This window comes from Tauraco erythrolophus, chromosome 25 (assembly GCF_009769465.1).
Source record: "Tauraco erythrolophus isolate bTauEry1 chromosome 25, bTauEry1.pri, whole genome shotgun sequence".
In the NCBI taxonomy this organism is placed as follows: domain Eukaryota; kingdom Metazoa; phylum Chordata; class Aves; order Musophagiformes; family Musophagidae; genus Tauraco; species Tauraco erythrolophus.
This window is the reverse complement of record NC_141489.1, coordinates 6,823,442-6,892,492: the sequence shown is the minus strand read 5'-3', so window position 1 is coordinate 6,892,492 and position 69,051 is coordinate 6,823,442. Positions and strand designations below refer to the sequence as shown.

At 51.7% G+C, this 69,051-nt stretch overlaps 4 protein-coding genes and 3 pseudogenes across 4 annotated transcripts; 5 read left to right on the top strand and 2 right to left on the bottom strand.

Annotated features, from left to right (window-relative positions):
- Positions 1-95, top strand: part of LOC147527022 (feather keratin Cos2-3 pseudogene) — a 305-nt pseudogene extending 210 nt beyond the window's left edge.
- Positions 96-23,129: 23,034 nt separating this feature from the next.
- On the top strand, positions 23,130-23,946 carry LOC147527021 (feather keratin Cos1-1/Cos1-3/Cos2-1-like). Its single transcript, XM_086626623.1, has 2 exons — positions 23,130-23,238; positions 23,620-23,946. Exons 1-2 carry the CDS (start codon positions 23,170-23,172, stop codon positions 23,944-23,946), a joined length of 396 nt encoding a protein of 131 aa, XP_086482749.1. The 5' UTR covers positions 23,130-23,169.
- An 8,460-nt stretch (positions 23,947-32,406) lies between these two features.
- On the top strand, positions 32,407-33,180 carry LOC147527020 (feather keratin Cos2-3-like). The gene is made up of 2 exons (XM_086626587.1): positions 32,407-32,439; positions 32,854-33,180. The coding sequence occupies exons 1-2, from the start codon at positions 32,407-32,409 to the stop codon at positions 33,178-33,180; spliced, it is 360 nt and encodes a 119-aa protein (XP_086482713.1).
- Positions 33,181-39,524: 6,344 nt separating this feature from the next.
- LOC147527019 (uncharacterized) lies at positions 39,525-40,834 on the bottom strand. Its single transcript, XM_086626345.1, has 3 exons — positions 40,783-40,834; positions 39,711-40,267; positions 39,525-39,641 (listed from the first exon to the last, which is right to left on the bottom strand). Exons 1-3 carry the CDS (start codon positions 40,832-40,834, stop codon positions 39,525-39,527), a joined length of 726 nt encoding a protein of 241 aa, XP_086482471.1.
- A 4,892-nt stretch (positions 40,835-45,726) lies between these two features.
- On the top strand, positions 45,727-46,517 carry LOC147527018 (feather keratin Cos2-3 pseudogene; annotated as a pseudogene).
- A 6,902-nt stretch (positions 46,518-53,419) lies between these two features.
- On the bottom strand, positions 53,420-54,729 carry LOC147527017 (uncharacterized). The gene is made up of 3 exons (XM_086626343.1): positions 54,678-54,729; positions 53,606-54,162; positions 53,420-53,536 (listed from the first exon to the last, which is right to left on the bottom strand). The coding sequence occupies exons 1-3, from the start codon at positions 54,727-54,729 to the stop codon at positions 53,420-53,422; spliced, it is 726 nt and encodes a 241-aa protein (XP_086482469.1).
- Positions 54,730-59,620: 4,891 nt separating this feature from the next.
- On the top strand, positions 59,621-60,411 carry LOC147527016 (feather keratin Cos2-3 pseudogene; annotated as a pseudogene).
- The last annotated feature ends 8,640 nt before the right edge of the window (positions 60,412-69,051 follow it).

The window sequence follows — 69,051 nt, the reverse complement described above, 5'->3', positions numbered from 1 at the left end:
TCCTCAGCTGTGATGGAGTGCCCATCACCTCTGGGTCGCTTGACCTCTCCTGCATTGCCAGCCGCTACTGTGGCAGAAGGTGCCCCCCCTGCTAAAGCCACCAGTGACAGCCTGGACAAGGACCCCCAGAAACCTAGAAGCTGATGCTGGACTGAAGTCAGAGCTCCTGGCCATCAGTTTCAGAGAGGCTTAGAATCCTTTGCTGCCCTTCCATAGGAGGGCAGCTGGGGCCCTCTGAAAACATGGCCAAAGTTTAACTCCTCAGCCTTGCACTCTCTCCAATCTCTTTCTTGTCTTCTGTTCTTCTGGGCTCAAGACCCTCAACGCTGACGTGAGGCATCTACTGGCCCCTCTACTTTTGTATGGCAGACCTGAGGGATCTCCAACGTGACCAATGGGAGCAGATTTTGGCAGCTGCTGTTGCTCCCCATGCTCTGGCCTCTTTCTCTACAAGTGAACTTGTTTCCCGCCTCAGAGTCATTAAAGTTTTCTGCATCACAGCCTCTGCCTCCACGGAAACTTTTTCTTGGTGGACATTGTCTCATAGTGCCAAGGAAGAAAGACATTGACTTGGGTGGCTCTGCATAAGGTGGGAGTACGAGCAGAAGAGGAAGGGGAGGGTGAGAGAGTAGAGAAGGGGTCCCTTTCAGTTACTGTCTCATGGAACTGAGGAAGACCTACTCAGCACCTCCCCAGACAGTGAATATCAGGCCCTGTGTTGCAGCATCTCTGCTCAGATACTGTCCCTTGGCTTCAGAGGATGTCCTGCAGATGGAGAGGTCATCCACTGCTTTCCCTTAGAGAGGAGCCCAGTAGTGCTGCAGGTTCTGGGAGGTCAGAATCTCAGAAGCCTCTGAAGAAGAGAATTGGTTCTGCTTTGGAGAGCTCTGTGCTGGGAAAAGAAGTTCATTCAGAACATAGCCCCAAACGATGCAGGAGTGACAATGGTGTGAGAAAAAGCCTTCAAAACAGTCTTCTCCTCATCCTTGCACTTGTCCCCTGAATGAGAGGGCATCATCTGCATCCAAGGGCAAGGATAGCTAGAGCAGGTCATCTATCTATCTACAGCCTGGTCTCAATGCAGAAGAATTGGCGCAGGGCCTGGGAAAGCCCATGAGGTATTACATGAGAAGGGCTTCAAGGATGGGCAGAGGGCATTGTCAAGAGCAGGTCCTCCAGATCTCAGCACACAGTCACAGAGACATTGGAGGGTCTACAAGGTGATTCTGAATATTTTCAAAAAATGTTGTAATCATTTAGTTCTAGGAAGGAACATGTTATTTTTGGTTTCCATCTTACTTTGAACTCTGAGCTCTGAGGGACACATCCCGGAGCAGATACTCTAAGAGACAGGTCTTCAGGAAACCCTGAAGAAGCTTTGTGCAGCAGGGAAATCCAGAAAGCAAAGAGCAGCAGCAAAGAAGCTTTGCCCAAACAGCAACAACCTTCTACATTGCCCACCAGCTCACCAGAGCCACTGGGCACAATATCCACATAACCCACAGTGAAAACAAGGGAACTCAAGACCTCAGCTCAGCATGGATCCCACAGCACAATAATGCCAACTACCTCCCACAGGGATACCCGCAAAGCAGAGCTGTGCTCTCACCCAGGTCTCTGGTCCCCACTCTCCTGCTGCCCAAAGTCTCCAGGGAACAAGCTGCAGTGTCTGGCCCTCCCGTGGTGACTCCAGGTCACCTCCAGCAGGGTGAGGGACAATGGCAAATCCTGTAAGAAGTTTCACCCTTCTTCCCATTCCCTGTCTGTTCAAAATGCTCCAAGGTCAGGGAAGGGAAGGGAAAAGGAAGCCCTGGCATTGCGGACATGCAAGAGGAATGGGTAACCAGTGCACGCTGCATGACATGGGCCAGCCAGGAGAGAGCCTGGGACACACAAAGAGAGGGAGTGGCATGAGACAGCTTTCATGTCCCTGCATCAACTTTGAATACTCCTGTGCCTTTGGGTGGCCAGGTCCCCAAATGTGTGCTGTCGAGATAGAGAAGAACTTCTGCAATGACATATCTGTGAAACACTGGGACCACACAGATCAGCAGAGAGAGACAGAGACAGGTGGACAGCTGGCAAGAGAGAAGGAAGACAAGGGGTCTAAAATGATCAGGAGAGGAGCTGTTCCTTCTTGCTCTCATCTTTTCTTTTCTATCAGTAACAGCATCTAGAGAAAGCAGGTGCAGAACCACCCATGTAGTTTGAGGTTTCCCAACATTTGCCAACAATCATTGAATGATGATTCAGCTTCCTGCAGAGAACTGTTGAGGGTTGAGGGTCTCCTGGGAAGATGAATCCTGTCTCCAGTCAAAGCCAATTCTTACCCAGTGGTTGCCTCAGGAAGGCAGCGAGGATGAGATAGCTAAGGTGCACATTGAGACCCATCCTCCTGCATGTGTGAGAGAGACTCTAAAAACCCACATGTTCCCTCCAAGAGCCTGGAGAGAGCAGAGCTGCCGGAAATGACTCTGCAAGGGGAACAAAGAGTGAAATGGGGAGGAGAAAATGCTTGTTCTTAGCTCATCTGAAACGTCTGTGCTTGGTCTGCCCTCCTCCAGCAGTGACACATTGCTGCTGCAGCCAACACCTTCTGCCTTTCCCAAGTAAGAGGTTAAAGGGTTTAAAGGCCTGCACCTGGTTATCAACCTCTCTGACACATCTTTCTGTGCAACATCTTGCGAGTGTCTCCTTCCATGGTGCCTATGTCTTCTCTCTCTCCATCCTCAAGGCCTTGGCTGGGGTGATCTCTCCTGGTTCCTGCACGGTGTCTAGCCCCAAGCTCCTGTCAGCACACCCCAAGGCTGCAGCTCTCACAAACACAATGGTCAACACCCCCAAACCCTGCACACATCAACCGTCCACTCAAGTACTGGACAGTGCATTCCAGTACTTGAGAATATTCGGGGTCAGAAAATAGTGAAATACAAAAGAATATTTCTAATATCTAAATAGAATTTTCCACATTCCAAATAGTGTCGGTTGCCTTTTGTCCTATCACTGTGCACCTTTGAGAAGAGCCTGCATCCATCTTTTCCACATCCTCAGAGCATGTGATTGTAGACACCCATAATGTCTCCCTTGAGCCTTCTTTTCCTAAGGCCCTGTTCCCTCAGGCCGTCTTCGTGCCTCAGTTCCTCAAGCCCCTTGACTGCCCTGGGGCATTTGCTGTGCTCTCTCCCACCTTTTCTATGTACTAAAGAGCCAGGAAACTTCCTAGCCCGGTACAGCCCATGGACTACTACCCGTTATTGCTCCTCATGTGGGTGGTGATGGAGCTGAAACACTGAGTCCGCAGTTGATCAAGAGAGATTTCAGGACCCTGGGAAAGCTGGTAAGAGGATCTGGGGCACAGGTTATCTTTTCTTCTATCCTTGCAGTTGAAAGCAGTGACACTGGAAGAAGTAAATGAACCCAGTTGATAAATATGTGGCTCCGTGGCTGGTGTCATCACCACAATTTTGTCTTTTTTGACAACGGGATGGGCCACATGGCACTAGACCTGCTGGCACCAAATGGGACTTGCTTTTCTCAGAGAGGAACGAGGGTCTTGGCCCAACAGCTAGCAGGGCTCATTGACAGGGCTTTAAACTAGATTCAAAGGGGGAGGAGGTTAATATCAAGATTGATAAAGATATGCTGGAAGTACCTGAAGAACAGCAGAAAGGAATTCCAGTCACTCCAGCCAGGAAGTCAGGTTCATCTGGGGCCCAACTTAAATGCCTTTATGCCAATGCGCGCAGCATGGGGAATTAGCAAGAGGAGTCAGAAGTGTGTGCACGCCTGTTGGGATATGATCTTATTGGCATCACGGAGACGTGGTGGGATGAATCCTATGACTGGAGTGTCAGAATAGAAGGGTACAGGCTCTTAGGAAGGACAGGCAAGGGAGAAGAGTAGGAGGGGTTGCCCTCTATGTCAAGACCAGCTGGAGTGCATGGAGCTGCACCTGGGGACTGATGAGAAGCCAACTGAGAGCTTATGGGTCAGGATTAAAGGGAGAGCAGGGATGGGGGACATAGTAGTGGGGGTCTGCTACAGGCCACCTGACCAGGAGGACCGAGTGGATGAGGCCTTTAACAGACAGATAGGAGCAGCCTCATGTTTATGCGCCCTAGCCCTCATGAGGGACTTCAACCACCCCAACATCTGTTGGACAGACAACACAGCAAGGCATAGGCAATCCAGGAGGTTCCTGGAATGCACGGATGATAACTTCTTTCTCCAAGGGGTAGAGGAATCAACGAGAAGAGGTGCTTTGCTGGACCTTGTTCTCACCAACAAAGAAGGGCTGGTGGGGAACGTGAAGCTCAAGGATAGCCTTGGCTGTCATGACCATGAAGTGGAGGAATTCAAGATTCTTAGGGAAGCAAGGAGGGTGCATAGCAGGCTCACTACCCTGGATTTCAGGAGAGCAGACTTTGGCCTCTTCAGGGATCTCCTTAGTAGAGTATAGTGGGATGAAGCCCTGGAGGGAAGAGGGGCCCAAGAAAGCTGGTTAATATTCAAGGATCACGTCCTCCAAGCTCAGGAGCGGTGCATCCCAACAAAGAGAAAGTCAGGTAGGAACACCAGGAGGCCTGCATGGATGAACAAGGAGCTCCTGGACCAACTCAGACACAAAAAGAAGGCCTACAGAGGGTGGAAGCAAGGACAGGTAGCCTGGGAAGAATACAGAGCGATTGTCCAAGGAACCAGAGATCAGGTTAGGAAAGCCAAAGCCCTGGTAGAGTTAAATTTGGCCAGAGACATCAAGGGCAACAAGAAAAACTTCTATAGATATGTCAGTGATAAAAAGAGATCTAGGGAAAACATAGCCCCTCTCCAGAAGGAAACGGGGGACCTGCTTACCCACGATATGGAGAAGGCTGAGGTTCTCAATGACTTCTTTGCCTCAGTCTTCACTGGCAAGAGCTCCAGCTGCACAGCCCAAGTCACAGAAGGCAAAGGCAGGAACTGGGAGAATGAAGAACCGCCCACTGTTGGAGAAGATCAGGTTCAAGACCATCTAAAGAACCTGAAGGTGGACAAGTCCATGGGACCTGATGAGGTGCATCCGCGGGTCCTGAGGGAACTCGCGGATGAGATTGCTAAGCCACTATCCATCATATTTCAGAAGTCGTGGCAGTCTGGTGAAGTTCCCACTGACTGGAAAACAGGAAACATAGCCCCCATCTTTAAAAAGGCAAAAAAGAAGACCCAGGGAATTACAGGCCAGTCAGTCTCAGCTTTGCGCCTGGCAAGATCATGGAGCAGATCCTCCTGGCGACTATGCTAAGGCACAAAGAAAACAAGGAGGTGATTGGTGACTGCCAACATGGCTTCACTAAGGGCAAATCCTGCCTGACTAATTTGGTGACCTTCTATGATGAGGTTACAGCATTGATGGATAGGGGAAGAGCAACTGACATCGTCTACCTGGCCCTGTGCAAAGTATTTCGTACTGTCTCACACAACATCCTTGTCTCTGAACTGTAGAGACATGGATTTGACGAATGGACCACTCGGTGGATAGGAAATTGACTGGATGGTCGCACTCAAAGAGTTGTGGTCAATGGTTCAATGTCCAGGTGGATGCTGGTGACGAGTGGCGTTTCTCAGGGGTCAGTACTGGGGCCGGTGTTGTTTACATCTTTGTTGGCAACATGGATAGTGGGATCGAGTGCACCCTCAGCAAGTTTGCAGATGACACCAAGCTGTGTGGTGTTGTGGACACGCTGGAAGGAAGGGATGCCATCCAGAGGGACCTTGACAGGCTGGAGAGGTGGGCCTGTGAGAACCTCATGAAGTTCAACAAGACCAAGTGCAAGGTCCTGCACGTGGGTCGGGGCAATCCCAAGCACAAGTACAGGCTGGGCAGAGAATGGATTGAGAGCAGCCCTGAGGAAAAGGACTTGGGAGTGCTGGTGGATGAGAAGCTCAACAGGAGCTGGCAATGTGCACTGGCAGCTCAGAAAGTCAACCGAATCCTGGGCTGCATCTAAAGAAGTGTGGCCAGCAGGTCGAGGGAGGTGATTCTGCCCCTCTACTCTGGTCTTGTGAGACCCCACCTGGAATACTGCATTCAGCTCTGGAGTCTCCAACACAAAAAGGACATGGAGCTGCTGGAGTGAGTCCAGAGGAGGCCACAAAGATGATCCGAGGGCTGGAGCACCTCTGCTATGAAGACAGGCTGAGAGAGTTGGGGCTGTTCAGCCTGGAGAAGAGAAGGCTCCAGGGTGATCTTATAGCAGCCTTCCAGTACTTAAAGGGGGCCTACAGGAAAGCTGGAGAGGGACTTTTTACAAGGGCGTGGGGTGATAGGAAAAGCGGCAATGGCTTTAAACTGAAAGAGAGGAGATTTAGATTGGATATAATGAAGAAATTCTTCACTGGGAGGGTAGTGAGACACTGCAACAGGTTGCCCAGAGAAGTTGTGAATGCGCCATTCCTGGAAGTGTTCAAGACCAGGTTGGATGAGAGGCTTTGAGCAACCTGGTGCAGTGGAAGGTGTCCCTGCCCATGGCAGGGGGATTGGAACTAGGTGATCTTTGAGGTCCCTTCCAATCCAAACCATTCTATGATTCATTCTATGATTAAGTATCCATCTATCTATCTATCAATCATTTCATCAGCTTTTTCCCTGAGCTCATTCTTCACCTCACTTTCTATAAGCTAACAAAGGCTGATTCATGTATCCGAACAGTCTGATGTTGCAGGCTCAAGCTTCAGCCAATTCCTAGAAGCAAGGCAAGAAAGGGATTTTCCCTCCTTGGGCTAATATGGCCAGGAAATAAATCACAGGAGCAATCATGTCTCTTGCCAAGAGACGATCTCTCCAGCAACGGCCATTAGTGGATGCTGAAAGAAGCATGAGATTAAGACGAGCAGGTAGGATACTTGTTGAGCATCCACTCCTGTGTCACAATCCCCTGGGCCTGAACATGGCTGAAAATTCACACGCATCCATGTCTCAACAGCTTTCCTGCCTGGCACACAGGCTGGAAGGCAGAGACCCAGCCTAACCATAACCCTTAGCATGATGTTGCCTTCTCCTTTACAGACAGGCTTCATCCCTCCCTTCACATGGCCACATGGTGAACTCCTGGCTGCCTGTGTTATCCTGGGCTCCAGAACACCACCACTGAGGCAAGCATGCTGTGTGGCCAGTTTGATCCCCACCCAAAGAATGCCTGGAGGAGAGATCCTTTGCCATTTCAAAGACGGTGGCCTCTGCAACTGTAGAAATCACGTTTCCCTCTCTGCTTCTGCAGCCCAAGAACATGGACTTTGAAGAGATGAGTGAGCTGCTAGAGCCACGCAGGCTTCCCTGGGGACCAGCTGGACAGAGAACTCTCCCATCAATGGGCAGCTTTCAGCTTCAGCAAACCTCAGACCTCTGACCCATTTAGGCAACATGGCAATTCTCTTTCTGACCGCCTCTGAGACATGACTTTGGCAACCCTTGAACCCCAAATGTGTCTGTGCGTGGCATGTCCAAGCTTTCCTCCTATCTCAGGGAATTCACCTGCATATGAAATTGTTCTGCATTTGGTGTGGAGGGAAATCTTCTCCAATAGCCTCATGGTTTGGAACCTCTGGATAAAGTCTGAAGGTTTCCGTTCACCTCTACATCATTGTCTCATGTCTGTGTTGAACTCAACAAATTTGGCGTGTCCAAATTTTTTGTCCTGTCTTGGAGACTTCACCTGCACATGAAAATATTCTGCATTTGGCGTGGAGGGAAATCCTCTGTAACAACCTCTTAGTTTGGAACCTCTGGATAAAGTCTGAAGGGTTCAATGACCTCTACGTTATTGTTTCATGTCTACGGTGAACTCAAACTGCTGACTCTGCGGAATGGCTTCCGAGTACCAGAAGAGATGCCCTGGGAGGAAACTATGGAGAAGCTCAGAAGAAGCCCGATGCCGATATCGGTGCTTGAAGCCAATGCCAGTGTTGATGTTGATGACAATGTCCGGTGGCAGGGGGGCCGGGAAGGGCTCAGTGGGGCAAGGTGGTCCCGGTGAGCAGAGCAGCAGCGCTCCCCGGTGGGCGTGGCTGGGACTGTTATGGAATCATAGAATCAAAGAATCACAGTCAAAAAATCCTAAGAAGGTTTGGATTGGAAGAACTTTGAAAGACCATCTAGTCCAGTCCTCTGTCATGGGAAGGGACATCTCTCACTAGATCAAGTGTCCCAAAGCCCCATCCAGCCTGACCTTGAACACTTCCAATGATGGGGCATCCACAACTTCTCTAGGCAACTTGTTCCAGTGTCTCACCACCCTTACAGAGAATCCTTATATCCAACCTATCTATCCTATATCCAAATCTATCTTCTGTCAGTTTAAAACTGTTACCCTCTGTTCTGTCCGTACTGGGAACAATATTATTTAACATCTTCATTACTGTTGTGGACAATGGGATTGAGTGCACCTTCAGCACATCTGCAGATGGCACCAAGCCATCAAGAGTGCTGCAGCTGGTACTTTTGAGGGAAGAGGCAGCATCCAGAGGGACCTTAAGAGGCTGGAGGAGTGGGCCCCTATGAACCTCATGAAGTTCAATAGGGCCAAGTGCAAGGTCCTGCACCTGGGTTGGGGCAATCCCCAGTATCAACACAAATTGGGGGATGAATTGATTGAGAGCAGCTCTGCAGAGAAGGACTTGGGGATATCGGTGACTGAAAAAGTTCACATGAACAAGAAATGTGTACTTGCAGCCGAGAAAGCCAATTGTGCCCTGGGCTGCATCAAAAGAAGGGTGTCCAGCAAGTCAAGGGAGGTGATTCTCCCCTTCTACTCTGCTCTGGTGAGACCCCACCTGGAGTACTGTGTCCAGTTCTGGGTTCCCCAATAAAGAAAGAGATAGACCTATTAAATGCAGGCCCTCGAGGAGAAGGCCACAGAAATTACTTGAGGACTGGAACACCTCTCCCATGAAGAAAGTCTGAGAGAGCTGGGATTGTTCAGCCAGAGAGGCTAAAGAGAAGGCTCCAGAGAGACCTCATTGTGATCTGTATAGAAAGAGGGCTTACAAGAAAGATGGAGAAAGACTTTTTATCAGGGTCTGTAGTGACAAGACAAGGAATAATGGTCCATCAGAGCAGCACCTGCTTGAGCTCACCAGCCAACGATGGGAAATCCTGACACAAGTGTGCTTTTTACACACCTGGTACACGTCTATTATGGCTGCCCAGTGGCTAACAATGGCAGCAGCTGATTTAGCCGAAGCAATGCTGCAGCTGCTTTCTGAGGAGATTTGTGACAAACCCATCTGGCTGGCACCTTGCTTCCTGATTCTGGACTTGCAGAGCACAGCCAGGAGCTGGACTTCTTCCTAGGGAGGCATGTCACAGTTGGGGGAACATGAGTCACAGCCTTCCAGGTCAGGTGAGGTCCCTTGGAAACTGCCAGCCTTTCTGGGAGGCTCTTAGAGCATAGGATTTGTCCTCCTGGTACCTCTGCAGCACTGCCCGCAGCCTTCTGCCACCACTCCTGTGGCTCTGGAGACTGCTCCAGTGCCAAAAGCAGAGGAGGAGATGGACAGCTCAGCAGTGCAGCTCCATGAGCTCTAATGAGCCAGGTTAACTGACAGATGTCCAGGCTTGGCTTAGGCAGTTTGAAATCTCCTCCTGATGCCACCTGCTAATTAATATTAGTTTGGCTTTTAGAAGAGAGGGCATTTATCTCAAGGCAACATCACCAGACCAGCTTCCTCTCTGGTGTCCCAGCCTCAGCATTCGCAGCTGCAGGGCATCTGGCTCAGCCCAGACACACAACCCTTTGCTGCTGTGTGAGCAGGTCAGGGCGGCACCTCTCCCTGCATTGAAGCTGGAACTGGTCCCAGACCTCCACAACCACCCTAGAGCGATTGCCAGGGATGGGCTGGATCTTGTCAGACTTTGAGCTTTTTTTGACTTGCCAATGGCTCTCCCTCCCCCATCCCTGGAAAATGGGAAAGAGAGTTAAATGGAAATAAGGAAGGAGACTCATGGGTTGAAACAAGAACAATTAATCATTATTATTATTACTACTATTAATAATAATGTATTAAGGATAAAATAAAGTAATATATGATCATGTATCTATAAATGATAATAATACATGAACAAGCGACGCACTGTGTAATTGCTCACCACCCGGTGACCAAAACCTCTCCCATCCTGGCAAACGATCCCAAAACAGATAAGTCCTGACACCACAATCCTGGATGAGTGAGAGGCCTGAAAAGAGAATGAGAGAGAACTGAGAGAGGTTGAGAGTCAGAGAGAGCCCTCAGAAGAGAATATCACCAACTTTCCGACCACCCCTCACCTATCTACCAAGAATGACGTTGCATGATATGGAATACTCCATTGGCCAATTTAGCCCTCAATTCTAAGTCTAAGTTCAAACCATAAGGGGAGTTGTGGGTCCTTTGTCCCAGCCGTGCTCCCCTCAAGCCTGTTGTGCTCCTGCACACCAGAAAAACATGAGGAGCTGAAAGGACCTTGATGTCTCAGCACCAGATATAAACATCAGTGTGTTATCAACATTCTTCTTATTAAACCCCAAACACAGAGCTCTTCTAACTGCTAAAAAGAAAACTAACTCTGTCCCAGTCAAAACCAGAAGTTCAACCCCATTTCTGTGTGCAGACCTCGGCGTTTGCAGCCTGCAGGGAGCTGGGCTGGTAGCAGACTCACAGTCCTCTGCTGAGACATTGCTTCCTGCACAGGAGCTGGGGGGGCTGGTTCCAGGCAAACAGGTCTCCCTCTGGGACATCACAAAGAACACCAGGGAGATTGTCATGCATTCTTTGTTTCTAGCACTGGGGTAGATGTGACACCTGCTGAGAGGAGACTGAGGCTGGGGCTGACTCCCCAAAGAGCACAGGGGAATGAGGGGCCATGGGTGCCCCGTGCTGGGAGCACGCCTGGGTCGAGTTTTCTTTGTGTTTGTTTTGCTTTATCCTTAGTCATGTAGATAGGAGAAGGAGAAGGTGCAGCATCTCTTTACATCAACTGTCATGGCTGAAGTTCAGGAGGGAAAAAACATAATGGAACCAGTTTCAAGGTGTCTCTACCTTAAGACAAGAGAAACCCAGTAGCTGTTGGGAAGGATGGATGTGCCTCCTGTTCTTAATAGTGGTCAAGATGAACAAATAGCTGATAGCTAAATGCAATGGCTCACCTATGTGCAGCTTGTACTTGACCAGACAGCAGATTCCTCCATGCATGTTTACATCACTGACAATAGAGGACCGCACCTTCATGTAGTGTGCCATGGGAACATTTAGGACCCTGTCCGCATAAATTGATGTCTGGAATAAAAAGGAAACATTCCATCAGAGATAGTGGAGTTTCCTCAAGCCTGAGAGTATCAAAACACCACACAGACTCTAGTTTGTGAGAGGGAGGAATCTTCACGAGCGCAGGCTCGTTTCTCATGCCCAGATTCAGCACCTGCAATGAAGGGGAAATTCAAATTGTAACGGTTCATCAGTGGTAATTTGTGACTAAGGAATGATGCGTCACGGAGGGCAAGAAAGTCCAATGTCAGAAGGGGTTAAAGTGGTGGAAAGCAGGAATTCCAGGGACAGAATGACTCCCTGTAAGGGAGTGAAGTTTCTGTTGTTGATGAGATAAGAAACAGTCTCCGTGTTGTCCTGTAGCCATCCTGGAGTGGGAGCACTCAGAGTCCACCTTTGGGCAGGAGAGCTGGATTGAAGGATGGCCCCATGGCTGTGCTAAGGTGCCCCACGCAACCGCTCACAGGATTGGTGCTGATGCAAATGTGTACAAGGAATCTGCTTGTGATGCATCTTTGCAGACCCCTTGTAGAAACACTTATGATGGTGGGACTCTGCACAGTGCAATTGTTCATTACTGTTTTTTAAAATTATTTAAGCACAAATGGGTGTTTATTTTGCCTCAAGAGATAACACAAAAATTCCCCTATAGCAGCCTGATGCAAGTCTGGCTTCTCCCAGACAAACAGTCCCCTACTGCCAGGGGAGCTCATCACTACTACACTGCGCCCTTGTAGGAGCTGCTGATGTTCATAGATCCCTCTAACTCCTCTGAGGAGATTTCAAGGAGCCCAGGGGGTTGCAAGGCTTCATTTGCATGTTGGTCTCTTTGCTTATTGCTTATGAAATTGGAGAGCATCTGGGCTTTTGGCAATTGGGGCTGTTCTGTGTGGCGTGTTCTGCTCCTCATGCACAGACTTTGCACTCGGATGGGCTGAACAGCTGGAGATAACCTGATGGCTTGAAACAAACTCAGCCAAAATCTTTACTGACTGAAGAGAACAAACAGGCCCATGTATGTCTGTCAAAATGCACTACAGGGGCCTCTGAGTGAGAGTGGTCAGTGCTTGACGGACCTATTTAGTCATGGGCTCACAGGAATTTACTGAGTCTGAGTCAGGGGGGCCGAGAGCAAGCCCCTGGCATCCTGGTTCCCAGCAGACTCTGCCCTACAGTCAGGGCCAACCACCTCCAGAGCCAATGACACTCATCCCTTTCAGAAAGAGGATCTTGCCCTGCAGATCCGTGGGTGCACAGGGGCAACAGCAGTGCCAGGGGAGAGCTGAGGGCCCCTTCCCCAAGCTCAGCCTTGCACAGACACGTGCCCTCCCTCCCCTGGCTTGTTGCACAGCCAAGGAAGCTCCCTGCACCAGGGTGTCTTGCACAGCACAGAGGTACGTGGCACTGTCAGAGACCTCGACTTCCTCCAGCTGCAGGAGGCTGTATTTCCCCGTGGTGTTCAGCACCGTGGTGAGACGGTCACTGTGCTTGGAGCCAGCTGATGCCTGATATGAGACCAGCTGGGGAGCTTGTCTTTTCCTCTGCTGGTACCAGAACAAGCCATAAAAGTTGGAGGTCAGGTATGTACAGGTTGTTTGGAAGGTGTCTCTCTGTTTCACTGTGACTTGTCCTTCTTGCTGGGTGATGGTGACCTGTCCCATGATACCTGGAAGAAAGCAACGGTCAGCAGCTGTGGAGGGAAAGGCTCTGGGAAGCAAACCAGGAGTGGATGCAAAACCCTGGTGTAGAAGGCTCCCTGTCCCTAGCCGTGCAGAAAAATCTGAGGCTTGTGGACAGTGAGGTGGAGGATAGTTCTGGGCAGGAGCTCAGAGCTCTCATCCCAGTGGGGATCCTGACAAAAGCGGTGCTGTGTCCCTGTTTCTCCTCCCTGCTCCCTGATTGCTCAGAGAATCAAGGAAACAGCCTGTCATGCCTGACCTTTGTGTGCTGAGATCAGAACCTTCCCACTGGTTGAGAGGGCCAGAGAGCTACAGGAAAACAATTCATCCTCTTTCCACATCCCTGTCATCTCCGAGGACACCCAGGTACCTGAGGCCATGCAGTACTAAGGTTAATGTTGGAAAGAGGGGAGCCCTGGCTGAGCTGACAATCAGGAGGAAAATGGAGACCATGCAGCCAGCAAGGAGGCACAGGCAGGTGGCACATTCAAAGTCCCTTTAGCAATTTAGAAGGGATCTGTTAATTTGTGCTGGAATGGAAGAAATTTCAGGCTCAAAGACAGCTGAGGCATCCTCTGGTGACAGCAGGTGGACCAGAAGAGAGAGGCAGAGTGAGATGGATTGAAGGGGAGAGAAAAGACAGAGAAGGGGTCTGAGGTGTCTCTTCTCTCTCTTCTCCTTTCCAACACTAAGAGAGTCTGGAAAGAAGTGGTGTAAAATCACAAATGTGAGGCAACATTTCCCAATGTTTTCCTGTTATTCAAAAGAATTTCCACACACAGACCTGATAAGGCTGATGAGAATTTCTGAGGAGAAGTACGGATTGAGGAAAAGCCAGGACTTACCCTGCAGTTGCCCCAAGAACACCATGAGGATGAGAGACATGAGGTGCATGATGAGACCAACTGTGCTGTTTGATGAGTGAGAGAGTCAGAAAACCACCTCCAGCCCCGAGATAACAGAGCTGCCGGAAACGACTCTGTTGTGGGAGCAAAGGAAGAAGCGAGGCTGAGAAATGATCTGTCCTTCCTGTGCCTGAAATGCTCCTTCTGGGTTTCTCCCTCCTCCAGCATCAACGCCTGTGGCTCCCTCAGCCAACGGCATTCTGAACATTTCCACAGTGGGGGGCCTTGTGCACTCTGCACACGGGTACAGGAAGATGAGTGTTTCTGCATTTCTACAAAGAGGAGAAACACAGCCTTCGTTCTCAACACGCAACCATCCTTGCTGACCCCACGGCCACGTCCCAGGCAGTCTCTCCTTCCTTGATGCTTCTGTCTCCACTTGCAACATGTCCTGGACAATGTCCAGATGACTTTAGAATGCCTCCAATGACAGAGACTGCACAACCTCTCTGAGCATCTTGTGCCACTGCTTTCCATGCTTACAATGAAAAAGTGTTTCCTGATGTTCAGACAGGATCTTCTGCCCATCAGGTTGTGCCCGTTGCTTCTTGTTCTGCCACTGGACACCATGGAGAAGAGCCTGGCTCATCCTTCATCACACGCTATCTTCAGATATTTGTACTCATTGATGAAATCTCTCTTGAGACTTCTGTTTTCCCAGTTAAACTGTCCCAGTTCTCTCGGCCTTTCTTCACATGAGAGTTGCTCCAGTCTCTTCATCATCCAGAGCGGCCCTTGACCTGACAATCTCCAGGATGTCTATGACATATTTCCCTAGAGAAAAGACACTCCTCCTCACCCTCTGTAGTCACCAGCACACTCATATTTGTGCATCCCTCAAGTATCATCACAGGCCTTCAGTCCATCTGACAGCCCTGCCTGAAGCCTGGGCCTTCTTTCCCAGCACCTGGCTCTCCTCCTTCTCTCTAGCTAGGCCAGTCTGATGGTCACAAGCAAACAGATGCATCCAATCACCCACTCCTCTCACAATCTCTCCACACTCTTGGGTCCCTCCAACATTACCATGGGTTGGTGATATCAGCCTGTGACATGTTTTTCCTTGTTGAGTTGCTGTACCCAGACCTTACCTACACCCCAGGTCCCCCAGCTGCCTGCACAGAGACCAGCAGGCTCTGAGATCGATGACCTGTTCTCTGGTTGCTGGCACTTAAACCTTGCAGCACACCCTCCCCCGCCCATCCAGTTGCTGTCACCCAGGCCTACGATTCCTATGGCCATTGGTTGTTTGCCCAGGTACTGGCACTCAGGTCTCTCTTTCACACCAGTCTCTCCAGTTACTGGCACTCACACATGGGAAGTTACACAGAAGGATGGTTAAGAAAAGCTTTAATAAGAAGTGAGGGAGGAGTGTAGTGATCAGGCACAGGGCTCATCCCAACAAGTGCACTGACTGACCCCTGTCTATGTGTAGGTGGCTCCTTCTTTCCTTCCTTCCTCCCTTCTATTACCCCTCCTTGCTCCTCTCCAGTCCCTGCTTCCCCACCCTCACCCTCTCCCATCTTTGACCCTTCTCTAAAGCATTCCTTAACAAGTGTTGCCTTTTCCCACAGGCCCTCCTCAAACATCCATAATCCTCATGTTCCCATTAGTACTTCTGGTCACCTACTAATCTCAGCCTGTCTCGCATCAAAGCTACACTTCCAGTTCCCTAATGGCCCATCCATTAGAGCCTGAGGAGCTCTGGTCTCCCTCCTTGTCTCCCTCATCACTTACTTGGAGGTTGGTGTCATTGTGTGCTTTGTTTGTCACTTTTACTTGTTTTTCCCTTTGAAAGGAACAGGGACTTGATCTGGCAGTATTAGTGAACCAGCAGCTCTCACCTTCCACATGCCTTTTCAATGACCTCCGGTGAAGTTCCTCTGATTGTCGAGTTCCTCAAGGCACTGAAAGGTTCCTGTTCCAGGAGAAAAACTGATTCTCTTCAGTCAAGGTTCTGGGGAGAAGCTCCATGCTGAGCTCAGTCTTTGAAGTGTCTCCCTGCAGCACCTGCAGCAATGCTGAGCCATGGGATTCACTTTTCAGGACGCCTGAGGTTTTACAAACAAGAAGGAAAAGGGAAAGATCAGCAAAATGAACAATCAGTTTCAGATGTACCGTGAGTGTATAAAAGCACTCCAGTCACTTGAAATGTGTGGAAAGACGTAGCTTGCACCTCCATATCCCAACTTACTTGTTGTCTGTTCTCCTAGATATTCTGCATTTCCTGCAAAATCCTGAATCCTCTCTCTCTTTCTGCAAAGCCCAGCATAAGGACAGACCTGAATTCCAAACCATAGCTTTCTTACCCCAGCCTCGTGGGAATGGGGCTTCTCATCCATCTTTCAGTACCTCATAGAGAAACTTTCCTCTAAGTGTCTCACTCTCTGCCTCCTCTCTGTTCTCTTTGCCCATGTCTCCTTGGAACATATTCCCCACTCACTCTCTTCCACAAAGCCTGAACCTTCTTTGTCACGTCACAAAGCCTCACTACCAACAGCTTCTGTCAAGGCCTACTGAGGTGACACCACTCCATTAATTAGACCATGTTTCCCTGCCACCATGACTGCTTTTTTAACTTCCCCGACAGATGCTCTCCAGGGACAGCTCTTTGCTTTCCAAAACAAACTTAGCGTAACAAGACATGTGTGCAAAGAGGGACAAACTAGATCCCAGAAATGCACATCCCAGAAACGCAGCTGCCAGGAGTTTTGTGCTGGGGAGCGATCCTAGAGAGACTCAGGGACATAGAGACTCCTCCCAGCCAAGCACTGGTGAATCTCCAGAGCTGGAGGAGAGATGTGAAAAGCTCATGGGCCTGAACATTGAATCTTGTCAAGAGTCTGCCTGATGCATATTGCTGACATGTTGAGGCTTTCACCGATCCCCAGGTGCAGGGCTAGGATGATATTTTCCTTCCTTGGCCACCTTTGACAAGGAGGTAAAGCCACAGGAGCAGTCATGTTCTCAGTAGCGTCCAAAGCACTGTGGACACAAACTGAAAAACCCAACGAAACATGATCCTGGACAGCCTGCTCAGGCTGACCTGGCTTGAACAGGGACTGCATGTTCTCAAAAGTGCCTTCCAACATTACCAATTCTGGGATTCGTTGACATATGCTGGAATTTTCTCCCTGCTGCACAGGCTGGGGAGAGACCCCGCCTCACCACAGCAAGCAGTGGTGGGGAGAGAGTCATTTCCCAGGATACACCCTCCCCTTCTTGCACAGTGTTGCACACTGAGGGCACGGATGTTGGCTCAGCACACAGAGAGAGCGAGCGCTGTCCTGGAGCTCAGCATCCCACACATGCAGAAGCACCCGCGTGTCCTCTGCAGACAGCACGGAGGAGAACCTCCCTGAGTCTATGTGAGCTTTGTGCTTGCTCACCTACAGCAGCATCGGAGGGGACTGGTTTGGGAGGTCTACCTGCTATCAGTAGACATAGGAATTGAAATAGCTAGTGGAGAAATTGCAGAGCAGCGTTGTGTTATGTCCCACCTGGATGATCCTTTCTGTAGGGAATTGGAGCACAGAGTCCTTCTGCACATGACCTGTAAATCCAGACAGGAATTTCAACACTCTTTGCATTGAACCAACCTTCCCCTAGTTATTTCATCTATTCCTACGCAGACTGACATAATTTTGTCCAATATGCCTGGGAGAGAACTTTCCATTTCTAGTACTGGACTCTACCCTAGCAACTCTCTTTCTCTAAACACCTATGCAAAAATAACCCCTAGAAAGGTACTGGAGAACTGTGAAAGGGATGTGCAGAGTCTTCTTCCTCCTTCCATCCCCATTACACCTCACATCTCCCTCATGATTTTCCATTCCACCTGCAGTCCCTGCTCTCCCTATGGAATCACTCCCAGCTTCCTGCAGAGTCACAACTCAAGTTTCCCCTCCCATCATTGACAGGACAACCTGTTGCCCCGATCCTCTGCAGCCTGAACCTTGTGTCTCACCAAAATACGCAAGTCCCACCAGGGCTGCCAGGAAAATCAGGATCATGTCACACTCTCCCATGCACAGCATGTCCAGGGTCCTCGCAGCAAGAGGGAGCTGAAGCTTGCAAGTTCACCACGTCTCCTCCCTCTGCCAGCCCAAAGCACCCGCCAAACCTCAGTACAGAGAGTGCAGCAAAACTCTCCCCTTGCTGCTGCAGACAGGTGGGCTTGGGACTCCACACTTCTGCCACGACGTCTCCATAGGGAGACCAAGTAAAGTTGTTAAAGTGCCCAGCCCAAAGAAAGACACCAAACTGTGACCCTTAATGTGTTCTGGGTTTGCAAGGGCTAAAGGGAGGTTCTTCTTTGGGCAATCAGGTCACAGCCAGACTTCTCCCAGCCCTGCCAGTCAGAAGGTGCTTAAGCATCCCCTCAGGCAGACATACCCTGGTGTAGAAGCGCTGCCTCTCAGTTCCAGGTCTCACTGTGAAAGGGGCCTGGGGCACCTGAAAGTTCCTGTAGGAGCCTGAAGGAAGAGACTAAGCAGTCTGCTGTCAGGTAATAGGAGGCTGCAGGCTGTTTTCCTGCTTTTTGTTCCTTCTGGAGATCATGACCAGCCCGACCAACCCTCAGCACGGGAGGAGGGTCCATGGGGAACTTCTGCCAACCAGTGCCCAGCCAGAGACAGGGGCCTGCACCCATCTCTCTCAGAGATGGAGAGAGGCAGCTTTGCAGCCACCCATGTGCTTCTTGGCCCTTATCTGAAAGGGGCAAGTAATGGCCATAAGCACCTAGATCCAGGTGTCTGACTTCCTCTCCCCACAGGGCTTTCTCTCCCTTCTCCCCAGACCACCGACGAGGTGCGTCAAGGGAAATGTCTGTGGGAACAGTACCTGCTGAAAATATCCCACAGAGAGTCAAATACATCGCTTCTCTCAGGCAGGAGGAAATCCAGCGTAACCCTCTTCCTCACAGGCATCTTCTCTCTATGGCTTCAGGTATCATAATCAGCCTCTTTGTCTGGAGATGACACCCTCCAGAAGGGTGAGAAGAGAGGATAATTTTATAAACTCCAGGGTGTTTCTGCATTCAAAGAGATCAGACTCCATACAGGATGCAGTGGAAAAGTATTTAGGGATTGCGCAACACGTAGTATGTATATGGGAAAAAGCAGGGTAGGGGAGAATCAGGGGAGTTTGGCCTGGACCAAGCATTGGATCACAGAAATAGATAGGGACGAGAGGAGTCGATCCCATGTGAACATAGGGCTGATCCATGTGCCCTCCTGGCTATGCTTGGTGCTCTACCTTTTTCATCCATCTGCCAGTCGTTCCCTGGAAATACAGTTATGAAATCCAGCTGGGACAGGGAGCAGAGCTGATCCTTCACTCTATACCTCCAAAGCCTCTGACCGTGGGCTGTGAACAGCTGTATCAGATCCTCGAACCACACAGAGTTCCCCAGGGTCTGGCTGGAGCCCACAGTCTCTTCCCAGATGCCTCCTGCCAGTTCTCACTCACCTCAGACCTAAGTTGCCCCTTCAGGCAACTTAGCAAATCTCTTTCTGACTCACTCTGCAAGCAGGAACCTGGCATCCCTTGAGGCTGTGGTCAGTATGTCCACCCCATGTCCACCCTGTATCCTGGGACTCAGGGCAAAAAGGTTCTGAATCCTGCCCAACAAGCTCATGGTCTCAACACTGAGCCAGTGTGAGCAGCACTTGGAGGTGCCTGTGACCTCGACATGCCCTTCTCTTGTGCGTATGGAGCTTGAACTCCTGACTCCATGGGATGACTTTGTAACACTAGCAGGAACATTCTGAAATATCTCTGAAAGCCTGTGGCTGCAGGATGCAGTTTTAGATTGTATATCTGAGCTCTAACCAAACAACAAAAGATGAACCACCCTCTGGTTGTTCATGTCTAAGTCAAGTTTGGCGTTAGCACCTTCGCACGGCAGTCCCTGTGTTTACGGAGCAGAGGAAAGCACCTGCTCAGGGTTCCCTTGGCCATCCGACGGCCCGTGTGAGCAGTGGCCGGTGGCTGCGGCAGGACCGAGGGCTCCCGGCTGCCCGTGGGCAGGAGGATGTCTGCTGCCCGCCTGCCCGTGCAGAGCAGAAAGGCGCTGCTCGTCGCCGGGAGCCAGCGGGGCCGGCGGCCGCGATCGCTCCTTGCCGGGCAGCGCCGGGCACCGCCACCGCTCCGCTCGCCATTGCTGCCCCGCCGCCGCCGCCGCCACCGTCGCGGGGGATTCCCGTCTGCGTGCCGGTGGGAGTGGGGGGCTGAGCGGCGGTGAGGGGCGGGAGAAGGTTCCTGCCCGGTGAAGGGCTCCGCAGCCGCCGAGGGGGGAACTCCCGGGGCTGCGGGGCCCCGTCGGTGCCGGTGCCGACGGCAGAAGCGGGGCCGGGGCCGGGCGGGGCCGGGCGGGGCGAGGCGGCCCCGGCGGGCGGAGCGGCAGCGCCCCCTGGCGGGCCCGGCCGGGGCTGTCCCCCCGCCCCCGACACAGCCGCCCGGCCCCGCCCGCCGCGGTTCGTGCCCGGCCGCAGCCCCGGCTCCTCTCCCCGTGTCTCCCAGCGCGCAGTAATACACCGCCGCGTCCCCGCGCCGGGGCCGGGCGAGCCACAGGGCGCTGGACCGGCGGTCTGGCAACACCGACAGCCGCCCCGGCGGCTCCGGCACCTCCTTGGACCCTTTGTGACCGAGCGCGAGGAATGCGGGGCCTCGGCCCGGGAGCTGCCGGTATCAGTGGATGACCTCACTGCTCTGTATGTTGGGGTGTGAGCAGTTGATGCTGATGCCGGTGCCCTCGGCGGTCTCTGCCGACGGCTCCTGCTGCACCTGGGCTCTGCCCGCAGCCACTGCCGAGAAAGGAGAAGGAAAGGCCAAAGATCACCAAAGATCACCCAGCTCTGATGGCTCCTTTCCCAGATAAATCGTTAGGAAGAGTGACAGTGAGACAGAGCTGGAATGGAATGAATGGAGACATGGCCATCAACAGGGGTGGAGGGTGATCCCGGTGTGAGTGTGTGGAGCAAGGGGTAAAGGCTGGGAAGGAAACTGAAATTGATTCGTGCAGAGAACGAACGTCAGGTGCATGGATTGATGGAGGGAGGGAGGGAGGGAGGGAGGGAGAGGAGAGAGGATTGTCTGGTGTGTTATAGTGAGGGATGGAAGAAAGGAAAGGCGGACGGGAGAGGGCAGAAAGGAAAACGACAGGGAAGAGTTTGCAGAGGCTCCCCCGGGGAATACCCTGGCACGGCCCCGGCCCCACGCAGCCCCCGCCACCCCCGCCAGCCCCGCGCACCCAGCAGCACCGCGGCCAGCCCCGCCAGCCCCGCGCCCCGGCACCGCCGCATCCCGCCGCTCCGCCGCCCGCGCCTCGCTGCCCCCCGCCAGCCCCGGCTCTCTGCTCCGGCACCGCCGCCTCCTCTCCGCCGCCTCCTCTCCTCTCCGCCGCCGCCAGCTCCGCCCCGGGGCTGAGCCCTGCGCCGGCGCCGCTCGGGGCTCGCCCGGGCTCCCGCTGCTCAGCGGCTCTGCACGGGCACCACTTGCTCGCCCGGCAAATGCCCTCGGCCCGGCCCGCAGCAAGAAGCAGCCTGCACAGCGCCAGCTGCACACGGGACAGCTGCAGGGCCTTGGCCCAGGACATGGAGCCGCTTCCCAGAGCCGGCTCCGAGCTCGGGGGCTGCCAACAGCAGCCGCTCCTTTCCTGCCCACGGGAGGGAGGAGGCTGAGAGCCGCCCTTCAGCTGCCCCTCTGCGCTCCCAGCACCGGGCCGGGAAGTTGGCTTCAGGCCAAGGCAGCGGGAGGACACGTGTCCGTGGGCGAGCAGGGCTCAGGGAGGGCAGGGCAAGGTGGCAGTTACACAGTCAGAATGGAGGTGAGAAGGGACCTCCAGAGGTCATCCTTATCCATCCACCACTCAGAACAGATCCCATTGCACCAGGTTTGTCAAGACCACTTTCAGTCCAGCCTTGAACACAACATCCCTGGGAAACCTGTTCCAGTTCTTATTTCTTTTAGCCTATTGCTTAGTCTGATTTCTCCGTTTCCCAATTGCTTATCCCTTGCCACATCTCCTATTGCTGATCACTTCCAGTGTCTTGCACCATCTTCCCTGCCTCCTCTTATTAAGTAGTTGCAGAAAGCCAGAAGGTCTTCCCTGAGCCATCTCTTCTCCAAGATGGGTACGCCCAGTTCTCTCAGCTTCTTCTTCACATGTCCTGTTTGACAGTGCCCTAACCTCCTTGGTTGTCTTTGCTGGACTCGCTTCAGTGTGTCAAGAGATTTCTTGGACCAGGAAGCCCCAACCTGGATGTGGTCTCAAATAAGACTGAGGCAATGGAACACTATGCAGGCTGAATAACCCCACCTCTCTCAGCTGTTCTTCATGGGACAAGTGGTCCAACCCTCTGAACATTTTCTTGGCCCTCCTCTGGACCTGCTCTCACAGATTCTACAGACTTTTCCCACAGTCAGTGGAGAGGCAGCAGCTCACACGTAGGAATATCCCATCCCAAAGCAGATGTGCATGGGAAATGAGATGAATCATCTTTCTGGAGACACTGATCCTGCAATTGACCAGCCATGGCCTCTCAACTCCCCAGCAAGCACAAGCTCACAGCAGGGCCTGCATACCTGGTCACATGTGCAGGGCTTGCTTCATCATGCCAACAGAAGTGAACCCACAGACTGACCCACCAGAGCCTACAAGCACCTCCACCCCGTGGCTAAACCCCATATCCATGTCCATGGTACTGAGGGACAGACAGAGAGCGTGGGAAGGGCTTTTGTGTGGGTGAATGGGCTCAAGCCGGGCACGTTACAATCATCAGCTGCACTTCCCGCTCGCACTCTGCACAGATTCATCTTCCCTCAGCCATACTTAATCCTTGGACACTCACATGAAGATGATGACTCTGTCAAGTCCAACATCTGTGGAGTGATCCTGGACAAGGTAGTCAGCCTTTGTTTGGCTGTCTTGAGTCTTCTCAATTAATTCTAGGTGATTAGAGGTCTAGATTTTTGTGCGTGTACATGTTTGTGTGTGTGTGTTGTCTAAGCCAGCTCTTTAGTCTGTTTTGAGTGTCCTTTCCTGGACTCTTCCAGCATGTGAGATGAGTCCTCTGCCCATGCTGATGTGTTTTGCACCAGAAATGCTCGGGCCTCTCATCCTGTAACACAAAACATGTCTTCACTGGGGAATGTGCCTGACATAAAGCAGGAAAGGAAAAGGCAGCAATTCAGGAAGCCAAAACACAGCCCATGGTGTTGGCTGGGATGTTTTGCATTCAAGAGGAGCTTGTCAGAAAATCATCACCTCTCCAAGGGATGCCTCTGGCAGCCTGGGGCAGTAGAGGTCCATGATAAAAGCCAGCCCAGGTCCTCACTCTCTCATCCACTTCTCGTGCCTCCTTCTCCTTGGGAGTCAGGTGAGTCTGAAGCCCCTTCTTCTTCTCTGCTTTCTCTAAAAGGAGCTCTCACTTCAATGGACCTCTCAACTGACACTGGCTTTGTGCTGTGGCAGATCTTGGAGCTGCTTGTCACAGCAGAGGGAAATAGGGAGAAGGTTAGGCATGGAGGGAAGCTGGGACTGTATTGAGGTGGCTTCTGGGTTCAGGGGCTCAGCAGAAGCCACATAGGAGCTGGTGAATGTTTTTGGGCCCTGACAGGATGAGGCCAAGAAGCCCTGATTCATCTCTGCACAGCCTTTACCTCCAGGCCCTGCATGTTCTTAGACTCTCTCCCGGTGTGGTGACAGGCTGCTCCTACTGCATCTCCATGTTTTGCTTCCTCCTTGCCCTCTCTCCCAGGTGCACCTCCAGACCCAAGACATGTCCTGCTATGACCAGTGCCGTCCCTGCCAGCCCTGTGGCCCCACCCCCCTGGCCAACAGCTGCAATGAGCCCTGCGTCAGGCAGTGCCAGAACTCCACCGTTGTCATCCAGCCCTCTCCTGTAGTGGTGACCCTGCCTGGCCCCATCCTCAGCTCCTTCCCGCAGAACACCGCTGTGGGTTCCTCCACCTCTGCTGCTGTTGGCAGCATCCTCAGCCGTGATGGAGTGCCCATCAACTCTGGGTCGCTTGATCTCTCCTGCATTGCCAGCTGCTACTGTGGCAGCAGATGCCGACCCTGCTAAAGATGCTGACAACGGCTTTGAACAAGGACCCTCAGGAACTCCGAACATGGTGCTGGATAAAGGATCAAACCTCCTGCCAGTGTTTTAGGAGATGCTGACCATCTCTGGCTTGCCCTGCAAGGGCAGACTGGAAGGGGTCAGCCTGTGCTCTCTGACAACATGGCCAATATCTGCCTTTCTTATATCCCACTCACCCTTTTTCTTGCTTTTCTTTATGGTCTTGTGCTCCCTTCCAAGCGTGCTGTGAGGACCCAGAAATCATCCTGGAGTGACCTGTTAGCGTGTCTGCTTTTGTGGGGCAGCTTGACAGGAAAAGGATAAAGATGCTTGGCTGTTACTGGTCTTCCTCACACTAGGAACCTCCACTTGGAGTGACCTCATTTCCTTCCTTAAACTCTTTAAAAATATGTTGCAACCTGACCTGTGTCCCTTAGATGGTCTTTCCATCTGCATGCTGACTACTGATGAAGAAAGTGATTGCTTTAGAGAGGAAATAGGTGGGGACACAGGGATACACTTCATCACTCCTGGAGGCATTGGACTCACTCACACAGCAATGAGTCCTCTTTCAGGCACTGCCTCTTGAAGCTGAAGAAGACAACCCTAGTTACTCCACAGTCAATGGTTATCAGTCCTTGCCTTGCTGCCTGTCTGCTCAGAAATAGCTCCTTGGCCATGGAGCACATCATGTGAACAGGAATCCTGACAACTGCTGTTCTCCAGAGAGGAACTACAGGCATGTGGGAGGCTGCAAGGTGATTAGTAGTCCCATAAGCTCTTGGGGAAGAGTGGTCCTCTTGCTTTTGGTGGAGTTGTGCTGGGGAAAGAGGACCAGAAGACCATGTTCCCGAAGGATAGCAGGAATTGGGAATGGGTAAATAGCTTTGGGGATGGCTCACAGTCCCTACTCCACCTGCCCCTTCTCTCCATCAGCTGATCTAGAGCTATGGTCAGCACACCTGGGCACGGGCAGCAGGGACAGCTTCCCTGTGCAGCCCTATCACCCCTCAGCACAGCATCTGCAATGCCCACCTGTTTCCAACATGTGTAGGGCTGAGGTGTTTACAAGTTAGCGTTGGTGTCAGCTACAGCAGGCCACACACTGGAGTCCCCTGTCCCTGGGATTCCAACACCCCGTTAGCTGAAGGCAGGCCCAAGACACTGACTGGTGCCCAACCACACATGGATACTCTTTGGTACCTTGTCTTCCTGAGCAAGGAGCAGCTTTCTTCAGGCCCAGCAACTCTAAGCTCCCTCAAGTGCCACAACCCACCTCTGGTCTGGAAAGGTGCTGTGCGAGAGCAGATTCCCCCACAGATGTGGCAGTGAGAGTGGGATTTGATTCTACAAGCAGCAGGATCTGTGAGCTGTCCCTGAATGGCACAGGGCACACACCAACCCACCCATAAGGCACGCTTTGGGGTGCCTTCCCCCAGGCACCAAGCTCCTTCAGCATTCCTTCAGCCCAGCGGCTGAAGTGGCTCTTGTGCCCCGTGCAGAGCTGCTGCTTCCTGCACACAGACCGGGGTCTTCCCACATCTGCAGACTTTGAAACTCTGTGGTGTTGGGTTTTGCCCTCACACAGACCCCACACACTGCCAGCACCACAGGACCAGAGCTGATGACAGAGAGGTCCCTGCACAGGGTGGGGACTGGAGACACCCCTCCCCAGGCTGGTTTCTGTGGGAGGCAGTGCTGGATCAGGTGGTAACACAGGGACAAGGAGCGTCAGGACCAAGCCCACCTTGACCCAATGCAACCATGGGGGCCAGCTCTGGCTTGGCCCCTGGCCCAGGGTGTCGTAGTTTAGGCCGATTCGGCAACTAAACTCCACACAGCCGCTCTCTCACTCCTCCCCTCAATAAAGTGGAGAGGAGAAAAATGTAATAAAAGGACTGAGGGTTGAGACAAGAAGAGAGGGAGCATCCACCGACCATGGTCCCGGGCAAAACAGACTGGGCTTGGGAATAAAGTAATTCAATTTATTAACAGTTACCTGAAAGGATAAAAAGAAACATTAACAGTTACTTGAGAGGATAAAAAGAAACAAGGACAGATCTTAAAAACAACATATCACCCCCTTTCCTTTTCTTCCTGGCTCTACCTCCTCCCCCGGTGGCGCAGGGGGACAGGGAATGGGGGAGTGCAGGTCAGTTCATCCATGTTGTTACTGTTGCTCCTTTTCTTAAAGGAGGAGGAGTCCTTACACCCTTTTCCCTTGCTCCAGTGGATTCCGTACTCATGAGGAAAATCCACAAACTTCTCCAGAGTGAGTCCTACCCGCAGGATGCAATCCTTCCCCATCAGATTGCTCCAGCGTGGGCTTTACCACAGTCTCAGATTCTTAGGGAGTTGTTGCCACTCACTCTGGTGTGCATCGTCACACATACTCTAGGTGCGTCTCTACCTTGTCATGCATCCCATGCTCCATGACCGTCCTCAGGCTCAGGCGTTTCTTCTCCAATATGGGCTTCTCCACGGGCTGTGAGTGGGTCTCTGCTCCACCGAGTCTGTCCTGACTGCAGGGGAGTCGCCTGCCATCTCACCACCAGTTGCAGGGGAAACTCAGCTCTGGCACACCTTGTCCTGTTCCATCTTCACTGACCTGGTGTCTCTGTGGCCGTTTCTCTCAGATCTTAGTCCTCTCTGGGTGAACTCGGCCCAGCGGGCACCCCGGGAGTGGGGCACTCCCCAAGTTCCCCAAGCAGCGCCGCTGCAGCCATCCTCAGCGGGTAGCTCCGGCCTGGCGCGGGCAGTCCCAGGCCGGGAGCCGGGAGCAGGAGCAGCACCCTCCACCCTTCTCTCCTCACTCCCCGGCAAAGCACCTTTTCCTGTTTCTTTGTCCCAACTTAAATAGGACAATTCGCAGAGGCGCTGATTGGCTCAACCCCGAGGGGGATGGAAGTCCGATCTGGTGGCCAGAATCAGCTCTGACCTGGTTCCAAAACCAGGGAAGTCACAGGGAGCAAATTCTCTCTCCTGCCACCAGAACCCCTTTACATCAAACCCATAACACAGGGTCTCCATGAACCCCTTTACATCAAACCCATAACACAGGGTCTCCATGAGAGCTCAGACCTTGCACAAGCTGACTCAGTTCTGCCCGATATATGCCTGTGACGGGCCTTGGCTACTGTTTTCTTCCTGGCCTGGCCAGGTTCCTAGGTAGTCCGTGGCAGTCACTGGAGGAAGCCTTCATGCAGATCTCTCCTGAGTCTGGTCTTGGCCTGGGCCCCAGCCCCGGCCCTGATCCTGGCACTGAGACTTCCTACAGGTCTGTGGCCTAGATTATGGGAACAATCAATAGATGCTTCTGGGGTAGACTTATGGGAGATGGTCTGAGGCTGCCCACCTCTTGTTATTTCTCAGCAGAGCCCTACACCAGGGAAACATTTCTCGTCACTTACCCCAGGAACTGGCTCTCTGGGGCCCATGGTTCCCCAAAACCAATGAGCGTGGTGGTGAATACACAGCCTCATAACCAGCCTGGAGAGCACTGGCTAGTGATTTTCTTATCACATCAGAACTATGCAGAGTGTTTTGGCTCATGTGGTTACCCTCCAAACTGTTCTCTCCTGAAATCATCATGACCTTTTTAAAACACAAGTCTATGGATATTGCTTTCCAGAGGAAGCAACTGCAGCACCCTCCCTCCGTGGCCTGTGGACACCACTGCATCTTTTTCCTACATCACCTTAACGAGGGATTACCTTTTGAACAGATTTTAATAACGCATTTTAACAATCCAGTACAAAATGATCAGCTGCTGATGTGTTTTCTAAAATGACTCCATGACCACAGCTCCTTAAAATGTGTTTCAGAAGACCCAGGCCAGCATCTCTCATAACAATTTTCATAAATTTATTCTGTAAATTAAACTTATAACCCAACTGTAAGGCTAAGTGTATGCTCTTGAAGCTCAGTCCACTCCAATCCAACCCAACAGGATTTTTTATATAGACATTACTGACAGCAACGTTGAAAGTTTGTACCAATATAACTCATTCATGGCAGTGTCGGAGATTGCACTAAATGACCTTTCAAAGGTCCATTCCGACCTAAATCACCCTATGATTCCACGATGCTATGAATACTTTTGTTTCAACAGTAAACTTTACATGGTGTGCCATTAAGTTTTAGGGATCTTCCTCTTCCTAAGTGGTGTGTCTGATGCTTCTTGATCATCCTCAGTCACTTCTTGCTGTTCCCAGAGACCACAGTTGTGGTATGATCCATGACGGAAGACTGAATGTTCATCGCAGTCATGACTTTCATAAAACATTGCAGTTTTTAGATCTTCTCAGATGCGCCACAAGTGTGGAGGACACATAGGACTAAATGAAGGAGGATGGACCCCCTTAGTGCCATCTCCTTTGTATACAAAACTTTGCTGGTTTTTCCAAGAAGAAATATGCTTGTGCTGCCCTAGTTGATCCAGGAGCACTTGCACATTCTTCCAATAATGTAGATGTGCACTTTCAAGCACTTTCTGAACAACAAGGCTGGAGTCTTCAAGAGTCTCCTGGGACTGTTCCACCTCTGTCTTGTTTTCTCCCGGAAAAGTAGAAACTCTTTTCCCCCATTCCTGATGGCTCTACTCCTCGTGTGCCAAGGGCTTTTGAAGAGCGGCAGTACAACCCTTACCTTTCTCATAGGTCTCCAAACGTGTTTTCTGGAGAATGTTCCTCTGAAATGAGAGGATATGAGTCCTCATGTCTTTCCCACGTAATGACAGCACCTGTAGCTGCTCCAGCTAATTTGCAGGTACCAGATACGTTTTTTCCACATAGTCCATCTCTTGCTTTGCCAAAATCCCTGTCAATAAGCTGAAGAGAAAACCTTAATTCCTCCACAAATTTGTTAAAAGGATATTTCCAGAGCACATCCTGATACAGTGGTTGCCAGCAAGTGCCATCCCAGAGAATATTCTCAGGCATAACAGTCAGCAAGCGGTTGGCATTTGCCAGTCGGTGAGCAGTTGCAAGTGAGCTGGCTGTGCTGCATCAGAGCAGGTGAAAGGGAGATAGACAGGATTTCCTCTGGCAGCTTGAAGAGCCCCAGACCCAACTGCAGTGGAGAAGCAGGCAGTGTCTTCCCCTAGTATTAAGGTAAGTGAAACCTCTGGGCCAGGTGAAGGGAAGGGAAGAGTAGAAGGAGAAGAAAGGAAAGACTATTTAAGAATCCAATAAATAGAACAGCACAGAACAGAAAAGAACAGAAGAGAATATTTTCAGTTTGAACCTCCCCTGATGCAGTTTTCCACCATTCCCACGTGGGAAATGGGAAAGTCACTTCCCCGCAAATGGGAAGTCAAAGTTCCTGCATTCGAGGTACTCTGACTCAGAGAACTGAGCCCTGCGTCGGTGCCGCTCGGGGCTTGCCCGGGCTCCCGCTGCTCAGCGGCTCTGCACGGGCACCACTTGCTCGCCCGGCAAATGCCCTCGGCCCGGCCCGCAGCAAGAAGCAGCCTGCACAGCGCCAGCTGCACACGGGACAGCTGCAGGGCCTTGGCCCAGGACATGGAGCCGCTTCCCAGAGCCGGCTCCGAGCTCGGGGGCTGCCAACAGCAGCCGCTCCTTTCCTGCCCACGGGAGGAATTGGCCTAGATTGTGGAAACAATCCATAGATGACTTCCAAATGGGAAGTCACTGTTCCTGCGCTCCTGGTACTCTGACTCAGAGAACTGGGTAGCCAAGGTCTTTCAGCGTTCTTAAAGACTGAAGTAAAAAAAAGCCTTGAATGCCTCTCCTACTTCTTCATCCCTCTTAGCCATGTGATCATCTTCAATAAGTATCCGTCTAAAATTTTCCTTGGATGTCCACGTGCCATTAACATACTTTAAAAAGTCTTTCTTGTTGTCTGACACAACACTGGCCATGTTCAATTCAAACGGAGCTTTGAACTTTTGTGTCTTCTCCCTGCATAGGCGAACTACAGCTCTGTAATCTTCCTGCAAAGCCTGACCTTCATTCTGGAGATGGTACAATTTCTTTTTCCTCTTGAGTTCCATGAGGTCTTCTGCCCCCCATGCTGCCTGCTCCTGTGCTTTTGAAAGGTGGTACTTGAAAACTGACCACCTCTTGTAGACTTCTAAAAACAGAGTCTCAGGGGACAATCTCAGGGTGAAAGCTGGTGAAGTCTAATACGAAGCAGAAGGCTCCTGCACCACGTAAGGGCTTTCAACTACCAAAGAGGTTCACAACCTTCAATGTTAAAGAGGAGCCACATGTGTCTTGAAGCCTTGGTTTTTTGAACAAGATCAAGAAAACAGGGCTTAAGCGGGCTCACCTCTAGCAGTTGCATGTAGGCAAGAAAGTGGCCACAAGGAACCATTGCGGAGAAGTCCTCAAAAGCCTTTCTAGGAAATCACCATGCTGGGCTGCCTCGCTCAAGCACCTGTACACTAATGCACGCAGTATGGAGAATAAACACGATCCCGTTGAGATCACGGAGACAGAGTGGGATGGCTTCTGTGACTGATATGTTGGAAGGGAGGGATAGAGGCTGTTTGAGAAGGACAGACTGCGAAGATGAGTAGGGGGACTTTCCCTTCCTGTGAGAGAGCAGTTGGAGTGCGTGGAGCTCTGCCTAGGGATGGCTGATGTGCCTATTGAGAGCTTGTGGGTAAGCATTAAAGAGATCCCAGGTAAGGGTGACATTGTAGTGAGTGTCTACTATAGGCTGCCTGGCCAGGAAGGACCAGCAGATGAGAATCTCTACAGGCAGATAGGAGCAGCCTCACATTCACAGGTCCCGGTTCTCATGAGGAACTTCAACAATGGTGATATCTGGTAGAGGAACAAGACAGGAGAACATAAGCCAGTCAGGAGTTATTTGGGATGCATGGATGACAACTTCATCACCTAAGTGACAGAGATTAAACTAAGACAGGTTTTCTGCTGGAACTCAAACATACCAAGAAGAATAGTCATCTTGTGGATGGGAGGATTAAAGGCAGCCTGAGCTGCAGTGACCATGAAATGGTGGAGGTGAGGATCCCAAGGGGAGCAAGAAGGATAAATAGCAAGCTCACAACATGGACCTTTAGGTTAGCAGACTTTGGTGTCTCTAAAGATCTGCTCAGAAAGGTTTCTGTGGGATAAAGCACTGGAGGCAACAGGCGCCTTAGAAATCTGGTGAACAGTCAAGGACCACCTCCTCCAAGCTCAAGAGCAGTCCATGCCAATGAGCAGAAAGTCAGGCAAGCATGCCAGGAGGCCTGCAGAGATGAACAAGGAGCTCCTGGCAAAACCAAACCACAAGAAGGAAGCGTACAGAAGGTGGCAGCAAGGACGGGTAACCTGGGAGGAACACACAGGCACTGTCCAAGCATGCAGGGGTGAAGTTCGGAAAGCCAAAGCCCAACTGGAACTGAATCTGGTCAGGCATGTCAAAGGCAAGAAGAAGGGCTTCTGTAAGGACACAGAGGACAAAAGGAAGGCTAGGGGAAATGTGGTGCCACTGCTGAAAGAGTGGGCCTTCTCTGATGCTGCACAGCCTGGTTACACAGGACGTGGAGAGGCTGAGGTGCTGAATGCCTTCTTTACCTCAGCCTTTACAAGCAAGATCAATCTTGAGGAATCCTACGTCCCTGAGAGCAGCAGCAAGGGAGATGTATCCTTGGTGGAAGAGGGAAAGTTCAGGGAATACTTAAGCAAACTGGAGGCTTCCCTTAGTATTGTTACATCTTGTAGGCAATGGTAATTCTGTTTTTTTGGAAGTCAGATATTTTCTTCTGATCAGCTGTGTGCCATGCCAAGAAGTGATTTTTTTCCTTTCACATATTGTGCTGTCCACCCCATAATACCCCAATAGCAGAAGAGGGCCCACATAACTTTGATTTTCAGCAGCAATGCAAAAATGGGGGAAATAACCTTTGCAGCCCTCCATACCCACAGCTTGGGGAAGGCTGCTCAGTTTCACGGGTAAAAGACTTAAAGAGTCAATGAAACCCCACAGTGCAGCCCACCTGCACCCTGCAAGTTGCCACTGGAATGAGGTGGGAGGGATGGAAAGAGAAAGACATGGCAAGTCCTCACGCAAGAAAGCCCTCAGGTGACCAGCCAAGGATTGCAGGGCTGGGAGCAGCTGGGCCCCTTCCTGTCAGTGCAGCCACTGGCAACCCCACCAGTGTGCCCCAGGACAGCATCACTCACCTGCGCTGCAGCCATGCGGCACTTGAGCTGAGTCTCCTGCCAGCACTGTCACATTCTTGCCCCAGAAATCCTGGAGCCTCTCAATCCCAACACTCAGAAGAAGCTTCCATGGGGGAAGGGTATGGCATAAACCAGGAAATGAAAAGGCGGCATTAGGAAAACAAGCACTCAGCCCGTGTCATTAGCTGGGATGTTTTCCGTTCATTATGAGCATCTTAGATAATTGTCCCTTCTGTAGAAGCTACCTCTGGGCCTGGGGCAGGTTGGGGCCACTATAAAAGCCAGCCCAACCCCTCGTTCTCTCATGCACTTCTCTCGCTTCCACCTTGGGAACCAGGTGAGTCTGAAGCCCTTTCCCCATGTGGCTTTCTGCTCATGCAGATGTGCACTCCTCCGTCCTATGATGGGTCATGGTGAAGGTCTTCCTCAGAGAATGTCAGGAAATGGCTGAGGGAGCTTTTCTTCTTAAGAGACAGGCAGCAGTCTCTTTGGGCCTGATGATGCTCTGCATTTCCTTGCAAAGAGTATGTGGAACTTGGCTGAGGTTGTCCTCTGAAAAGTTTGGCAGCAGCCTCTTGGGCCTGGGTGATGCTTGCAGCACTGTGTCTGGTAACCGTTTTGCCTCTCTGCACAGTTTCTAACTCATGGCTCAGCAGGTGCCTTTGACATGTTTGTGGTGGAGTGACAGACTCCTGGTAGACTGCTGCTCACATGTTCCTGTGCTCTGCTTCCTCCCTGTCCTCTTTCCCAGGTGCCTCTGCAGCCCAGGGACATGTCCTGCTACAACCAGTGCCTGCCATGCCAACCCTGCGGCCCAACCCCGCTGGCCAACAGCTGCAACGAGCCCTGTGTCAGGCAGTGCCAGAACTCCACCGTTGTCATTGAGCCTCCTGCTGTAGTGGTGGCCCTGCCCGGCCCCATCCTCAGCTCCTTCCCGCAGAACACTGTTGTGGGCTCCTCCACCTCTGCTGCTGTTGGCAGCATCCTCAGCTGTGATGGAGTGCCCATCACCTCTGGGTCGCTTGACCTCTCCTGCATTGCCAGCCGCTACTGTGGCAGAAGGTGCCCCCCCTGCTAAAGCCACCGATGACAGCCTGGACAAGGACCCTCAGCAACCTAGAAGCTGATGCTGGACTGAAGTCAGAGTTCCTGGCCATCACTTTCAGAGAGGCTTAGAATCCTTTGCTGCCCATCCAAAGGAGGACAGCTGGGGCCCTCTGAAAACATGGCCAAAGTTTAACTCCTCAGCCTTGCACTCTCTCCAATCTCTTTCTTGTCCTCTGTTCTTCTGGGCCAAAAACCCTCAATGCCGACATGGGGCATCTACTGGCCCCTCTACCTCTGTATGGCAGACCTGAGGGATCTCCAGAGTGACCAATGGGAGCAGATTTTTGGCAGCTGCTGTTGCTCCCCCTGCTCTGGCCTCTTTCTCTACAAGTGAACTTGTTTCCCGCCTCAGAGTCATTAAAGTTTTCTGCATCACAGCCTCTGCCTCCACGGAAACTTTTTCTTGGTGGACATTGTCTTATAGTGCCAAGGGAGAAAGATATTGCCTTTGGTGACTTAGTGTAAGGTGGGGGTACAACCAGAAGAGGAAGGGGAGGGTGAGAGAGTAGAGAAGGGGTCCCTTTCAGTTACTGTCTCACAGGGCTGAGGAAGACCTACTCAGCACCTCCCCAGACAGTGAACATCAGGCCATGTATTCCAGCATCTCTGCTCAGATACCGTCCTTTGGCTTCAGAGGATGTCCTGCAAATGGGGAGGTCATCCACTGCTTTCCCTTAGAGAGGAGCCCACTAGTGCTGGAGGTTCTGGGAGGTCAGCATGTCAGAGCTTGTGAAGAAGAGAATTGCTCCTGCTTTGGAGAGCTATGTGCTAGGTAAAGCAACTCATTCAGAAGATGGCCCCAAATGATGCAACAGTGACAATGGAGTGAGAAAAAGCCTTCAAAACTGCCTCAGATCTTCTTCTCCTCATCCTCCCACTTGTCCCCAGAATGAGGGAATGCCAATTACCTCCCACAGGGATACCCGCAAAGGAGAGCTGTGCTCTCACCCAGGTCTCCAGTCCCCACTCTCTTGATGCCCTAAGTCTCCAGGGAACAACCTGGAGTGTCTGGCCCTCCTGTGGCAGCTCTGGGTCACCTCCAGCAGGGTGAGGGACAATGACAAATCCTGTAAGAAGTTTCACCCTTCTTCCCATTCCTGTTCTGTTCAGAATGCTCGAAGGTCCAGGAAGGGAAGGGAAAAGAAAGCCCTGGCATTGCGGACACGCAAGTGGAATGACTGCATGACATGGGCCAGCCAGGAGAGGGACACACAAAGAGAGTGAGTGGCATGAGACAGCTTTCATGTCCCTGCATCAACTTTGAATACTCCTGTGCCTTTGGGTGGCCAGGTCCCCAAATGTGTGCTGTCGAGATAGAGAAGAGTTTCTGCAATGACATATCTGTGAAACACTGGGACCACACAGATCAGCAGAGAGAAGCACAGACACGTGGACAGCTGGCAAGAGAGAAGGAAGACAAGGGGTCTAAAATGATCAGGAGAGGAGCTGTTCCTTCTTGCTCTCATCTTTTCTGGCCAGAGAGCTGGCCAGTGGTGTCCTGGTTCTCAGAGTGTGGGGAGAGGCTGTGCTGCCTCCTGAGCATGTGCATCTGTCTGTGCCGGTGGGCGTGTTTGTGGCGGTGTGTTTGCATTCGTATGTTCATTTTCAAATGCACATGTGAGAGTGAGTGTTTGCCAGTGCGCGTGTGAACATGTGGCTTTTCTTTGTGTGTCCGTGTGTGTCTTTTTGTACGGGAGGACGGAGCTCCTGGCCATTCTCTTTCAGAGAGACTGAACATCTCTGGTTCTTTGCAAAGTAAGGCTGGAAGGGATCAGCCTGAAAGCACGGCCCATGTCTGCCTTTGTGTCCTTCTGCTCTCTCTTTTCCCTCTCCTCTGCTTGTTGGCTTCTGATCCCCTGTGGTCTACCCAGGCCAGCCCAGGGGGAGCACCTGCTGGACCTCTCCCTCCTCAGTGCAAGCCAAGGGATGTCCTGCAGGAACCTTGCTATAGCCAAAGGGCACCAAATCCTGTTTGACCCTGGTGCTCGCTTCACAGTGGCACTGCACTTGGAGTGACTTTGTCTTCGTCCTTTGTGGCCTGAAATTCTGCTGCATCCCAGCCTCTTTCTTGGTGTTGTCCTTCCCTCTGTGAACACAATCCCAAGCACTCAGTGAGCAAGGTGTCAGTGTAGGGTGACCAAAACAGAGGCAAAAGGGGATTCTTCACTGTTCACAGGGTATGGGAAGTGTGGGACACAGTGCTGTGGGCCCTTTTAAGGCACTGTTTCTGGGAAATGAAGAAGACTTCTCCAGAGCCAGTGGCCTGCCTTGCTTTGTGTCTCCCTAGAAGTGCCTTCTTGAGCATGTTTTGTGGTTGAGGAAGCCTGATCAGGGGAAGCCTGATCAGTGGTGTTCTCAAGCGAGCAGCCTAGAGACTGCAGCAGGCCATTGTGGGGCTCTCAGCCTCCTCTCAGTGACGGATCTTCCTCCCAGTCTGCACTGAGCTCTGCTGGGAGGCATCTGAGCAGAAGATGACCTTGAAGGCTAGCACAATTGCTGTGCAGAGGAGAGAGGGAAGCAGGAGAAAGGCCCAGCCAGAAGACAGGCTTGGGCTGCTGCCTGAGTGTCCCAAGGGTGGCCAGAAGCTTTCCAAATTACTGCTTTTATCCACAGAGGGGTTGGAGACATCTTCCTGCTGTGGAAGGGTACCTACTGCAGTGCTGCAGGAAAATGCTGGTCTTGCTGAAGTGCCTCTGTCCAAGGCCTTGCTCAAGGGTTTGTTTAGCAGCAGAGACTTGACCTGTTCTTTGATGCTGCCAGCAACTAAGCACCACGAAGCCATGGGATGAGGAATAGAAAATATAACAAAGGGCTCGGCTTGTTGGTCAAAATAGGTACAGGGACAGATTGACGTACGGAAACAGACTCCACAACTCGCAAAGTTGCACAGTAGGTATGTTTATTGCAGCGCTGGGTGCACGGGGGATCACTCCACCACAAACGCGCACACCGTATGGCAAAACAAGAACCAATTTATGATGCAAAGGCAGACATGACTCATCACCGGATCATAAAATGGTCGTTAACAGTTCCCATTATCTTATCTGCTCCTTCTAAGGTCCTTACCCACAGACAATAGGGTTCCAGTAACAAACCCTGTTACCTTGATGGCTTTAGATGGCTACTTATCGATAGGATTCTTGCTCCTGACCGAGCTTCTGTATTTTGCTAAACTATTTGCTGTGTTGCAATGCTCGGCTAAGTGTTATTCTCCATATCGGGCTGATGCCTACCCTTGTCAGCTGTGCTCTCTTTCTTAGTGGTGTTTGAGAGAATCCCTGGGACAGCCCACTGAGGCTGTAGAAAGAGCCTGAGCCTGGATCTGTCTTCAGGCAGCCATCACTGCTTTTCAGTTCTGCTTAGGAATGATGTTGGGTTTGGGGGATAACTGTGTCTGTGGCATGCCGAAGCCCTCTGCAGCCCTGAAGGGCAACCAAAAGCAGGACCTGAAATGTCCAAGGGACTCTAGACACAGCAGAGTGAAGAATATTGAGGGTTAAGGTTTTCTATCAACGCTGCCTAGAGCCCTCTGAGATAAACAGGGGCATGCAAAGCCTCCAGAAGGGATGACAGAGCAGACTCACATCACTAGGTAGAGGCATGCCCATACTGGAACAGCAGTAGGAAAACAACCAAGTACCCTGGGCTTTCGCAGGTGAAACTGATGATGTTTCATGAGCAGCAGATTCCACTTCATAGGGTGGGATCCAGCTGGAAGGTCAGCACCCTCCAGCTGAGCTTCCACATGCAGTGCTGGGGTGGGATTGCCTGAGAACAGGTCCCCAGAAACATTCCTGTTGCCCATGGCAGGAAACAAGACTACTGAGATGTGATGATCAGCTGTTGGACAGAGAAACCAGCATGGACTCAGGGACATAGGGGTTCCTTCTACTGAGCACTGGTGATTTCCCTGAGAAGAAGAAGAGATGGGAGAAAGACTGGGACCACTCTCTGGCAGTAGATAAATGCAGGAAAGGGTTTGAACAAAGAATCTTGTTCAGTATCTGACTGGTGGGTCTTTTTTACTTTCTGATGTGCAGATGCAGGAAAAAGAAGGGCTCTTCCCTCCTTGGGCTACTATGGCCACATAGTAAAACCATAGGAACAGTTGTGCCTCATACCACAAGCCTTATTCTCCAGCTGTGGCCATCACTGGAGGCACAGGGAAAGGGACCAAGAAGACAAGCTGACAGGTTACTAGCCCTGAGCACTCACTCCAGTGTACCAGCTATTTTAAGCAGAGGGCATTTTACAAGCCTGGTTTGGCTTGTTTATGGTGTAGCCTCCAGTGGATCTGCCCCAAGTCAGGTGTCTTGGACTCTTTTCATCATCAAAGTCCCTGGGTCTAGAGGCAGCTGTAACAGTCACGCTGGCATGTGCTTCACAGCAGCACAGGCTGGGCAGGCAGAGGCCCAGCCTCACCACAGCGCCCAGGTGTTGCTGCTGGGCAGGCTGAGCTCAGGGCTACATGCAAGCAGTGGCAGGGAGGGAACTGCTCCTCAGAGCAGCCCCCATGTTTCTGAGCAGTGCTGCAAGCTGTGGGCACCAGTGTGGGCTCAGTGCACAGAAATAGGCAGCGCTGTCCTGGAGCTCAGCATCCCGCACATGCAGCACCACCTGGGAGTCCTCTGCAGACAGCACGGAGGAGAATCTCCCTGAATCCTCGCGAGCTCTGGACTTGCTCACCCACAGCAGCATGTGAGGGGACTGGTTTGGGAGCTGCTGGTACCAGAAAATGTAGGAATTGGAATAGCTGGTGGAGAAATTGCAGTGCAGAGTTGCACTGTGTCCCACCTGAATGGTCATTTCTGCTGGGAACTGGAGCACAGAGTCCTTCTGGGCATGACCTGTGAAGCCAGAAAGAGCTTTCAGCTTTGCTTGCCTGTGTACTTGCCCGTTTATCACTTCATCATCTTACTCAATGTCCCCACTTTCCACCTCACTTTTCCCAGCCTCTGAAAGGCTGAACTACTTGTCCCTGGACACCTCTTTCCCAGGATCTTACCCCTCCTCACCCCTCAGATTATCCTCCTTTTCAGCCATGCTCACTGGAATTTCCATCCATAGATTCTCTCCATATCTGCCTCTGAGTTATGTTAACAGCTGATCTCTCCTTCAGCAGCCGAAGACATGAGCTGTTCCTCTCCCACCTCTGACCATATCTTTTTGCTGTAAAAATTCCTCTGTATGATACATCACATCTTCTGCTCTTACCCTCTCCTTGTATGGCATTTTAGGTTTTCTTGCACTGAGTTAGCCGTCTATGTTTGTCCTCCAAGATTTATGACCATCCCTACAGCGACTGGCAGCATTGTAATCAACGCATCTAGGAGAGAAGCTCTTACCTGCCTCATCACTCCATTCCCTAACATCTTTCCCTCTTTAGGCTTCATCTCTATTAGCAGCACACTCAGGAATGCTCAGAACCTGCATATTTAAGGTGAGGTTTTGTTCCTCCTTTGATTCCCATTACTCTTGACATCTCCCAGCTTACTTGACATACCCATCTGCAGCTCCTGCTCTTCCAGATCCTCCAGGGAGTCAGGACTCACAGCTCCTCCCTTCCACCACCAGCTGCAAAACCCCTTGCCTCATTCTCCCCAGTCTGAAAGTCACATCTCACCAAAGTCAGCCAGTACCACCAGGGCTGCCAGCAAAATCAGGACCATGTTGCGCTCTCTGTTCACAGGGTGCCCAGGGACCTGCCAGCATGAGGAAGCTGATACTTGCAACTTCACCTCTCCTGCCTCTGCCAGATCAAAGAGGCCTCCAAAGCACAGCCCAGAGGGTGGAGCCAAACTCTCTCCCTGCTGCTCCTTATAGGCCTCTCTGGGTCTGTTCCCCAACCTCTAACACAAGGCTCTCTAGAGAAGTGTTGAACTCGTGCTTTAAGTTCTGTCCATCAGAGGGACCGGCAGCCATTGCAAACTTCTCCTGACATCAACCACCCACCTAGCTGCCACAACAGTCCCCTGCTGAGGCAGGGAAGGTGTCTGTGCCTTTCCTCTCTGCCTCAGAAGCCTGTGAACATGGACTGTCACAGCTGTGTCAGCTCCTACAGCCACCCAGGCCTCCCTGGGCACTGGGCTTTGCTCAGCACCCCATGCCCACAGGCCTCCTTCTATGTCTCAGCCACCTCAGATTTGTTTCCCTGGAGGGCGACTTGGCAGATCTCTTTGTGGCTTACCCTGAGTTCTGAATTTGAGGCTCAGATGAGTCTTTCAGCAAGTGCCCAGCAAAAGTGTCTGTCCTGATACTCCCTTCAACACCAGTGTCTCTCAATGTGAAGTTAAGGGGAGTCCTGTGCAACAAGCTCTATGTCCCGAACACCAGCCACTGGGTGTCTGTGACCATCAGTGTCTCCTTCTCCTGTTGGTGCCAAGGTAGAACTGCTGGCTCTACAGGATGCCTTTCCAAGGGCACCAGAATCATCTGGGAATTGGAGGGGAGAGTGGAGAATTCTATTTGCAATCGTGTATCTGAGCCTATTTACAAAGTTACCAGCAAGAAACAACTTCTGGTTGTGGTTTCCGGAGCCGCCGAGGGGGGAACTCCCGGGGCTGCGGGGCCCCGTCGGTGCCGGTGCCGACGGCAGAAGCGGGGCCGGGGCCGGGCGGGGCCGGGCGGGGCGAGGCGGCCCCGGCGGGCGGAGCGGCAGCGCCCCCTGGCGGGCCCGGCCGGGGCTGCCCCCCCGCCCCCGACACAGCCGCCCGGCCCCGCCCGCCGCGGTTCGTGCCCGGCCGCAGCCCCGGCTCCTCTCCCCGTGTCTCCCAGCGCGCAGTAATACACCGCCGCGTCCCCGCGCCGGGGCCGGGCGAGCCACAGGGCGCTGGACCGGCGGTCTGGCAACACCGACAGCCGCCCCGGCGGCTCCGGCACCTCCTTGGACCCTTTACTGCTGCTCACGAGGAATGCGGGGTCTCGGCCCGGGAGCTGCCGGTACCAGTGGATGAAGTCGGTTGACTGTATGTTGGGGTGTGAGCAGTTGATGCTGATGCCGGTGCCCTCGGTGGTCTCTGCCGACGGCTCCTGCTGCACCTGGGCTCTGCCCGCAGCCACTGCAGGGAACAAAAACAAGAAAAAATAATCTCAAAACCTTCTTTCTGCCCAGCCCTGCCTGCTCTTTCCCCAACAAATGCCGCAAAAGCAGTAAGGAACAAGTAGAGATGATGAGGAGAAGAGTTTCCAGAGGATCGCAACATATGAGATGCTTGTTACAAGTTGGTGGAGAGATGAATTAATGAATGATAGGTGGAAAGGTGGAGTCATGGAAGAAAAAAATAGACAAAGAAAAGAAAGTGAGTAGTAAGGGTGAAGGAATGAATGTACGAGTTATACGGAAAGACACAGAGGGAAGGAAAGAACCAAGGAGGATTGGACAGAGACTAGAGCGAGGAGCTTGAAGATGCAATGTGGGATGGTAGCAGAGGGACGGATAGAGGGCATGATGGTTGGAGGCAAAGATCTGTGAAGAAGCCACAGGGGACGGCAGCCTCGAGGGGTCTGCGGGCGCCGTCCCATGGCCCAGCCCCGGCCCCACGCAGCCCCCGCCACCCCCGCCAGCCCCGCGCACCCAGCAGCACCGCGGCCAGCCCCGCCAGCCCCGCGCCCCGGCACCGCCGCATCCCGCCGCTCCGCCGCCCGCGCCTCGCTGCCCCCCGCCAGCCCCGGCTCTCTGCTCCGGCACCGCCGCCTCCTCTCCGCCGCCTCCTCTCCTCTCCGCCGCCGCCAGCTCCGCCCCGGGGCTGAGCCCTGCGCCGGCGCCGCTCGGGGCTCGCCCGGGCTCCCGCTGCTCAGCGGCTCTGCACGGGCACCACTTGCTCGCCCGGCAAATGCCCTCGGCCCGGCCCGCAGCAAGAAGCAGCCTGCACAGCGCCAGCTGCACACGGGACAGCTGCAGGGCCTTGGCCCAGGACATGGAGCCGCTTCCCAGAGCCGGCTCCGAGCTCGGGGGCTGCCAACAGCAGCCGCTCCTTTCCTGCCCACGGGAGGAATTGACCTTGATTATGGGAACAATCAATAGATGCTTCTGGGGTAGACTTATGGGAGATGGTCTGAGGCTGCCCACTTCTTGTTATTTCTCAGCAGAGCCCTACACCAGGGAAACATTTCTAGTCACTTACCCCAGGAACTGGCTCCCTGGGGCCCATGGTTCCCCAAAACCAGTGAGCGTGGTGGTGAATACACAGCCTCATAATTGGCCTGGAGAGCACCAGCTAGCGATTTTCTTATCACATCAGAACTATACAGAGCTTTTTGACTCACGTGTTACTCTCCAAACTGTTCGCTCTTTCCTGAAACCATCATGGCCTTTTTAAAACTCGAGGCCATGGATATTGCTTTCCAGAGCTTACCTTTCTCATAGGCTTTCTAATGTGTTTTCTGGAGAATGTCCCTCATTTCAGCATCCAAAGAGAGGTCTATATGAGTCCTCAAGTCTTCCCCAGGTAATGGCAGCAGCTGTAGCTGCTCCAGCTAATTTGCAGGTACCAGATATATTTTTTCCACGTAGTCCATCTCTTGCTTTGCCAAAATCCCTGTCAATGAGCTGAAGAGAAAACCTTCATTCCTCCACAAATTTCTTAAAAGGATATTTCCAGAGCATATCCTGATACAGTGGTTGCCAGCAAGTGCCATCCCAGAGAATATTCTCAGGCATAACAGCCAGCAAGCGGTTGGCATTTGTCAGTCGGTGAGCAGTTGCAAGTGAGCTGGCTGTGCTGCATCAGAGCAGGTGAAAGGGAGATAGACAGGATTTTCTCTGGCAGCTTGAAGAGCCCCAGACCCAACTGCAGTGGAGAAGCAGGCAGCTTCTTCCCCTAGTATTAAGGTAAGTGAAACCTCTGGGCCAGGTGAAAGGAAGGGAAAGATAGAAGGAAAAGAAAATTCAGAATTTTCAGACTATTTCAGAATCCAATAAATAGAACAGTACAGAACAGAATAGAAAGAAGGGAATATTTTCAGTTTAAAGGACCTACATGAACATTTAGTCCAACAGCCTGACAGCTTCAAGGCTGAACAAAAATTAAAGCATGCTCTCAAGGGCATTGTTCAAATACCTCACAAACACTGACAGGCACGGGGCATCAATCACCTCTCCAGGAAGCTTGTTCAAGTGGCTGACCATTTCCTTTCTAAAGAAATGCTTCCTAATATTAAGTTTGAAGCTCCCCTGATGCAGCTTTCCACCATTCCCACGTGCCCTAGCACTGGATGCCAGGAAGAAGAGATCAGCATCTCCCTCTCTGCTTCCCCTCCTCAGCAAACTGTAGAGAGCAATGAGGTCATCCCCCAGCCTCTGTTTCTCCAAACTAGGCAAACTCAAAATCCTTAGCAGCTCCTCGTAGAACATAACTTCCAGCCATTTCACCAGCTTTGTTGCTCTCCTCTCAATGCGTTCAAGGACCTTCACATCCTTAAATTGTGATGCCAGCACTGCACGCAGTGCCCAAGGTGAGGCCGCACTAACACTAAATACAGCGAAACAATCACCTCTTTTGACCGGCTGGTTGTATTGAGCCTGCTGTCAACCAGCACCCCCAGATCCCTTTCTGCAGGGCTTTTAAATTTCATTGTGTTAGTCTTAGCGCAGTGCTCCAGTCTCTCTAGATCCCCTTGCAGGGCCTCTTTGTCCCTCGAGAGAGCCAACAGCACCTCCCAGTTTGTTCTCATCAGCCAAATTGCTCCTGGTGCATTATACTCCTGCATCGAGATCATTGAGAAAAGTATTGAACAGAAATGGCCTCACAATTGAGCCCTGAGGAACACCACTGGTGGCCGGTCACCACCCAGATGCAGCCCCATTTGCTACAACATCCGTCAGCTTCTTCAGTGCGCTGGTATGAATGCCATCTAGCCCCACGGACTTGTGAACATCCAGGTGGTACAACTGGTCCCTTCTGCTTCAGTGTCCACAAATCGGAAGTCACTGTTCCTGCATTCGAGGTACTCTGACTCAGAGGACTGAATAGCCCAAGGTCTTTCAAGCGTTCTTAAAGACTGAAGTAAAAAAAGCCTTGAATGCCTCTCCTATTTCTTCATCCCTCTTAACCATGTGACCATCTTCAACAATGATCCATATAAAGTTTTCCTTGGATCTCCTCGTGCCATTAACATACTTCAAAAAGCCTTTCTTGTTGTCTGACACCACACTGGCCATGGTCAATTCAAACTGAGCTTTGGACTTTTGTGTCTTCTCCACGCATATGCGAACCACAACTCTGCAATCTTCCTGCAAAGCCTGACCTTCCTTCTGGAGATTGTACAATTTCTTTTTCCTCTTGAGTTCCATGAGGTCTTCTGCCCCACATCTTACCTCACTACAAAATGGAGTTGCCTGCTCCTGTGCTTTTAAAAGGTGGTACTTGAAAACTGACCACCTTTTGTAGACTTCTAAAAACAGAGTCGCAGGGGACAATCTCAGGGTGAAAGCTGGTGAAGTCTAATACGAAGCAGAAGGCTCCTGCACCACCTTAGGGCTTGCAACTACCAAAGAGGTTCACAACCTTCAAAGTTAAAGAGGAGCCACATGTGCCCTGAAGCCTTGCTTTTATGAACAAGGTTAAGAAAACAGGGCTTAAGTGGGCTCACCTCTAGCAGTTGCATGTAGGCAAGAAAGTGGCTACAAGGCACCACTGTGGAAAAGTCCCCAAAAGCCTTTCTAGGAAGTCACCATGCTGGGCTGCCTCGCTCAAGCGCCTGTACACCAATGCACGCAGTATGGAGAGTAAACACGAGGAGTTAGAGATCTGTGTGCAGTTGCAGGGCTACGATCACACTGGGATCACAGAGACAGAGTGGGATGGCTTCTGTGACTGGCATGTTGGAATGGAGGGAGAGAGGCTGTTTCAGAAGGACAGACTGCGAAGACTCCTGCAAGCCAGGAGTTATCTGGGATGCATGGATGACAACTTCATCACCTAAGTGACAGAGATTAAACAAAGACAGGTTTTCTGCTGGAACTCAGGCATACCAAGAAGAATGAGCTTTTTGATGATGGGAAGATCAAAGGCAGCCTGAGCTGCAGTGACCATGAAATGGTGGAGGTGAGGATCCCAAGGGGAGCAAGAAGGATAAATAGCAAGCTCACAGCCTGGGCCTTTAGGTCAGCAGACTTTGGTGTTTTTAAAGATCTGCTCAGAAAAGTTCCTGTGAGATAAAGCTCTGGAGGCAACAGGGGCTTAAGAAATCTGGTGAACAGTCAAGGACCACCTCCTCCAAACTCAAGAGCAGTCCATGCCAATGAGCAGAAAGTCAGGCAAGCATGCCAGGCGGCCTGCAGAGATGAACAAGGAGCTCCTGTCAAAACCAAACCACAAGAAGGAAGCGTACAGAAGGTGGCAGCAAGGACGGGTAACCTGGGAGGAACACACAGGCACTGTCCAAGCATGCAGGGGTGAAGTTCGGAAAGCCAAAGCCCAACTGGAACTGAATCTGGTCAGGCATGTCAAAGGCAAGAAGAAGGGCTTCTGTAAGGACACAGAGGACAAAAGGAAGGCTAGGGGAAATGTGGTGCCACTGCTGAAAGAGTGGGCCTTCTCTGATGCTGCACAGCCTGGTTACACAGGACGTGGAGAGGCTGAGGTGCTGAATGCCTTCTTTACCTCAGCCTTTACAAGCAAGATCAATCTTTAGGAATCCTACGTCCTTGAGAGCAGCAGCAAGGGAGATGTATCCTTGGAGGAAGAGGATAAATTTCAGGGAATACTTAAGCAAACTGGAGGCCTCCCTTAGTATTGTTACATCTTGTAGGCAATGGTAATTCAGGTTTTCTGAAAGTCAAAAATCTTCTCCTCATCAGCTGTGTGCCACTCCAAGAAGTGATTTTTTTCCCTTCACATATTGTGCTGTCCATCCCATAATACCCCAACAGTAGAAGAGGGCCCACATAACTTTGATTTTCAGCAGCAATGCAAAAATGGGGGAAATAACCTTTGCAGCCCTCCATACCCATAGCTTGGGGAAGGCTGCTCAGTTTCACGGGTAAAAGACTTAAAGAGTCAATGAAACCCCACAGTGCAGCCCACCTGCACCCTGCAAGTTGCCACTGGAATGAGGTGGGAGGGAGGGAAAGAGAAAGATGTGGCATGTCCTCACGCAAGGAAGCCCTCGGGTGACCAGCCAAGGATTGCAGGGCTGGGAGCAGCTGGGCCCCTTCCTGTCAGTGCAGCCACTGGCAACCCCACCAGTGTGCCCCAGGACAGCATCACTCACCTGCGCTGCACCCATGCGGCACTCGAGCTGAGTCTCCTGCCAGCACTGTCACATTCCTGCCCCAGAAATCCTGGGGCCTCTCAATCCCAACACTCAGAAGAAGCCTCCGTGAGGGAAGGGTATGGCATAAACCAGGAAATGAAAAGGCGGCATTAGGAAAACAAGCACTCAGCCCGTGTCATTAGCTGGGAGGTTTTCCGTTCATCATGAGCACCTTAAAAAATTGTCCCTTCTGTAGAAGCTACCTCTGGGCCTGGGGCAGGTCGGGACCACTACAAAAGCCAGCCCAACCCCTCGTTCTCTCATCCACTTCTCTCACGTCCACCTTGGGAATCAGGTGAGTCTGAAGCCCTTTCTCCAGTGTTTTTTTTTTCACACAGATGGGCACTGCTCCATCCTATGCTGGGTCATGAGAGGGGGAAAAGGGGTGAAGGTCTTCCTCAGAGAGTGTCTGGAAATGGCTGAGGGAGCTTTTCTTTTTAAGAGACAGGCAGCAGTCTCTTTGGGCCTGATGATGCTCTGCATTTCCTTGCAAAGAGGATGTGGAACTTGGCTGAGGTTGTCCTTCTCTGAAAAGTTTGGCAGCAGCTTCGTTGGGCCTGGGTGATGCTTGCAGCACTGTGTCTGGTAACCGTTTTGCCTCACTGCACAGTTTCTAACTCACTGCTCAGCAGATGCCTTTGACATGTTTGTGGTGGCGTGACAGACTCCTGGCAGACTCTGCTCACATGTTCCTGTGCTCTGCTTCCTCCCTGTCCTCTTTCCCAGGTGCCTCTGCAGCCCAGAGACATGTCCTGCTACAACCAGTGCCTGCCATGCCGACCCTGCGGCCCAACCCCGCTGGCCAACAGCTGCAACGAGCCCTGTGTCAGGCAGTGCCAGAACTCCACCGTTGTCATTGAGCCTCCTGCTGTAGTGGTGGCCCTGCCCGGCCCCATCCTCAGCTCCTTCCCACAGAACACTGTTGTGGGCTCCTCCACCTCTGCTGCTGTTGGCAGCATCCTCAGCTGTGATGGAGTGCCCATCACCTCTGGGTCGCTTGACCTCTCCTGCATTGCCAGCCGCTACTGTGGCAGAAGGTGCCCCCCCTGCTAAAGCCACCAGTGACAGCCTGGACAAGGACCCCCAGAAACCTAGAAGCTGATGCTGGACTGAAGTCAGAGCTCCTGGCCATCAGTTTCAGAGAGGCTTAGAATCCTTTGCTGCCCTTCCATAGGAGGGCAGCTGGGGCCCTCTGAAAACATGGCCAAAGTTTAACTCCTCAGCCTTGCACTCTCTCCAATCTCTTTCTTGTCTTCTGTTCTTCTGGGCTCAAGACCCTCAACGCTGACGTGAGGCATCTACTGGCCCCTCTACTTTTGTATGGCAGACCTGAGGGATCTCCAACGTGACCAATGGGAGCAGATTTTTGGCAGCTGCTGTTGCTCCCCATGCTCTGGCCTCTTTCTCTACAAGTGAACTTGTTTCCCGCCTCAGAGTCATTAAAGTTTTCTGCATCACAGCCTCTGCCTCCACGGAAACTTTTTCTTGGTGGACATTGTCTCATAGTGCCAAGGAAGAAAGACATTGACTTGGGTGGCTCTGCATAAGGTGGGAGTACGAGCAGAAGAGGAAGGGGAGGGTGAGAGAGTAGAGAAGGGGTCCCTTTCAGTTACTGTCTCATGGAACTGAGGAAGACCTACTCAGCACCTCCCCAGACAGTGAATATCAGGCCCTGTGTTGCAGCATCTCTGCTCAGATACTGTCCCTTGGCTTCAGAGGATGTCCTGCAGATGGAGAGGTCATCCACTGCTTTCCCTTAGAGAGGAGCCCAGTAGTGCTGCAGGTTCTGGGAGGTCAGAATCTCAGAAGCCTCTGAAGAAGAGAATTGGTTCTGCTTTGGAGAGCTCTGTGCTGGGAAAAGAAGTTCATTCAGAACATAGCCCCAAACGATGCAGGAGTGACAATGGTGTGAGAAAAAGCCTTCAAAACAGTCTTCTCCTCATCCTTGCACTTGTCCCCTGAATGAGAGGGCATCATCTGCATCCAAGGGCAAGGATAGCTAGAGCAGGTCATCTATCTATCTACAGCCTGGTCTCAATGCAGAAGAATTGGCGCAGGGCCTGGGAAAGCCCATGAGGTATTACATGAGAAGGGCTTCAAGGATGGGCAGAGGGCATTGTCAAGAGCAGGTCCTCCAGATCTCAGCACACAGTCACAGAGACATTGGAGGGTCTACAAGGTGATTCTGAATATTTTCAAAAAATGTTGTAATCATTTAGTTCTAGGAAGGAACATGTTATTTTTGGTTTCCATCTTACTTTGAACTCTGAGCTCTGAGGGACACATCCCGGAGCAGATACTCTAAGAGACAGGTCTTCAGGAAACCCTGAAGAAGCTTTGTGCAGCAGGGAAATCCAGAAAGCAAAGAGCAGCAGCAAAGAAGCTTTGCCCAAACAGCAACAACCTTCTACATTGCCCACCAGCTCACCAGAGCCACTGGGCACAATATCCACATAACCCACAGTGAAAACAAGGGAACTCAAGACCTCAGCTCAGCATGGATCCCACAGCACAATAATGCCAACTACCTCCCACAGGGATACCCGCAAAGCAGAGCTGTGCTCTCACCCAGGTCTCTGGTCCCCACTCTCCTGCTGCCCAAAGTCTCCAGGGAACAAGCTGCAGTGTCTGGCCCTCCCGTGGTGACTCCAGGTCACCTCCAGCAGGGTGAGGGACAATGGCAAATCCTGTAAGAAGTTTCACCCTTCTTCCCATTCCCTGTCTGTTCAAAATGCTCCAAGGTCAGGGAAGGGAAGGGAAAAGGAAGCCCTGGCATTGCGGACATGCAAGAGGAATGGGTAACCAGTGCACGCTGCATGACATGGGCCAGCCAGGAGAGAGCCTGGGACACACAAAGAGAGGGAGTGGCATGAGACAGCTTTCATGTCCCTGCATCAACTTTGAATACTCCTGTGCCTTTGGGTGGCCAGGTCCCCAAATGTGTGCTGTCGAGATAGAGAAGAGTTTCTGCAATGACATATCTGTGAAACACTGGGACCACACAGATCAGCAGAGAGAAGCACAGACACGTGGACAGCTGGCAAGAGAGAAGGAAGACAAGGGGTCTAAAATGATCAGGAGAGGAGCTGTTCCTTCTTGCTCTCATCTTTTCTGGCCAGAGAGCTGGCCAGTGGTGTCCTGGTTCTCAGAGTGTGGGGAGAGGCTGTGCTGCCTCCTGAGCATGTGCATCTGTCTGTGCCGGTGGGCGTGTTTGTGGCGGTGTGTTTGCATTCGTATGTTCATTTTCAAATGCACATGTGAGAGTGAGTGTTTGCCAGTGCGCGTGTGAACATGTGGCTTTTCTTTGTGTGTCCGTGTGTGTCTTTTTGTACGGGAGGACGGAGCTCCTGGCCATTCTCTTTCAGAGAGACTGAACATCTCTGGTTCTTTGCAAAGTAAGGCTGGAAGGGATCAGCCTGAAAGCACGGCCCATGTCTGCCTTTGTGTCCTTCTGCTCTCTCTTTTCCCTCTCCTCTGCTTGTTGGCTTCTGATCCCCTGTGGTCTACCCAGGCCAGCCCAGGGGGAGCACCTGCTGGACCTCTCCCTCCTCAGTGCAAGCCAAGGGATGTCCTGCAGGAACCTTGCTATAGCCAAAGGGCACCAAATCCTGTTTGACCCTGGTGCTCGCTTCACAGTGGCACTGCACTTGGAGTGACTTTGTCTTCGTCCTTTGTGGCCTGAAATTCTGCTGCATCCCAGCCTCTTTCTTGGTGTTGTCCTTCCCTCTGTGAACACAATCCCAAGCACTCAGTGAGCAAGGTGTCAGTGTAGGGTGACCAAAACAGAGGCAAAAGGGGATTCTTCACTGTTCACAGGGTATGGGAAGTGTGGGACACAGTGCTGTGGGCCCTTTTAAGGCACTGTTTCTGGGAAATGAAGAAGACTTCTCCAGAGCCAGTGGCCTGCCTTGCTTTGTGTCTCCCTAGAAGTGCCTTCTTGAGCATGTTTTGTGGTTGAGGAAGCCTGATCAGGGGAAGCCTGATCAGTGGTGTTCTCAAGCGAGCAGCCTAGAGACTGCAGCAGGCCATTGTGGGGCTCTCAGCCTCCTCTCAGTGACGGATCTTCCTCCCAGTCTGCACTGAGCTCTGCTGGGAGGCATCTGAGCAGAAGATGACCTTGAAGGCTAGCACAATTGCTGTGCAGAGGAGAGAGGGAAGCAGGAGAAAGGCCCAGCCAGAAGACAGGCTTGGGCTGCTGCCTGAGTGTCCCAAGGGTGGCCAGAAGCTTTCCAAATTACTGCTTTTATCCACAGAGGGGTTGGAGACATCTTCCTGCTGTGGAAGGGTACCTACTGCAGTGCTGCAGGAAAATGCTGGTCTTGCTGAAGTGCCTCTGTCCAAGGCCTTGCTCAAGGGTTTGTTTAGCAGCAGAGACTTGACCTGTTCTTTGATGCTGCCAGCAACTAAGCACCACGAAGCCATGGGATGAGGAATAGAAAATATAACAAAGGGCTCGGCTTGTTGGTCAAAATAGGTACAGGGACAGATTGACGTACGGAAACAGACTCCACAACTCGCAAAGTTGCACAGTAGGTATGTTTATTGCAGCGCTGGGTGCACGGGGGATCACTCCACCACAAACGCGCACACCGTATGGCAAAACAAGAACCAATTTATGATGCAAAGGCAGACATGACTCATCACCGGATCATAAAATGGTCGTTAACAGTTCCCATTATCTTATCTGCTCCTTCTAAGGTCCTTACCCACAGACAATAGGGTTCCAGTAACAAACCCTGTTACCTTGATGGCTTTAGATGGCTACTTATCGATAGGATTCTTGCTCCTGACCGAGCTTCTGTATTTTGCTAAACTATTTGCTGTGTTGCAATGCTCGGCTAAGTGTTATTCTCCATATCGGGCTGATGCCTACCCTTGTCAGCTGTGCTCTCTTTCTTAGTGGTGTTTGAGAGAATCCCTGGGACAGCCCACTGAGGCTGTAGAAAGAGCCTGAGCCTGGATCTGTCTTCAGGCAGCCATCACTGCTTTTCAGTTCTGCTTAGGAATGATGTTGGGTTTGGGGGATAACTGTGTCTGTGGCATGCCGAAGCCCTCTGCAGCCCTGAAGGGCAACCAAAAGCAGGACCTGAAATGTCCAAGGGACTCTAGACACAGCAGAGTGAAGAATATTGAGGGTTAAGGTTTTCTATCAACGCTGCCTAGAGCCCTCTGAGATAAACAGGGGCATGCAAAGCCTCCAGAAGGGATGACAGAGCAGACTCACATCACTAGGTAGAGGCATGCCCATACTGGAACAGCAGTAGGAAAACAACCAAGTACCCTGGGCTTTCTCAGGTGAAACTGATGATGTTTCATGAGCAGCAGATTCCACTTCATAGGGTGGGATCCAGCTGGAAGGTCAGCACCCTCCAGCTGAGCTTCCACATGCAGTGCTGGGGTGGGATTGCCTGAGAACAGGTCCCCAGAAACATTCCTGTTGCCCATGGCAGGAAACAAGACTACTGAGATGTGATGATCAGCTGTTGGACAGAGAAACCAGCATGGACTCAGGGACATAGGGGTTCCTTCTACTGAGCACTGGTGATTTCCCTGAGAAGAAGAAGAGATGGGAGAAAGACTGGGACCACTCTCTGGCAGTAGATAAATGCAGGAAAGGGTTTGAACAAAGAATCTTGTTCAGTATCTGACTGGTGGGTCTTTTTTACTTTCTGATGTGCAGATGCAGGAAAAAGAAGGGCTCTTCCCTCCTTGGGCTACTATGGCCACATAGTAAAACCATAGGAACAGTTGTGCCTCATACCACAAGCCTTATTCTCCAGCTGTGGCCATCACTGGAGGCACAGGGAAAGGGACCAAGAAGACAAGCTGACAGGTTACTAGCCCTGAGCACTCACTCCAGTGTACCAGCTATTTTAAGCAGAGGGCATTTTACAAGCCTGGTTTGGCTTGTTTATGGTGTAGCCTCCAGTGGATCTGCCCCAAGTCAGGTGTCTTGGACTCTTTTCATCATCAAAGTCCCTGGGTCTAGAGGCAGCTGTAACAGTCACGCTGGCATGTGCTTCACAGCAGCACAGGCTGGGCAGGCAGAGGCCCAGCCTCACCACAGCGCCCAGGTGTTGCTGCTGGGCAGGCTGAGCTCAGGGCTACATGCAAGCAGTGGCAGGGAGGGAACTGCTCCTCAGAGCAGCCCCCATGTTTCTGAGCAGTGCTGCAAGCTGTGGGCACCAGTGTGGGCTCAGTGCACAGAAATAGGCAGCGCTGTCCTGGAGCTCAGCATCCCGCACATGCAGCACCACCTGGGAGTCCTCTGCAGACAGCACGGAGGAGAATCTCCCTGAATCCTCGCGAGCTCTGGACTTGCTCACCCACAGCAGCATGTGAGGGGACTGGTTTGGGAGCTGCTGGTACCAGAAAATGTAGGAATTGGAATAGCTGGTGGAGAAATTGCAGTGCAGAGTTGCACTGTGTCCCACCTGAATGGTCATTTCTGCTGGGAACTGGAGCACAGAGTCCTTCTGGGCATGACCTGTGAAGCCAGAAAGAGCTTTCAGCTTTGCTTGCCTGTGTACTTGCCCGTTTATCACTTCATCATCTTACTCAATGTCCCCACTTTCCACCTCACTTTTCCCAGCCTCTGAAAGGCTGAACTACTTGTCCCTGGACACCTCTTTCCCAGGATCTTACCCCTCCTCACCCCTCAGATTATCCTCCTTTTCAGCCATGCTCACTGGAATTTCCATCCATAGATTCTCTCCATATCTGCCTCTGAGTTATGTTAACAGCTGATCTCTCCTTCAGCAGCCGAAGACATGAGCTGTTCCTCTCCCACCTCTGACCATATCTTTTTGCTGTAAAAATTCCTCTGTATGATACATCACATCTTCTGCTCTTACCCTCTCCTTGTATGGCATTTTAGGTTTTCTTGCACTGAGTTAGCCGTCTATGTTTGTCCTCCAAGATTTATGACCATCCCTACAGCGACTGGCAGCATTGTAATCAACGCATCTAGGAGAGAAGCTCTTACCTGCCTCATCACTCCATTCCCTAACATCTTTCCCTCTTTAGGCTTCATCTCTATTAGCAGCACACTCAGGAATGCTCAGAACCTGCATATTTAAGGTGAGGTTTTGTTCCTCCTTTGATTCCCATTACTCTTGACATCTCCCAGCTTACTTGACATACCCATCTGCAGCTCCTGCTCTTCCAGATCCTCCAGGGAGTCAGGACTCACAGCTCCTCCCTTCCACCACCAGCTGCAAAACCCCTTGCCTCATTCTCCCCAGTCTGAAAGTCACATCTCACCAAAGTCAGCCAGTACCACCAGGGCTGCCAGCAAAATCAGGACCATGTTGCGCTCTCTGTTCACAGGGTGCCCAGGGACCTGCCAGCATGAGGAAGCTGATACTTGCAACTTCACCTCTCCTGCCTCTGCCAGATCAAAGAGGCCTCCAAAGCACAGCCCAGAGGGTGGAGCCAAACTCTCTCCCTGCTGCTCCTTATAGGCCTCTCTGGGTCTGTTCCCCAACCTCTAACACAAGGCTCTCTAGAGAAGTGTTGAACTCGTGCTTTAAGTTCTGTCCATCAGAGGGACCGGCAGCCATTGCAAACTTCTCCTGACATCAACCACCCACCTAGCTGCCACAACAGTCCCCTGCTGAGGCAGGGAAGGTGTCTGTGCCTTTCCTCTCTGCCTCAGAAGCCTGTGAACATGGACTGTCACAGCTGTGTCAGCTCCTACAGCCACCCAGGCCTCCCTGGGCACTGGGCTTTGCTCAGCACCCCATGCCCACAGGCCTCCTTCTATGTCTCAGCCACCTCAGATTTGTTTCCCTGGAGGGCGACTTGGCAGATCTCTTTGTGGCTTACCCTGAGTTCTGAATTTGAGGCTCAGATGAGTCTTTCAGCAAGTGCCCAGCAAAAGTGTCTGTCCTGATACTCCCTTCAACACCAGTGTCTCTCAATGTGAAGTTAAGGGGAGTCCTGTGCAACAAGCTCTATGTCCCGAACACCAGCCACTGGGTGTCTGTGACCATCAGTGTCTCCTTCTCCTGTTGGTGCCAAGGTAGAACTGCTGGCTCTACAGGATGCCTTTCCAAGGGCACCAGAATCATCTGGGAATTGGAGGGGAGAGTGGAGAATTCTATTTGCAATCGTGTATCTGAGCCTATTTACAAAGTTACCAGCAAGAAACAACTTCTGGTTGTGGTTTCCGGAGCCGCCGAGGGGGGAACTCCCGGGGCTGCGGGGCCCCGTCGGTGCCGGTGCCGACGGCAGAAGCGGGGCCGGGGCCGGGCGGGGCCGGGCGGGGCGAGGCGGCCCCGGCGGGCGGAGCGGCAGCGCCCCCTGGCGGGCCCGGCCGGGGCTGCCCCCCCGCCCCCGACACAGCCGCCCGGCCCCGCCCGCCGCGGTTCGTGCCCGGCCGCAGCCCCGGCTCCTCTCCCCGTGTCTCCCAGCGCGCAGTAATACACCGCCGCGTCCCCGCGCCGGGGCCGGGCGAGCCACAGGGCGCTGGACCGGCGGTCTGGCAACACCGACAGCCGCCCCGGCGGCTCCGGCACCTCCTTGGACCCTTTACTGCTGCTCACGAGGAATGCGGGGTCTCGGCCCGGGAGCTGCCGGTACCAGTGGATGAAGTCGGTTGACTGTATGTTGGGGTGTGAGCAGTTGATGCTGATGCCGGTGCCCTCGGTGGTCTCTGCCGACGGCTCCTGCTGCACCTGGGCTCTGCCCGCAGCCACTGCAGGGAACAAAAACAAGAAAAAATAATCTCAAAACCTTCTTTCTGCCCAGCCCTGCCTGCTCTTTCCCCAACAAATGCCGCAAAAGCAGTAAGGAACAAGTAGAGATGATGAGGAGAAGAGTTTCCAGAGGATCGCAACATATGAGATGCTTGTTACAAGTTGGTGGAGAGATGAATTAATGAATGATAGGTGGAAAGGTGGAGTCATGGAAGAAAAAAATAGACAAAGAAAAGAAAGTGAGTAGTAAGGGTGAAGGAATGAATGTACGAGTTATACGGAAAGACACAGAGGGAAGGAAAGAACCAAGGAGGATTGGACAGAGACTAGAGCGAGGAGCTTGAAGATGCAATGTGGGATGGTAGCAGAGGGACGGATAGAGGGCATGATGGTTGGAGGCAAAGATCTGTGAAGAAGCCACAGGGGACGGCAGCCTCGAGGGGTCTGCGGGCGCCGTCCCATGGCCCAGCCCCGGCCCCACGCAGCCCCCGCCACCCCCGCCAGCCCCGCGCACCCAGCAGCACCGCGGCCAGCCCCGCCAGCCCCGCGCCCCGGCACCGCCGCATCCCGCCGCTCCGCCGCCCGCGCCTCGCTGCCCCCCGCCAGCCCCGGCTCTCTGCTCCGGCACCGCCGCCTCCTCTCCGCCGCCTCCTCTCCTCTCCGCCGCCGCCAGCTCCGCCCCGGGGCTGAGCCCTGCGCCGGCGCCGCTCGGGGCTCGCCCGGGCTCCCGCTGCTCAGCGGCTCTGCACGGGCACCACTTGCTCGCCCGGCAAATGCCCTCGGCCCGGCCCGCAGCAAGAAGCAGCCTGCACAGCGCCAGCTGCACACGGGACAGCTGCAGGGCCTTGGCCCAGGACATGGAGCCGCTTCCCAGAGCCGGCTCCGAGCTCGGGGGCTGCCAACAGCAGCCGCTCCTTTCCTGCCCACGGGAGGAATTGACCTTGATTATGGGAACAATCAATAGATGCTTCTGGGGTAGACTTATGGGAGATGGTCTGAGGCTGCCCACTTCTTGTTATTTCTCAGCAGAGCCCTACACCAGGGAAACATTTCTAGTCACTTACCCCAGGAACTGGCTCCCTGGGGCCCATGGTTCCCCAAAACCAGTGAGCGTGGTGGTGAATACACAGCCTCATAATTGGCCTGGAGAGCACCAGCTAGCGATTTTCTTATCACATCAGAACTATACAGAGCTTTTTGACTCACGTGTTACTCTCCAAACTGTTCGCTCTTTCCTGAAACCATCATGGCCTTTTTAAAACTCGAGGCCATGGATATTGCTTTCCAGAGCTTACCTTTCTCATAGGCTTTCTAATGTGTTTTCTGGAGAATGTCCCTCATTTCAGCATCCAAAGAGAGGTCTATATGAGTCCTCAAGTCTTCCCCAGGTAATGGCAGCAGCTGTAGCTGCTCCAGCTAATTTGCAGGTACCAGATATATTTTTTCCACGTAGTCCATCTCTTGCTTTGCCAAAATCCCTGTCAATGAGCTGAAGAGAAAACCTTCATTCCTCCACAAATTTCTTAAAAGGATATTTCCAGAGCATATCCTGATACAGTGGTTGCCAGCAAGTGCCATCCCAGAGAATATTCTCAGGCATAACAGCCAGCAAGCGGTTGGCATTTGTCAGTCGGTGAGCAGTTGCAAGTGAGCTGGCTGTGCTGCATCAGAGCAGGTGAAAGGGAGATAGACAGGATTTTCTCTGGCAGCTTGAAGAGCCCCAGACCCAACTGCAGTGGAGAAGCAGGCAGCTTCTTCCCCTAGTATTAAGGTAAGTGAAACCTCTGGGCCAGGTGAAAGGAAGGGAAAGATAGAAGGAAAAGAAAATTCAGAATTTTCAGACTATTTCAGAATCCAATAAATAGAACAGTACAGAACAGAATAGAAAGAAGGGAATATTTTCAGTTTAAAGGACCTACATGAACATTTAGTCCAACAGCCTGACAGCTTCAAGGCTGAACAAAAATTAAAGCATGCTCTCAAGGGCATTGTTCAAATACCTCACAAACACTGACAGGCACGGGGCATCAATCACCTCTCCAGGAAGCTTGTTCAAGTGGCTGACCATTTCCTTTCTAAAGAAATGCTTCCTAATATTAAGTTTGAAGCTCCCCTGATGCAGCTTTCCACCATTCCCACGTGCCCTAGCACTGGATGCCAGGAAGAAGAGATCAGCATCTCCCTCTCTGCTTCCCCTCCTCAGCAAACTGTAGAGAGCAATGAGGTCATCCCCCAGCCTCTGTTTCTCCAAACTAGGCAAACTCAAAATCCTTAGCAGCTCCTCGTAGAACATAACTTCCAGCCATTTCACCAGCTTTGTTGCTCTCCTCTCAATGCGTTCAAGGACCTTCACATCCTTAAATTGTGATGCCAGCACTGCACGCAGTGCCCAAGGTGAGGCCGCACTAACACTAAATACAGCGAAACAATCACCTCTTTTGACCGGCTGGTTGTATTGAGCCTGCTGTCAACCAGCACCCCCAGATCCCTTTCTGCAGGGCTTTTAAATTTCATTGTGTTAGTCTTAGCGCAGTGCTCCAGTCTCTCTAGATCCCCTTGCAGGGCCTCTTTGTCCCTCGAGAGAGCCAACAGCACCTCCCAGTTTGTTCTCATCAGCCAAATTGCTCCTGGTGCATTATACTCCTGCATCGAGATCATTGAGAAAAGTATTGAACAGAAATGGCCTCACAATTGAGCCCTGAGGAACACCACTGGTGGCCGGTCACCACCCAGATGCAGCCCCATTTGCTACAACATCCGTCAGCTTCTTCAGTGCGCTGGTATGAATGCCATCTAGCCCCACGGACTTGTGAACATCCAGGTGGTACAACTGGTCCCTTCTGCTTCAGTGTCCACAAATCGGAAGTCACTGTTCCTGCATTCGAGGTACTCTGACTCAGAGGACTGAATAGCCCAAGGTCTTTCAGCGTTCTTAAAGACTGAAGTAAAAAAAGCCTTGAATGCCTCTCCTATTTCTTCATCCCTCTTAACCATGTGACCATCTTCAACAATGATCCATATAAAGTTTTCCTTGGATCTCCTCGTGCCATTAACATACTTCAAAAAGCCTTTCTTGTTGTCTGACACCACACTGGCCATGGTCAATTCAAACTGAGCTTTGGACTTTTGTGTCTTCTCCATGCATATGCGAACCACAACTCTGCAATCTTCCTGCAAAGCCTGACCTTCCTTCTGGAGATTGTACAATTTCTTTTTCCTCTTGAGTTCCATGAGGTCTTCTGCCCCACATCTTACCTCACTACAAAATGGAGTTGCCTGCTCCTGTGCTTTTAAAAGGTGGTACTTGAAAACTGACCACCTTTTGTAGACTTCTAAAAACAGAGTCGCAGGGGACAATCTCAGGGTGAAAGCTGGTGAAGTCTAATACGAAGCAGAAGGCTCCTGCACCACCTTAGGGCTTGCAACTACCAAAGAGGTTCACAACCTTCAAAGTTAAAGAGGAGCCACATGTGCCCTGAAGCCTTGCTTTTATGAACAAGGTTAAGAAAACAGGGCTTAAGTGGGCTCACCTCTAGCAGTTGCATGTAGGCAAGAAAGTGGCTACAAGGCACCACTGTGGAAAAGTCCCCAAAAGCCTTTCTAGGAAGTCACCATGCTGGGCTGCCTCGCTCAAGCGCCTGTACACCAATGCACGCAGTATGGAGAGTAAACACGAGGAGTTAGAGATCTGTGTGCAGTTGCAGGGCTACAATCACACTGGGATCACAGAGACAGAGTGGGATGGCTTCTGTGACTGGCATGTTGGAATGGAGGGAGAGAGGCTGTTTCAGAAGGACAGACTGCGAAGACTCCTGCAAGCCAGGAGTTATCTGGGATGCATGGATGACAACTTCATCACCTAAGTGACAGAGATTAAACAAAGACAGGTTTTCTGCTGGAACTCAGGCATACCAAGAAGAATGAGCTTTTTGATGATGGGAAGATCAAAGGCAGCCTGAGCTGCAGTGACCATGAAATGGTGGAGGTGAGGATCCCAAGGGGAGCAAGAAGGATAAATAGCAAGCTCACAGCCTGGGCCTTTAGGTCAGCAGACTTTGGTGTTTTTAAAGATCTGCTCAGAAAAGTTCCTGTGAGATAAAGCTCTGGAGGCAACAGGGGCTTAAGAAATCTGGTGAACAGTCAAGGACCACCTCCTCCAAACTCAAGAGCAGTCCATGCCAATGAGCAGAAAGTCAGGCAAGCATGCCAGGCGGCCTGCAGAGATGAACAAGGAGCTCCTGGCAAAACCAAACCACAAGAAGGAAGCGTACAGAAGGTGGCAGCAAGGACGGGAAACCTGGGAGGAACACACAGGCACTGTCCAAGCATGCAGGGGTGAAGTTCGGAAAGCCAAAGCCCAACTGGAACTGAATCTGGTCAGGCATGTCAAAGGCAAGAAGAAGGGCTTCTGTAAGGACACAGAGGACAAAAGGAAGGCTAGGGGAAATGTGGTGCCACTGCTGAAAGAGTGGGCCTTCTCTGATGCTGCACAGCCTGGTTACACAGGACGTGGAGAGGCTGAGGTGCTGAATGCCTTCTTTACCTCAGCCTTTACAAGCAAGATCAATCTTTAGGAATCCTACGTCCTTGAGAGCAGCAGCAAGGGAGATGTATCCTTGGAGGAAGAGGATAAATTTCAGGGAATACTTAAGCAAACTGGAGGCCTCCCTTAGTATTGTTACATCTTGTAGGCAATGGTAATTCAGGTTTTCTGAAAGTCAAAAATCTTCTCCTCATCAGCTGTGTGCCACTCCAAGAAGTGATTTTTTTCCCTTCACATATTGTGCTGTCCATCCCATAATACCCCAACAGTAGAAGAGGGCCCACATAACTTTGATTTTCAGCAGCAATGCAAAAATGGGGGAAATAACCTTTGCAGCCCTCCATACCCATAGCTTGGGGAAGGCTGCTCAGTTTCACGGGTGAAAGACTTAAAGAGTCAATGAAACCCCACAGTGCAGCCCACCTGCGCCCTGCAAGTTGCCACTGGAATGAGGTGGGAGGGAGGGAAAGAGAAAGATGTGGCATGTCCTCACGCAAGGAAGCCCTCGGGTGACCAGCCAAGGATTGCAGGGCTGGGAGCAGCTGGGCCCCTTCCTGTCAGTGCAGCCACTGGCAACCCCACCAGTGTGCCCCAGGACAGCATCACTCACCTGCGCTGCACCCATGCGGCACTCGAGCTGAGTCTCCTGCCAGCACTGTCACATTCCTGCCCCAGAAATCCTGGGGCCTCTCAATCCCAACACTCAGAAGAAGCCTCCGTGAGGGAAGGGTATGGCATAAACCAGGAAATGAAAAGGCGGCATTAGGAAAACAAGCACTCAGCCCGTGTCATTAGCTGGGAGGTTTTCCGTTCATCATGAGCACCTTAAAAAATTGTCCCTTCTGTAGAAGCTACCTCTGGGCCTGGGGCAGGTCGGGACCACTACAAAAGCCAGCCCAACCCCTCGTTCTCTCATCCACTTCTCTCACGTCCACCTTGGGAATCAGGTGAGTCTGAAGCCCTTTCTCCAGTGTTTTTTTTTTCACACAGATGGGCACTGCTCCATCCTATGCTGGGTCATGAGAGGGGGAAAAGGGGTGAAGGTCTTCCTCAGAGAGTGTCTGGAAATGGCTGAGGGAGCTTTTCTTTTTAAGAGACAGGCAGCAGTCTCTTTGGGCCTGATGATGCTCTGCATTTCCTTGCAAAGAGGATGTGGAACTTGGCTGAGGTTGTCCTTCTCTGAAAAGTTTGGCAGCAGCTTCGTTGGGCCTGGGTGATGCTTGCAGCACTGTGTCTGGTAACCGTTTTGCCTCACTGCACAGTTTCTAACTCACTGCTCAGCAGATGCCTTTGACATGTTTGTGGTGGCGTGACAGACTCCTGGCAGACTCTGCTCACATGTTCCTGTGCTCTGCTTCCTCCCTGTCCTCTTTCCCAGGTGCCTCTGCAGCCCAGAGACATGTCCTGCTACAACCAGTGCCTGCCATGCCGACCCTGCGGCCCAACCCCGCTGGCCAACAGCTGCAACGAGCCCTGTGTCAGGCAGTGCCAGAACTCCACCGTTGTCATTGAGCCTCCTGCTGTAGTGGTGGCCCTGCCCGGCCCCATCCTCAGCTCCTTCCCACAGAACACTGTTGTGGGCTCCTCCACCTCTGCTGCTGTTGGCAGCATCCTCAGCTGTGATGGAGTGCCCATCACCTCTGGGTCGCTTGACCTCTCCTGCATTGCCAGCCGCTACTGTGGCAGAAGGTGCCCCCCCTGCTAAAGCCACCAGTGACAGCCTGGACAAGGACCCCCAGAAACCTAGAAGCTGATGCTGGACTGAAGTCAGAGCTCCTGGCCATCAGTTTCAGAGAGGCTTAGAATCCTTTGCTGCCCTTCCATAGGAGGGCAGCTGGGGCCCTCTGAAAACATGGCCAAAGTTTAACTCCTCAGCCTTGCACTCTCTCCAATCTCTTTCTTGTCTTCTGTTCTTCTGGGCTCAAGACCCTCAACGCTGACGTGAGGCATCTACTGGCCCCTCTACTTTTGTATGGCAGACCTGAGGGATCTCCAACGTGACCAATGGGAGCAGATTTTTGGCAGCTGCTGTTGCTCCCCATGCTCTGGCCTCTTTCTCTACAAGTGAACTTGTTTCCCGCCTCAGAGTCATTAAAGTTTTCTGCATCACAGCCTCTGCCTCCACGGAAACTTTTTCTTGGTGGACATTGTCTCATAGTGCCAAGGAAGAAAGACATTGACTTGGGTGGCTCTGCATAAGGTGGGAGTACGAGCAGAAGAGGAAGGGGAGGGTGAGAGAGTAGAGAAGGGGTCCCTTTCAGTTACTGTCTCATGGAACTGAGGAAGACCTACTCAGCACCTCCCCAGACAGTGAATATCAGGCCCTGTGTTGCAGCATCTCTGCTCAGATACTGTCCCTTGGCTTCAGAGGATGTCCTGCAGATGGAGAGGTCATCCACTGCTTTCCCTTAGAGAGGAGCCCAGTAGTGCTGCAGGTTCTGGGAGGTCAGAATCTCAGAAGCCTCTGAAGAAGAGAATTGGTTCTGCTTTGGAGAGCTCTGTGCTGGGAAAAGAAGTTCATTCAGAACATAGCCCCAAACGATGCAGGAGTGACAATGGTGTGAGAAAAAGCCTTCAAAACAGTCTTCTCCTCATCCTTGCACTTGTCCCCTGAATGAGAGGGCATCATCTGCATCCAAGGGCAAGGATAGCTAGAGCAGGTCATCTATCTATCTACAGCCTGGTCTCAATGCAGAAGAATTGGCGCAGGGCCTGGGAAAGCCCATGAGGTATTACATGAGAAGGGCTTCAAGGATGGGCAGAGGGCATTGTCAAGAGCAGGTCCTCCAGATCTCAGCACACAGTCACAGAGACATTGGAGGGTCTACAAGGTGATTCTGAATATTTTCAAAAAATGTTGTAATCATTTAGTTCTAGGAAGGAACATGTTATTTTTGGTTTCCATCTTACTTTGAACTCTGAGCTCTGAGGGACACATCCCGGAGCAGATACTCTAAGAGACAGGTCTTCAGGAAACCCTGAAGAAGCTTTGTGCAGCAGGGAAATCCAGAAAGCAAAGAGCAGCAGCAAAGAAGCTTTGCCCAAACAGCAACAACCTTCTACATTGCCCACCAGCTCACCAGAGCCACTGGGCACAATATCCACATAACCCACAGTGAAAACAAGGGAACTCAAGACCTCAGCTCAGCATGGATCCCACAGCACAATAATGCCAACTACCTCCCACAGGGATACCCGCAAAGCAGAGCTGTGCTCTCACCCAGGTCTCTGGTCCCCACTCTCCTGCTGCCCAAAGTCTCCAGGGAACAAGCTGCAGTGTCTGGCCCTCCCGTGGTGACTCCAGGTCACCTCCAGCAGGGTGAGGGACAATGGCAAATCCTGTAAGAAGTTTCACCCTTCTTCCCATTCCCTGTCTGTTCAAAATGCTCCAAGGTCAGGGAAGGGAAGGGAAAAGGAAGCCCTGGCATTGCGGACATGCAAGAGGAATGGGTAACCAGTGCACGCTGCATGACATGGGCCAGCCAGGAGAGAGCCTGGGACACACAAAGAGAGGGAGTGGCATGAGACAGCTTTCATGTCCCTGCATCAACTTTGAATACTCCTGTGCCTTTGGGTGGCCAGGTCCCCAAATGTGTGCTGTCGAGATAGAGAAGAACTTCTGCAATGACATATCTGTGAAACACTGGGACCACACAGATCAGCAGAGAGAGACAGAGACAGGTGGACAGCTGGCAAGAGAGAAGGAAGACAAGGGGTCTAAAATGATCAGGAGAGGAGCTGTTCCTTCTTGCTCTCATCTTTTCTTTTCTATCAGTAACAGCATCTAGAGAAAGCAGGTGCAGAACCACCCATGTAGTTTGAGGTTTCCCAACATTTGCCAACAATCATTGAATGATGATTCAGCTTCCTGCAGAGAACTGTTGAGGGGTTGAGGGTCTCCTGGGAAGATGAATCCTGTCTCCAGTCAAAGCCAATTCTTACCCAGTGGTTGCCTCAGGAAGGCAGCGAGGATGAGATAGCTAAGGTGCACATTGAGACCCATCCTCCTGCATGTGTGAGAGAGACTCTAAAAACCCACATGTTCCCTCCAAGAGCCTGGAGAGAGCAGAGCTGCCGGAAATGACTCTGCAAGGGGAACAAAGAGTGAAATGGGGAGGAGAAAATGCTTGTTCTTAGCTCATCTGAAACGTCTGTGCTTGGTCTGCCCTCCTCCAGCAGTGACACATTGCTGCTGCAGCCAACACCTTCTGCCTTTCCCAAGTAAGAGGTTAAAGGGTTTAAAGGCCTGCACCTGGTTATCAACCTCTCTGACACATCTTTCTGTGCAACATCTTGCGAGTGTCTCCTTCCATGGTGCCTATGTCTTCTCTCTCTCCATCCTCAAGGCCTTGGCTGGGGTGATCTCTCCTGGTTCCTGCACGGTGTCTAGCCCCAAGCTCCTGTCAGCACACCCCAAGGCTGCAGCTCTCACAAACACAATGGTCAACACCCCCAAACCCTGCACACATCAACCGTCCACTCAAGTACTGGACAGTGCATTCCAGTACTTGAGAATATTCGGGGTCAGAAAATAGTGAAATACAAAAGAATATTTCTAATATCTAAATAGAATTTTCCACATTCCAAATAGTGTCGGTTGCCTTTTGTCCTATCACTGTGCACCTTTGAGAAGAGCCTGCATCCATCTTTTCCACATCCTCAGAGCATGTGATTGTAGACACCCATAATGTCTCCCTTGAGCCTTCTTTTCCTAAGGCCCTGTTCCCTCAGGCCGTCTTCGTGCCTCAGTTCCTCAAGCCCCTTGACTGCCCTGGGGCATTTGCTGTGCTCTCTCCCACCTTTTCTATGTACTAAAGAGCCAGGAAACTTCCTAGCCCGGTACAGCCCATGGACTACTACCCGTTATTGCTCCTCATGTGGGTGGTGATGGAGCTGAAACACTGAGTCCGCAGTTGATCAAGAGAGATTTCAGGACCCTGGGAAAGCTGGTAAGAGGATCTGGGGCACAGGTTATCTTTTCTTCTATCCTTGCAGTTGAAAGCAGTGACACTGGAAGAAGTAAATGAACCCAGTTGATAAATATGTGGCTCCGTGGCTGGTGTCATCACCACAATTTTGTCTTTTTTGACAACGGGATGGGCCACATGGCACTAGACCTGCTGGCACCAAATGGGACTTGCTTTTCTCAGAGAGGAACGAGGGTCTTGGCCCAACAGCTAGCAGGGCTCATTGACAGGGCTTTAAACTAGATTCAAAGGGGGAGGAGGTTAATATCAAGATTGATAAAGATATGCTGGAAGTACCTGAAGAACAGCAGAAAGGAATTCCAGTCACTCCAGCCAGGAAGTCAGGTTCATCTGGGGCCCAACTTAAATGCCTTTATGCCAATGCGCGCAGCATGGGGAATTAGCAAGAGGAGTCAGAAGTGTGTGCACGCCTGTTGGGATATGATCTTATTGGCATCACGGAGACGTGGTGGGATGAATCCTATGACTGGAGTGTCAGAATAGAAGGGTACAGGCTCTTTAGGAAGGACAGGCAAGGGAGAAGAGTAGGAGGGGTTGCCCTCTATGTCAAGACCAGCTGGAGTGCATGGAGCTGCACCTGGGGACTGATGAGAAGCCAACTGAGAGCTTATGGGTCAGGATTAAAGGGAGAGCAGGGATGGGGGACATAGTAGTGGGGGTCTGCTACAGGCCACCTGACCAGGAGGACCGAGTGGATGAGGCCTTTAACAGACAGATAGGAGCAGCCTCATGTTTATGCGCCCTAGCCCTCATGAGGGACTTCAACCACCCCAACATCTGTTGGACAGACAACACAGCAAGGCATAGGCAATCCAGGAGGTTCCTGGAATGCACGGATGATAACTTCTTTCTCCAAGGGGTAGAGGAATCAACGAGAAGAGGTGCTTTGCTGGACCTTGTTCTCACCAACAAAGAAGGGCTGGTGGGGAACGTGAAGCTCAAGGATAGCCTTGGCTGTCATGACCATGAAGTGGAGGAATTCAAGATTCTTAGGGAAGCAAGGAGGGTGCATAGCAGGCTCACTACCCTGGATTTCAGGAGAGCAGACTTTGGCCTCTTCAGGGATCTCCTTAGTAGAGTATAGTGGGATGAAGCCCTGGAGGGAAGAGGGGCCCAAGAAAGCTGGTTAATATTCAAGGATCACGTCCTCCAAGCTCAGGAGCGGTGCATCCCAACAAAGAGAAAGTCAGGTAGGAACACCAGGAGGCCTGCATGGATGAACAAGGAGCTCCTGGACCAACTCAGACACAAAAAGAAGGCCTACAGAGGGTGGAAGCAAGGACAGGTAGCCTGGGAAGAATACAGAGCGATTGTCCAAGGAACCAGAGATCAGGTTAGGAAAGCCAAAGCCCTGGTAGAGTTAAATTTGGCCAGAGACATCAAGGGCAACAAGAAAAACTTCTATAGATATGTCAGTGATAAAAAGAGATCTAGGGAAAACATAGCCCCTCTCCAGAAGGAAACGGGGGACCTGCTTACCCACGATATGGAGAAGGCTGAGGTTCTCAATGACTTCTTTGCCTCAGTCTTCACTGGCAAGAGCTCCAGCTGCACAGCCCAAGTCACAGAAGGCAAAGGCAGGAACTGGGAGAATGAAGAACCGCCCACTGTTGGAGAAGATCAGGTTCAAGACCATCTAAAGAACCTGAAGGTGGACAAGTCCATGGGACCTGATGAGGTGCATCCGCGGGTCCTGAGGGAACTCGCGGATGAGATTGCTAAGCCACTATCCATCATATTTCAGAAGTCGTGGCAGTCTGGTGAAGTTCCCACTGACTGGAAAACAGGAAACATAGCCCCCATCTTTAAAAAGGCAAAAAAGAAGACCCAGGGAATTACAGGCCAGTCAGTCTCAGCTTTGCGCCTGGCAAGATCATGGAGCAGATCCTCCTGGCGACTATGCTAAGGCACAAAGAAAACAAGGAGGTGATTGGTGACTGCCAACATGGCTTCACTAAGGGCAAATCCTGCCTGACTAATTTGGTGACCTTCTATGATGAGGTTACAGCATTGATGGATAGGGGAAGAGCAACTGACATCGTCTACCTGGCCCTGTGCAAAGTATTTCGTACTGTCTCACACAACATCCTTGTCTCTGAACTGTAGAGACATGGATTTGACGAATGGACCACTCGGTGGATAGGAAATTGACTGGATGGTCGCACTCAAAGAGTTGTGGTCAATGGTTCAATGTCCAGGTGGATGCTGGTGACGAGTGGCGTTTCTCAGGGGTCAGTACTGGGGCCGGTGTTGTTTACATCTTTGTTGGCAACATGGATAGTGGGATCGAGTGCACCCTCAGCAAGTTTGCAGATGACACCAAGCTGTGTGGTGTTGTGGACACGCTGGAAGGAAGGGATGCCATCCAGAGGGACCTTGACAGGCTGGAGAGGTGGGCCTGTGAGAACCTCATGAAGTTCAACAAGACCAAGTGCAAGGTCCTGCACGTGGGTCGGGGCAATCCCAAGCACAAGTACAGGCTGGGCAGAGAATGGATTGAGAGCAGCCCTGAGGAAAAGGACTTGGGAGTGCTGGTGGATGAGAAGCTCAACAGGAGCTGGCAATGTGCACTGGCAGCTCAGAAAGTCAACCGAATCCTGGGCTGCATCTAAAGAAGTGTGGCCAGCAGGTCGAGGGAGGTGATTCTGCCCCTCTACTCTGGTCTTGTGAGACCCCACCTGGAATACTGCATTCAGCTCTGGAGTCTCCAACACAAAAAGGACATGGAGCTGCTGGAGTGAGTCCAGAGGAGGCCACAAAGATGATCCGAGGGCTGGAGCACCTCTGCTATGAAGACAGGCTGAGAGAGTTGGGGCTGTTCAGCCTGGAGAAGAGAAGGCTCCAGGGTGATCTTATAGCAGCCTTCCAGTACTTAAAGGGGGCCTACAGGAAAGCTGGAGAGGGACTTTTTACAAGGGCGTGGGGTGATAGGAAAAGCGGCAATGGCTTTAAACTGAAAGAGAGGAGATTTAGATTGGATATAATGAAGAAATTCTTCACTGGGAGGGTAGTGAGACACTGCAACAGGTTGCCCAGAGAAGTTGTGAATGCGCCATTCCTGGAAGTGTTCAAGACCAGGTTGGATGAGAGGCTTTGAGCAACCTGGTGCAGTGGAAGGTGTCCCTGCCCATGGCAGGGGGATTGGAACTAGGTGATCTTTGAGGTCCCTTCCAATCCAAACCATTCTATGATTCATTCTATGATTAAGTATCCATCTATCTATCTATCAATCATTTCATCAGCTTTTTCCCTGAGCTCATTCTTCACCTCACTTTCTATAAGCTAACAAAGGCTGATTCATGTATCCGAACAGTCTGATGTTGCAGGCTCAAGCTTCAGCCAATTCCTAGAAGCAAGGCAAGAAAGGGATTTTCCCTCCTTGGGCTAATATGGCCAGGAAATAAATCACAGGAGCAATCATGTCTCTTGCCAAGAGACGATCTCTCCAGCAACGGCCATTAGTGGATGCTGAAAGAAGCATGAGATTAAGACGAGCAGGTAGGATACTTGTTGAGCATCCACTCCTGTGTCACAATCCCCTGGGCCTGAACATGGCTGAAAATTCACACGCATCCATGTCTCAACAGCTTTCCTGCCTGGCACACAGGCTGGGAAGGCAGAGACCCAGCCTAACCATAACCCTTAGCATGATGTTGCCTTCTCCTTTACAGACAGGCTTCATCCCTCCCTTCACATGGCCACATGGTGAACTCCTGGCTGCCTGTGTTATCCTGGGCTCCAGAACACCACCACTGAGGCAAGCATGCTGTGTGGCCAGTTTGATCCCCACCCAAAGAATGCCTGGAGGAGAGATCCTTTGCCATTTCAAAGACGGTGGCCTCTGCAACTGTAGAAATCACGTTTCCCTCTCTGCTTCTGCAGCCCAAGAACATGGACTTTGAAGAGATGAGTGAGCTGCTAGAGCCACGCAGGCTTCCCTGGGGACCAGCTGGACAGAGAACTCTCCCATCAATGGGCAGCTTTCAGCTTCAGCAAACCTCAGACCTCTGACCCATTTAGGCAACATGGCAATTCTCTTTCTGACCGCCTCTGAGACATGACTTTGGCAACCCTTGAACCCCAAATGTGTCTGTGCGTGGCATGTCCAAGCTTTCCTCCTATCTCAGGGAATTCACCTGCATATGAAATTGTTCTGCATTTGGTGTGGAGGGAAATCTTCTCCAATAGCCTCATGGTTTGGAACCTCTGGATAAAGTCTGAAGGTTTCCGTTCACCTCTACATCATTGTCTCATGTCTGTGTTGAACTCAACAAATTTGGCGTGTCCAAATTTTTTGTCCTGTCTTGGAGACTTCACCTGCACATGAAAATATTCTGCATTTGGCGTGGAGGGAAATCCTCTGTAACAACCTCTTAGTTTGGAACCTCTGGATAAAGTCTGAAGGGTTCAATGACCTCTACGTTATTGTTTCATGTCTACGGTGAACTCAAACTGCTGACTCTGCGGAATGGCTTCCGAGTACCAGAAGAGATGCCCTGGGAGGAAACTATGGAGAAGCTCAGAAGAAGCCCGATGCCGATATCGGTGCTTGAAGCCAATGCCAGTGTTGATGTTGATGACAATGTCCGGTGGCAGGGGGGCCGGGAAGGGCTCAGTGGGGCAAGGTGGTCCCGGTGAGCAGAGCAGCAGCGCTCCCCGGTGGGCGTGGCTGGGACTGTTATGGAATCATAGAATCAAAGAATCACAGTCAAAAAATCCTAAGAAGGTTTGGATTGGAAGAACTTTGAAAGACCATCTAGTCCAGTCCTCTGTCATGGGAAGGGACATCTCTCACTAGATCAAGTGTCCCAAAGCCCCATCCAGCCTGACCTTGAACACTTCCAATGATGGGGCATCCACAACTTCTCTAGGCAACTTGTTCCAGTGTCTCACCACCCTTACAGAGAATCCTTATATCCAACCTATCTATCCTATATCCAAATCTATCTTCTGTCAGTTTAAAACTGTTACCCTCTGTTCTGTCCGTACTGGGAACAATATTATTTAACATCTTCATTACTGTTGTGGACAATGGGATTGAGTGCACCTTCAGCACATCTGCAGATGGCACCAAGCCATCAAGAGTGCTGCAGCTGGTACTTTTGAGGGAAGAGGCAGCATCCAGAGGGACCTTAAGAGGCTGGAGGAGTGGGCCCCTATGAACCTCATGAAGTTCAATAGGGCCAAGTGCAAGGTCCTGCACCTGGGTTGGGGCAATCCCCAGTATCAACACAAATTGGGGGATGAATTGATTGAGAGCAGCTCTGCAGAGAAGGACTTGGGGATATCGGTGACTGAAAAAGTTCACATGAACAAGAAATGTGTACTTGCAGCCGAGAAAGCCAATTGTGCCCTGG

Bases quoted from the DNA above. Each gene is read 5' to 3' on its own strand.
- LOC147527021 (XM_086626623.1), top strand. From the start codon at position 23,170: ATGATAAAAGCCAGCCCAGGTCCTCACTCTCTCATCCACTTCTCGTGC. The intron at 23,239-23,619 runs GTGAGTCTGAAG...CCTCTCTCCCAG, and splicing joins TCCTTCTCCTTGGGAGTCAG to GTGCACCTCCAGACCCAAGA.
- LOC147527020 (XM_086626587.1), top strand. From the start codon at position 32,407: ATGCACTTCTCTCGCTTCCACCTTGGGAACCAG. The intron at 32,440-32,853 runs GTGAGTCTGAAG...CCTCTTTCCCAG, and splicing joins GCTTCCACCTTGGGAACCAG to GTGCCTCTGCAGCCCAGGGA.
- LOC147527019 (XM_086626345.1), bottom strand. From the start codon at position 40,834: ATGCGGCGGTGCCGGGGCGCGGGGCTGGCGGGGCTGGCCGCGGTGCTG. The intron at 40,268-40,782 runs GTGCGCGGGGCT...TGTTCCCTGCAG, and splicing joins GCTGGCCGCGGTGCTGCTGG to TGGCTGCGGGCAGAGCCCAG. The intron at 39,642-39,710 runs GTAACTTTGTAA...TCCAATTCCCAG, and splicing joins CCAGAAGTTGTTTCTTGCTG to ATGATTCTGGTGCCCTTGGA.
- LOC147527017 (XM_086626343.1), bottom strand. From the start codon at position 54,729: ATGCGGCGGTGCCGGGGCGCGGGGCTGGCGGGGCTGGCCGCGGTGCTG. The intron at 54,163-54,677 runs GTGCGCGGGGCT...TGTTCCCTGCAG, and splicing joins GCTGGCCGCGGTGCTGCTGG to TGGCTGCGGGCAGAGCCCAG. The intron at 53,537-53,605 runs GTAACTTTGTAA...TCCAATTCCCAG, and splicing joins CCAGAAGTTGTTTCTTGCTG to ATGATTCTGGTGCCCTTGGA.